Here is a 69,616-nt window from a genome sequence, read left to right as displayed (position 1 = left end):
ACATGATGGACACACATGCAGTGCATGGGTCTGCAAAGGTAGCCTAGTAATGTACTGGAATTTACTGTGAGCCCCGAAAAAAAATTCAATTCAAAATCTAACGGTCGATAAAAATGTACTAAATGTTACCTTCCACTTTCAATACTTTATGAGAGTTTCTAAAATGATACTCTCTTCAACATACCACTGTATCTATACAACTCTTCATAAGGCATGCAAATGGGATTCCCTACCTTTAAATCGGATGTAAAAAATAAGGAAGTTATGACATGTATGACATTTTGAAGTTTTGCGATTTTATTTTTCTAAACAGTTCTAGTACAGTGGATATGAATATGCAAATGAGTGAGCTGACCTTGCCATTACCTCACAATTTTCCATTGATCGTGTGCTAAAAATGACGAAAATTCAATGTTTCTGTCATTGCAGTCTGAAACATGATGTTATTCCTGGTTAAATAACTTCAGAATAGTGATCAGTTACATATATCAGGATTTGAGCCTCGCGGCATAATTGCGTTTGAATGAAAAAACACTGGAAATTTCAAAATTTGAAGTAACAACTATATGGCAAGGTGTGACGGGATGACATGCTCACTTTTCCATTTGCATATTCATATTGACCTTTCAAAACTGTTTCCTCAAAAGTTAGCGAAACTTCAAATTGCCGTAACTTCGTTTCGATCAAAATTTTAACCCTTGAACTCATAAATTTTTTATTCTTTCTTAATAGCAGACTAGCTTATTTTTGGAGTGGATTTCCCCTTTAATAATTTATACAAATACGTAAGTGTTATCTATGTTTGTGTTTTAATAAATCTTTTTCTGTGATTTATCGTCAACTGCGTTGTGTTTGCGGTCATTCCTGCCTTCTTCCAGACCGAATGTAAGTCCTGTAGGATATCTCCTTTTTTTCTCACAATATGTATGAGGTGAGTTGTGATGCGTGAGCATGTGTGTGCGTATTAAAGAGGAAAGCTGTGTTCATCAATGATGGTAATATCCACCATAGATATCAAAGGAAATTTGGATGAGATTTCAGACTTTTTTGTTTACTTATTATCTTTCATACATGATACAGGACATGTGTGTGTGTTCTTTTTTTAACATTCTCACTTTCACATTCAATCAATTCCAAAGGGCGATATCAAAACCTAAAAAAGTAATCGTAACGAATCAAAGTAATGCATATGAGTATGTACACATATATTCATATATAACTATGATCTGTATGATACATATCTTATGCAAATTCACCCCAAATTTATGCAAAAGTAAATTAATGACACAAACTGACATTAAAGAAATCTTTATTTCATACATCATATGATCATCATACACATCAGTGAAATTATGTATCTTAACTCCTATCTGCCTATATCAGAATATTCTATGCATTTTAGATTCATTTTGAGAAAAAAAAAGGCTACAATATAATACCGTGTGCTGTGCTTTGAATGAAAGTCAAATATTCAAAATGTGTTTATGAGGGACAATCAAGCAATCACCAAAACAAAAAAGTGACTGTTTTGTTGGGATGTTTTATGTATTTTTTCTTTTTTTTCTCTCTCAATTCTAGTATCCATTGCATCTGTTGAAAGGCTTGCCTTCAGTTGGTTGTAAATTCAATGTGCAGACAGGAAACTTATCTTTTTATGCAATATGTTGAACTTTTCGCAGATCTTAGAAATTATCAAACTTATTTGAACATACATGTAATGCATGCGCCATGTTAGACTTCAAATTAATGCCTTTAAACGAGTCAGGAATATAGAAATGTTTGAAAACATGTTTGACATAATAAGAGTTCTTCGAACGCGTTACCAGCTGCTTCATGTGCATTTTCGTCGCATATTTTAAAATATTTGCCTGGTTTGCCACGGGGAAACAAACGAATTAGAGAGATTGATAAGACTCAAATAACGGTATTTTTTCTCCTTTTTTTTCTACGTGATCAGCACAAGAATCAAGTCCGTACTTTATACCTGAAAAAAATATATATGATTATATCCACAGATACATGCACTCACATTCATGAACGCATTTAATATGAGTGCATGCATTTTAAGGGTCTGCATGTTAAAGTTGATCCCTGTATCCGCGTACACATTTATTGCGCATAATGGCTATCATATCTGGTATCGTGTACATTAATGGAGGAAGTACAGTGAGATTATTCACGTCAAGGAATCTGAGAATGACAAAAGTCAACAAAAACCGGTAATATGACGAGCAGTGAAAACAAGAGCAGTGATACATGGTATGATACAACGATAAAGCATCATGTCAATGGAGAGGATTTAAGATGCTACATGATCTATGACAGGCAATGTTTTCTTTCCCATCATGACATCACTCGTCCATTTTTACAATAAAGGCATTAACGTCCCTTTGACATTACCCTACTAATCAAATTTAAATCGTATTCGTTTATGTCATTTTCTTTATTTCTTTTTTCTTTCATCTACCATATACCATCAGAAAAAAAAAATCGTGGCTGTTTGGGAAGCAGGAAACAGAATGACACATCACAATACGCGGACTGATCTTGTGCATTTTATCAGGTGAGATGCCTCTTTCATATTTCAGGTATCTTACCGGTGACTCAATAAAAGCCAGGCATTTTAAATGCACGCATGGTATCGAACATGATTTGATACTAGCTTCGTGGTAAACGAGGCATAGAGGTTTATTTCTGGAGATTGGCATATTTCAAAACTTCTTTTTCAATTTCTCCTCATATTTTTAAGAGATACTCGAAAGTAGGTGTAAGGAAATCAATCAATTAAGCAGATTTTGTTTCTCTTCGAGATATCAATTTTCGTTTTATCATATTTAAGCGTATTATTCAATTTCTCGTAAAACCATATAAATCGAAAATAACTATTTTTGATTTTATAGGTCTTTTATCGTTTCTCTCATGTCAATTCGTGATACCATTGATTGATCGATCGATCGATTGAATAAATGATTGATTGATTGATTGATTGATTTATCGATTGATTGATTGATTGATTGATTGATTGATTGATTGATTGATTGATTGATTGACTGATTGATTGATTGATTGATTTTTCCTCCATTTTATCCACCATGGTTTTCATATACAGGAATCTGCTCACAATGATTGACAACCGAGTATTGGTGCAGGTCGGGCTTCTCTTCATAAACATTCACCTCGTTGGTAAGCGAAAAATCATTTAAGACTTGGATAATCTCTTCACCTTCATCATTGTGCACTTTTCGTCGTTTTGATACGTGTTTCTGTGGATAATTACAAAGTCTGAATTAACAGGGTGGGAAGAGCTGCAACTTGATTATCATAACGCTTTAATAATAAAACAAAAAATCAAGAGTTGGCATGCAAGTCCTCAAACTCATTAACATAATTATTCCACTGTTTCATTTAGCTGGAACATTTTGATGTATATCACATTATTACGTCAATTGCATTGTTGATTCCATCAATCTACTCCATGTATCCATATATCCATACATGATACAAGGGAAAGCTTAATACTAATCATGTTAGCAATATTTGAGACTGTGAATAACATTATTGGGGCGTAGAAGACATTTCTCTCGATTTTGTCAAGTTTGATTCTGTTGGGATCTATCAGTCAATCTTCGTACATTTCCTTTGCAGCTGGAATGACGTTGAACCTCGAGGTACCCTTGCATCTCCGGGATAGCCGTGAAGTCACGGCAGCTTGCACAGGAAATAATGCCTCAGACTCGGCTGTACTAACATGGTTTTTGAATGGCGTCCAAATCACAGACGGCTTCATCGCAGTCGGCTTCACCACTACCAACGAAATCTTTGTGGAAAATGAAGTACAACCTGAATGCGTTAGATAAAATTGTGACTTTGGAGGCGAGGGTCTTTGAAATTTGTCATTTTAAGAAAAATAAGATGCCCTCTAGACAAATTTGATGGCGCAATTCCTGAAAGCAGACTTTTCGAACGAGCTTGACAGTCAAGACTTTTAGGCCTCAGTTTTCATGAAAATTTCTGCTCCTTGCCTCTGTGTAATCACATCCGGGTGCAATGTCACATCAGAATTAAATAGACGTGAATGTAAGAGTTGGATTGCTGTGTTCCTTGTTATAGCATGATAAAGTTACAGACACACACATACACTCACACACACGTATATATATATATATATATATATATATATATATATATATATATTATATGTTTATATATCTCAACTGCTGAATAATGCTGAAGTCCATCATTCAATGCCAAAGGATAACGGAGGCACGTGATGTATTATAAATTTAGAGAAACAAAAATGTCAAATAATCTTTTTTCCAACGGTATTATATTGACATTTAGACAGATACAGAACAGACTTTTTTTTTATTTAATGTAACTTATGATATGAAAATTCAAAGCGCATATAGGGAACGCCTCAGAACTGAATCTGCTAACCCAGACGGAAGTCACCTTTCACCTAGTGCGATACCCTCGATTGATATCCGCATATTTATTCCACAAATATTACGTATATTTCACTCAGCATGATTTCTAGGAAAGGATAGATACTTCTCCTACCCATACACATGTGATGGAGGCGAAGAATTGACAGATTTTAGCGCAAAATGAGTGTAAGATTCGGCTTCCATGTATCACAGCCGAGAAGATTGAAAGGGAAGAAACTTTACAGACTCTCAGCGGACACTCTATCCTTTATTCATAGGGAAGACACGAACATTAGAAAAACGAAACCTAATAACCCCTTCCACAAGAAAATGTATGAGGATAACTTTTGAAACCTTACCGTGTCCTCATGATAATATAATACCCTATAGATCTGAAATCATTACTATAATACATCAGAAAAATCACATCTCCGTTGACGCCAAAAATGATAATGAGGATATCCATACTCTTTGACGAATTCATTGCGCAGGATGCGCGGATATGAACTTTCACCGACATCAGGAGATGGAAACAAAACGGACCAATTTCTAATCTTCAGAAACGCTGTCCACGGCGGGTTTATTAGGCAACCTAGCCTTAAAGAATCACTATCCATATCCTTGCAGCCTATTTCACCATTCTCATTTTAAAATCATAATAATTCTGCTTCTTTTAAGGCATAGTGGAAATACTTTCAATGGAGACATTAGGCAGGTATGAGGCTTCGATAACGGACCCCTTACCATGTTAAGTTATAGGCTGGCCGGAAAAATATTCAAAGAAACAGATAAATGTATACAAACTTAAGATGAGACTGCCTTGAAGGTAAAAAAAGTTTAGTAGGTGGTACTATAACTTGTAAGACCAAACAAATGTTGAATTTGATAGCTGTCATTGGTATTGGGTGACACTCAGTTTCTGCCCAGCGCTTATGCAGGTTACAATTAACATTTTTGTACCAGCCAAGACTCGTATTTTTGAGGTTACAAAAAGTGATTATTCCATAATTCGAATTACTACAAAAAGATAATGTCAAATCTTACAAATGCTATGCATGGTGTATACCATGTATGTTATCTATTGTAAGTGTGAATAATGTTTTCATTGTCGAAATGAGCAAAGAAAAAAGATTTAGTCACACTTGCGGCAAAAGGGAAAAGCATTTGAGGTTGAAAGCGGAAGTAAACTTTCACCTACAATCATGAGTATTCACATAAATATGTATTTTAATACCCTTTAAGGTTAAAATTTTCTTCTTAAAAAGAAGCTGTCTAGAGTTTGAATACTTGTTCATCTTACTTGCCTTGATATATGTCCAGCACATGGGTAGCTGGATGTTCAAGAGTAACATTGTTATACTCCACGTACTCAAAGATAGAACCTGCTGAGAGAGCGATGTGTTGCATGATATAACGTCCTCTCTACCACGGGTAGTAGAAGGACCGCATTATAACTGCTTTTGCTCAGATAAACACCATGATGCCGTCCCTGTGCAAAACTAACACTGAATATGAACTGACATATATTGATTGCGTCATTTATAAAAGTTCGTAAGAGAACTGTCCAAAGTAAATCGTATTTTCTGATTTAAATTTATGCCTTTTCCATCCACAATAATTGGTTTCTTTTTTAATTTTGTATCACATTAGCAAGGCAGGCTTGACAAAAGAAAATGAGCATCTTTTGTATTGATGATCATTACATAGTACGAAGAGTATTGAAACAGGTTTCCTGAAGAGTACCTCTTTTTCACAGACAGGTTTGAATTCCTGACCGACGGAAATGACTTTTGGCTTTTCTACCGAGTCCATGTTAATAACATGACCCCATCTAGCCATTGCTGCTTCTTTCTCAGTAAATTAATGTCGAAGATAAATCTCAACTTTTCCCTTTATCAACTCTCTTTAGGAAATCTTCATTGTAAAATCTATGAGAAGATGATGTCTCCTAGAATGGATGACCACCAGCACTGACTGACAAAAGCAGACCAAGTTCGAGAGTACAGCGACCACTCTACATTATTGCGACTGTAACACTTACTCAAGAACGTGTCCCGGCTATGCGGGTGAGTACACGCGGATTTATATTCAGGCAACGTTCCAAAACACACACTTTACATAGAGGGCAAAATGAAACAGAAATATTTGATCTCGCATCGGTTCGGTGTAATAATGTCAGAGGTAAAAATGTCAGAGGTAAATAATTATGTTATAGTGGTAAAAATGTCAGAGTTGTCAAAGTTGTCAAAGTTGTCCGTGGTCAAAATGTCAGTGGTCAAAATGCCTGAGATAAAAATGTCATTGATAAAAATTTAGTCGTAGAAATGCAAGAGGACGAGGTTAAAGTGACAGAGATTTTTTTTTTTCTTCATGTTTCTAATATCTTTCTCGCAATACGCGATTTTCGTGTCTTCTCTCAAAATAAAGCACGGGGGAGACCGGGGAGAAATGGGACACGGGGAGAAATATGGGACACACATGTAACTTGAAAAAATGCTTAGCCAGTCACCAATCGAAGTATATCAGTCAAAAGATAAGCCTCGGTACACCTTAAGATGGACATATTAACTGCTATACAGCTCTACAGGTGTCTTGTCAGTGAAATATAAAACTTACTATAGATCTGGCAGGTTCTATACTATGTTAATAGGTATTTTAATAAGTGTGCAAACTTCTGAAAATAAAATTACTTGATAACAGACATGCAAGTATGAAAAATTGGCAGGGATCTTTCACTGTTTCTGTTACCACTGGGAGAAATTTGATAGGGCAGTGTTACATTTCTCCCCGCGGCACATGTAAATCCTACTTTGGTCATGATGGTTATCCAATTTATTTCTCTCCAGGTTGTCTCATTTCTCCCCGCTTGATTTCCCATTTTTCCCAAAATTAGGGGTTAAACAAATCATTAATTACACAAAAATGTATCATGCATATATATATATATATATATATATATATATATATATATATTATATACGGGGGTATCACTAAATACTCTACTGTTAACTTCAGCATGCACAAAAATTGTCCAGAATGAAAACTGTACTCCTTCACGACCAGTAGGGCCTACGTACATGTTCAAAATATTTCCCTCGTTTTCCTCACTTACAGGTAGAATACATTTCGCCTCACCTGGCCTCTTTCTGGTTTATCCGAAACATTTTCATTGGGTTATGATATAAGAGTGAATAAACCTTGACGTAAATGGTGTACGTTATCATAAATATTAAAACGAAATAAAAAAGCATACATGCGCGAGAAAACACGTGTCATATAAAGGGTGGCAAAATTGCAGAAGTCACCCTTGTTCTCAAAAAGGTGACCCTCATGAAATCGACATATTTCTATCTTGCCTAGCATTTCAAAATACTGTACAAAATAATTTCTAACAGACCCTATCACTTTTTGCAAACCCCTAAAATACTTTTTATTAAAGCGGTTCCAGAAAAAAAAAAAAATATGGCAGCACTCTGAGAGCGCAGACCTCCGTCAAGCATCCAGCTCATTTCCACCACTGATCTTGTTCTTCCATAATAGAGATATCAGTGATTTACACCCAGATACGTACTTACAGCATTGTGTGCTGAAAGTCGCTCGATTTCCCAATATAGAAACCTTTGTTATGTCATAAACACTCAGCTGCACTGCACGCCTCGCCCTAGCAATAACTAGAGTACGCACTTTTGTGCGCGCATGCAAACCTCAAATACAGCCTGAACTTCCAAGTTCATTGACCCTACATGCCAAAATATCAAAAATCCTTCATAAATTCCCCCGAAATTTTCAGATCACTACCAAAATTTAATGGTTTGTAACTTGTGTCATTCTCAACCTTTCCTGCAAGTTTCATCTCAAACCGTTAACTACTTTTTGACTTATTTTGCACACGGACAAACTAACTAACGAACGAACAAGTCAACGATAACCAATACATAACCCCCTCCCTTGGCGGAGGTAACTAACAAACTAGAAAAAGCACTCTTAGAGCGCAGACCTCCGTCAAAAATGCAGCTCATTTCCACCACTGATCTTGTTCTTCCATAGAGATATCAGTGATTTCCACCCACCATATATACCAAATAAAGAATACAACATATACCAATTAAAAATACAATATTCATCTAACATTAAGACGTACAGCAAACCATTGGTTTGTTCGTTTGTTCGTCCGTGTGCAAAATAACTTTGCAAATAAAAAAGAAATAACATTTTTACCTCTGACATTATAACCTCTACCATTTTTACCTCTGACATTTCTACCTCTGCCATTTTTACCTCTGGCATTATTACCTCTGCCATTTTTTCCTCTGCCATTTTTTCCTCTGCCATTTTTACCTCTGCCATTTTTACCTCGGCCAATTTTATCTCTGCCATTCTTACCTGGCACCCGCGTCAGCATCCACATTAGACTTTTTCGTCCTCTGTTCTTGTTAAGAAGAAAAAAAAATTAAGAATAAATAATGGTACTAATAATAATGATAATAAGGAACAAAATTTTAGCCCGGTAATTCTTCCGAAATTTTCACCAGCAATCATTCATGAAAAAAAAAATTAAAATAACATTACCATAAAATCACTGTAATACACATACCTGATCACTTATTTAACTTATTGATATGTACAATGTATTGACTGTTTTCCAATTTCAGACTAAATGTAGGCCTAATTAAATTTCAAACTAGGGTATATTTTAGTAGAATAACACATGGCATTAAATTGGGTATGTGTGGATTTTTGTTGTGGTTGTGCTCAGTCGATCCTATGATATAATACTTTTCTTATAAATTACAGTGAGACTGGTTGGTGGATCAAGGGAAAATGAGGGACGAGTTGAGATAAGGTGTAATGGACAGTGGGGCACGGTGTGTGACGATTATTTTGATATCAACGAAGCGCACGTCGTCTGCAGAGAGCTCGGCTACTCATCGGCCTCAGATTATTATACTGACGCCCACTTCGGAGAGGGAATGGGACCAATCTGGCTTGACCCGATCAACTGTGCTGGAACCGAACAATCTCTGCTGCAATGTTGGAGGGCGTACTGGGGATGCCATAACTGTGGTCATTATGAAGACGCTGGAGTGAGGTGTGAGGGAACCAGTAAGTTTATTCGAAAAGTCCACGGAAGTCAGATTCGTAGGGAGACAGAATAATAATAATTATATATATATATATATATATATATATATATATATATGAAGTGTTTGTTTGCAAAACAAAAAAGTCCATTTTTGAAGATTTTGTACGGTCTCTGTCATAAAGTACAAAATTATACCTTTTAAATTATATATTGGTCACCACATATAAAGGTACATTTTTGTAGTTATGGTCAAAAGAAGTAAAACAATTTCTTATTATTCTCTTTATTTTCGCGAATATCTCCATTTGGCAAATATGGACTTATCGGCTTTTGCGAACAAACCCTTCATGTACATTGTATATATATATATATATATATATATATATATATACACTCATAAAAAAAGAAAAAAAAAACTTTTTTTTTCAAGTTCATCTTTTGTATGGACTATCTGGCTAAAAATGGTGTTTTATATACCACGTTAAAGGTAATTTAATCAGCTATCAACCCAGTAGGTCAATGAAAATTGTAACTTTACGCATGAACACATGAACACATTCGTTTTTCTCTTCCAAGGCACAAAATTAAAAATTGCAAAATGGAAAAGTCGTTATTCAATCGAATTTGCTCTATATATACCATATAATAATGAGAACAGAGACATATTCAACACAATATAAATGCAAATTAGTTTGCAAAAATCAACCTATCTGATCTCAATAATGTCTCTGTAACCCTCCAAAGAAACAGATAGGCAAAAATAATGATGGAAATGAAGAATCTTATGTCAAATGCGCAGTCAAAAGACATAAGAGTAAATTAGGGTAATAAAAGAGTTAAATTTGAAACATTATTCCAAATTAAGAAAATTTGAACATGGTTATTGAATTTGTCTCGTGCATCCTAAAATGCTTTAATTAATAGGTAAATTAAGAAAATTCTGTTGATTTATATCATCATTACTCCTTATTTAAATTTAAAAAACTGAAGTGATTCTGATAGACGATAATTCTTAAAGATATTCTTTTTTTTTCAGTGAACATCTTGGCCAATGAGATTGCAATCTGTGTCTACAGGATGCGGTGGTTTACTGTGGTCATCAAGGTACAACTTTGAAGTATCAAAATAATGACTGGTTTATCATCATTCTGTATCCTTTCTACTGTTTTTAAGGAACCGCCAATCTAGCTACGTACAGCGTTAGAAGCGAGTTGACTTTGAAACCAACCGTAGCTGACAATGGGGGCGTCCTTCAGTGCAGCTGTCTTAGCAGCGAACAGTCAACGTTACAGGTCCAATGTAAGTTTGCTTCTCTTCAAACTATAAAGTAATGGAAAATATTGAGCCAGAAAGTTTTGACGATAAGTTCCCCAGGTAGGATCCACTCTTTTGAATATGCATTCCTGTTCCAAAGTCCAAAAACTCAACTGAGATGTCGAATTTCAGACCTATATCATTTCTGCCGATCGTTCCAAAAATTCTTGAAAAAGGTGTTCATAAGCAATTATATGATTATTTACACAGGCAACACCTGTTATCTGAGAGACAATCTGTATTTCGTCCAGGACATTCTACAACTACCTGTCTGACAGAAATTTGCGACTCTATTTTGGACTGTTTAGACAAAGGTTTAATCACCGGCGCTGTATTTCTAGATCTTAAAAAAGCATTCGATATAATACCGCATGAAGGTCTGCTTGAAAGATTACCGTATTATGGTGTTCAGGGCAACGAACTTACGTGGTTTGCCTCATACATATAAAAAAAGACAACAATGTGTGTCATTCAGAGGTGTAATGAGTGGGCTCCTTCCAATGTTATCCGGTGTACCTCAAGGCTCTACCTATGGGCCGCTTCTTTTTTTGTGTATATATCAACGACATATGTAGATTGCAATTTCATGATAAGACAAGAATTTCTCTGTATGCCGATGACACAGCCATTTTCAACTCTTCTAAGGATGTTCGCACAATTCAGGCCTCGCTGCAAAAAGATCTAAACACTCTTTCTTCCTGGTTTGAGGCAAACGGAATGAGGGTTAACAGTGAAAAAAAAAAAACAACCCAAAGTTATGATATTAATTTGCTTCGAAAAGGAAAAGAAATGGTTTAGATATGAGTTTAAAATTTGATGGTCAGTATCTGGATATTGTCAATGATATCAAATATCTTGGAGTAGTTATCTCAGACAGTCTAGATTGGTCACTACACATTGAACTTATCATAAAAAGACGGTCTGCACATTAGCTTGTATTCGGCGCATTCGGTCTTGTATTACCAAGAAAATGGCTGCGCAACTATACTTTTCACTGGTGTATTGCCAAACATCGACTACTGTTGTACTGTTTGGGGCACATGCACCGAGACTAACTTGGTCAAATTACAAAGGGTCCAAAACAAAGCTGCCCGACTCGTAATGCAGGCAGACTATCATTCTCCCGTTCACAACTTGTTGAACAGATTGAGGTGGCAAAGTGTACAAGAACGCATTGAGTATCAGTACTGCGTAGCTGTATATAAAGTCTTGAACGGATTAGCCCCATCATACCTATATCCTATGGCTACAAGGCGTCACGTCACGTGCGAACTCGATATGCCTTATCTTGCCCATTGTTCATCCCCATGCCTAAAACAGAATACAAAAAAACGTTCATTTTCCTTCTTCGCTTGCTCTCTTTTCAACAATCTTCCCCTTTTTATTCAATCGTCAAACTGCCTCGAAAGGTTTAAAAGACAAATTTAATCAGCAAATATAAACCCAGCTTTTTGATATGTTAGAATGATGAGCAAGTAAGAGCTTATACACATTAGTATGCATTTGTTTCTTTATCATTATGTTTCTCAATGCTCATTGTTTTTTGAATAGTACATTGTGATAAATTATTATGATTTTTGACCTTGCCTTTGGTACTTTTTTAATATGCGCTACAATTTTTTCATCCTTGCATCTTTATCTGTGTATGATACCGCATCTCTATTCACATTTTTCTTGTACCTTTCATATGTTTATTTCGACTTTTTTTTTTTGGGGGGGGGGGGGGTTGCACTGTGTAAACCAACATGCAATATTTCAATATTTTGAAAAAATGTGAAAGTTGCCATATCACGTTTTGGTCATTATTTTTGTACATTCTGGTAACATAATCAATTTTGTTTTTTTTTTCATATGGTTATCTCCTGCTGTTTTTACTTTTAGTTTGTTAATTTTCTATCTCTTTTTACTTGTGTATCTTATATCACATCTTACTTGTTTCTATGTGTTCATTTACTTTTTTTTTTTTTGCTATTGTATTATGTGATTTTTACTCGCAATATGTACTATTTGTAACAGGGCTCACTTGAAAAGCAGGCCCTAGGGCCCTGAACGTGACTACCCTGTTCTTTTTAAACTGAATAAATAAACAAATAAATAAATAAATAAACAAATAAATACTTCTTTAAATGTCATGCTTTTTCATATTTCATAAGAGGTTTCTCATTATCTCCCTTAGGAATGTTATGGACCTGAATCCTTACCTCAAACAGTACTATACAGTCCCTTAATAGTTCAGAGCAAACAACCTCGCTATTTCGTATTGCTCAGTAAACAGTAAAGCACTCACGTACGAAAATATCAAACACGAAAATAAAACAAATGTGGGAGAGGAGGGGGAGGGGTGCAGGAATCTGTTGTGATGTCTAGCTGTGACAAGTTAAAGTAAAGACAACTTGTTTTTTTTTTCTTTTTACTCACGTTCGTCGGCTTGTCTTTACCTGACATGAAAAGAATTCTTTGTAATCACCTTGCTAGATGTGTTAATAAATTCAATTTCGCAGTAACAGCTATTTACGCATTGCCTGGCTGTACACTTTTGTGTGTGTGTGTTTGTTTGTCTGTTTGTTTTGAGAGCAAAGATTCAGCAAACAAGGGTTTTTTGAAGTTCATTACAATATTATCCACAAAATCTTTGTGTCTCATTCAAGGAATATTGCCTAAAGTTTGATGTTTTTACAGCTTGCAATCTGCACCATTTCCAGATATTTTGAAAAGTAATGCATAATTAACCATAGCGGTGGAATTTTTTTCCTAACATAATTGTTTTTCATTATTTTGCCTGTTAGCACATTTAAACAGGGGTTTTTATCAATAATTAATGAGCACTAATCGGTTAGTGTGTTGATTTTAAAAAGACAAAGACAACAATAAACATACAGGATCAACTTACCGTCGTAACACATTTCATTTTTAATCTGTCTCCATTTTTCAGATATTATTTATTTAGTTGATTTCAGCGACCATCAAAGTAGAATCGTTCTTGATATTTGAGCACTCATAATGGAGAATATCCAGGTCCCTCTACAAATAAAATTTGTTAAAGTCGCAACTGCTGATCTGTAAATTAACAAACATGTCGGATAAAGGAACCAGTTGGACTCGAACCTGTCATCTACTGCTTTCCGGGCGGCGACACAAAGGAAAATATAATCTCAACCCCTGGCAATTACGTGGGAAAGCCGACTTCGTAGCATCCCATTCTTCCATCTAAAGAAAAATAACATTGAAACAAACAAGCAATGTCGGCCATTTCCTGCAATTTAAAGGAATAGCATCTCTGTTGTTGATGGTTCGGCCTATAGCTTCCCATGAAAGTTTTGTAAGGTTCATATCTGGCGAGGAAGATTTACATAATAATTTAATTCATCAATTGTTTTGCCAATCAGTTCGATACTCGCCCTAGAATGCCTGTCGCAGTGTGGACACCAATCATAAAAGTAAAAACAATCAGACTGTTCTTATATTTAAGAGGAGCATAATTTCATGGTTAACCTGCCTTAGGTTAGGATTCTGTTTTCAAATTTTAACTTCTAGCAATTAAACTATAATTTATCAAATTGAAGAGTGCTCGCACTTTTAAAGACGATTAAACCTCTTGTTTTCCCCTACATAACAAGCAGATTGAATGTCGATAATAGCGAAAAATGTTTAACGACATTTCATCGAATTATTTCCTGAAGACGATACTACCCCTGGTATATTAGTGGACAAGAATTCTTTGGTGTTAAAGTCTGGACTCAGGGTGAAATTTCACCGTAACATCTTTGTATTTTTTGTTCTATTTTGCTGAAATACTTTTGCACTCCCTTAATATCTGTTCCTGCCCCACAGATCCGATTCCTGGTCTTTATCGAGGAGTTCTTCAGCGGTCGTCGACCATGTACGTCCTGCTCGTCATCGTGTTCTTCCTGTCGTTGTTGACCTGTGCGATAGTGATAATCAAGAGGAAAGAGCGACCACTGTCTTCTGAAAATTAAACGCCTTGTAAATCACTTTTAACTCTTCTTCTGTTTTTTACTCTGCTGCGTCCACTGAGAAAAGCTGAGTTTTGGTCTTTAATTTATGCTTCTTAAATCGACACAGGAATTTTAACAGTTCTTAATCATATTTGCTTTTTTTTTTATAATGAGATACTTTTTAAGGTTTGCTTCATGTTCTTTTATTGAACGCTACATTATTTTTTCTGTCTTTCTAATCCTACTTATTTCAACATCACAGATTTACATATTATGTTAAACAGGAAGTTTCGATTGCTTTATTGCAAATGAAGATTTCATACGATTAGCCTGTTTTCGTAAATATGTAACATTACCACTTACTTTGAAAGTTTCATGATGAAATCGATAATGTTTTTATCATAACTAGCATGTATCCTTGTGTATGTTGCTTCATTAACATATCAGCACCATGAGTATGTTTTAGGTAGAATGATCGTTCTATAAGAGTCTTTCTATTACTATTATTGTTATCTATTATCAATTTGACACTTGCTTCAAATAGGAAACAGTAGGATTACTCACGTTTTCCAACTCGCTTTACATATTTTGCCAATGCTTCTGAACGAAAGCAAAGGGATATTAAATGAACAAAAAGCAGAAATGTACCAAACTATCCTTTTTTTTTCACATTGCTTGTATCAGTGTTATTTTCTGGACCTCTTAAGGTAATATTTGTTAGTGACACTGATATTTTAGGCCCATGTCGAATGTGCTTACAGGGGCGGCGATACTTTTTTATTTTGTTTTTTGTTTCTGATTTTGTTTGTTTTTATTGTTTTTATTGTTCCATATTCCACATTCAACAAATACCTAAACAATAAACATAACAATACAAAACCATGGATGAATTGTCAAGTACATTTTTTTGATTTAACGTGTGAAATATGAAGAATATACATAGAAGCATTGCTTGTAGGGTGTTCATTTTAAGGTGAGGGAACCGACTTCATGGGAAAAGAGCGTCGAGCTGACTTCAGAAGGTGTGTGAAATTTTGCTCACAATTCCCTCAAAAAAAAAGTGTACCAACATCGACTGAGAAACAGCGAAAACCAAATGAAAACAGTCAGACGTTACATTTAAGAAAAAAAAGTGACGGGGGGGAGAGGAGGGGTCACACCAACATCTTCTGAAACAAAGTGTGCGTGTGGTGGGGGCGATAGTACCGACCTATTGGTATACCTGTTGGTATAGTTGTAATTTCAATGCTTTTTTTTTGTGTGAACAAATTAGAGTCAGGTTAGTACATAGTAAGACTTTATTTTGGTTAATCACTGCATGTCTCCAGTCTTGTTTCGTATTAAACTCATGAAACGAATTGTTTTACACGGATTTAAAGTATGCATTTACAAAGTATGTCACTCAGTTAAGGAGTTACTAAAAGATTGAGGATGATACCTTTTGTCTTTCGTCTGGTTTCATTAATGTGTTTTTATATATTCAGGAATAGCTTGTATTCGTTCGTTTGTGTGTATATTTGTATGTGTGTGTGCTGTACGCGTGTGTGCGTGTGTGTGTGTGTGTGTGTGTGCAGGTATGTTTGTGTGTGTTTACAGTATCATGAAATACTTCTTGCACATTATTAATGATAAGCAAATCTGTATTTTTTGTATCTTTTTTGTACACTTACATTTCTGTCTACTCGCAAGTTGCAGTTATGTGGTGTGGCTGTGTTGGAAATCGTGTAGCAAAAAAAAAAAAAAAAAAAAAAAAAAATGCCGAAAATTACAATTTGGGAAAGTTCCTAAGAGATGTACCTTTAATATATATCTCCAGGCTCAGATTATAACACTCTTTCCTCAATATGCAGCTATCGTTATTTATGCAAATAATTAAGTGTTAGCTGTGTTTATGTTAAATCTTTTCCCGTGATTTCTCGTCCACTGCGTTGTGTTTGAGGTCATTCTTGCCTTGTTCTAAACCGAATGTCATAGTCCTGTATGATATCTCCTTTCTCTCTCTCTCTCTCTCTCTCTCTCTCTTTTATTATAATTGTATGTGTAATGTGATGTGTGTGCATGTGTGTGAGGAAAGGGGAAAGCTGTGTTTAGCGATTATGGTTAAATCCAACCTGCATACAAAAAAAAAAAAAATGATGGATAATATTTCAAACTTCACTTGTTGTTCACTTGTTATCTTTCACACATGATGATGATAATGATGATGATGATGATGATGATGATGATGATAATGTGTGTGTGTGTATGTGTTTGTGTTTGGCCTTTTTATTAACGTTCTTACTTTTGCATTCAATCGATTTCAAAGCGCAATATCAAAACATAGAAAATTAATAGAAACTTATCAAAGTCTGCATGTGATAAATATGAGTGTGTATATAATAAAAACAAACACCCCAAAAGTTATACATAAGAAAATCAATGACACAAACTGACATAAAACTCATCTTTATTTCATATTCATATAATAATCATACACATCAGTGAAATAATGTATCACACATGCTATATCACAATACATCGATGTATTCAAAGCATTTTAGATTCACTCTGAAAAAAAGAAAAGAAAAAAAAAGGCTACGCATTCACCAATCAATTTGAATCTGGCCAGGTGACCCTTTTTGGCGTATTTACCGTCTGTCTTTTTTCTCCACTACTCACAGCGCTCTGTGATAAAGAGATAAAAACCATGAGGAATATTTCAATAAAGCAAAACTTCTTGATAAAGTGGCAGACAACTCAAATATGTATTATATATATACATATATATATATATATATATATATATTACATATATATATAATCAGATGAAGAATGCCAAAGTTATACCTATACATAAGAAAGGGGAGAAGAATGATGTCAATAATTACAGACCGATATCGTTATTAACTTCAATTTCCAAAATTGGAATAGTATACATCCGAACTGTCATTTGTATTAATATGAGTAATATATTTACGAATTTTCATTTTGGATTCAGAGAAAATCACAACACCACCCACGCTTTTGTGGAAAAGATTACACATGCAATTGGTACATTTTCACATACAATAGGCATCTTCCTGGACTTTTCCATGGCTTTTGATACGATTAATCACGATACTAAGTTATGTATCTTATTGTTGTATTCGTGGAAAAGATTTGCAATGGTTCACGAGTTATTTATCTGAAAGATTTCAATATGTACATATTTACGGTTTTGATTCTTCTATGAAGAAAATCGAATGTGGCGTTCCATAAGGGAGTTTGTAAGGGCCACTGTTATTCATAGTTTACATTAATTATTTTTTAGATCTTAAGATAAACTGTCTTATATATTATTTGCGGATGATTCCAATCTTTTTTAGTCCCACCCTGACCCTAATATTTTAGTTAGTACAGTGAATTATGAATTAAAGAATGTCGCACAATGGATATATGCAAATAAATTGTCACTGAGTATTGAAAAGCAAAGTATATTTTTGTTCAGTAATTCCTTAGATAGACTACCAGGTAATGTTATATTTGACACTACTCCCCTAAAAGAAATTTCGTCTATTAAATTTTTAGGTGTTTGTGTTGATAATAAGTTATCATGGAAGTTTTATATAAATAATAATTGTAATGTCGTCGCACGTAACATAGGTATAATGAATAGATTGAATTATTACCTCACTTCTTCTGCTTTGATACCGCTTTATTCAAATTTGGTATTGCCGTGTTTGAATTACGGAATTCTTGCTTGGGGGAATACATATTCGACATTGTTAGACACAACTTTTTCTTTTGCAACAGATGGCGCTCAGAATTGTTTTTAACCTTCATATCCGAGCACATACTGTTTCACAAACATTGAATGTATCAATAGCAATAAAGGAGTTTGAAAGAAACAACTCCTTAGTTTGAAAAAAAAAAAAACTGCCTTCAGTAGCTTGTAAATCTAATGCGCAATGTGTTGAACTTTTCATAGATTTCATTTAAGAAATTTCCAAACTTATGTATTGTTGTATGTATTGCATGTGCCCAGTTAAATTTCAAATTACTGCTTTCAAACAAGACAGGAATATTGAAATTGTTTGAATACATGTTTAATACATAACAGTTGTTAGGTTGCTTTGCCAGCTGCTTGAAGTGCATTTTCGTCACATATTTTAAAACATTTTTCCTGGTTTGTCATGGGGAAACAAACTAATGAGAGAGATTGATACGACTATTAAAGATAAGTTTATTTTTCTCCTTTTATTTTCTACACGATAAGCATAAGAATCAAATCTGTAATTCATACAATCTGAAAAATATTAATATATACATATACATGCACTCACACTCGTGAACGTATTATGAGTGCATGCATTTCACAAAGGTCTGCATGTGAAAGTTGATCCCTCTATCCGTGCACATATCTATTGCGTATAATGGCTATCATATCTGGTATCGTGTACAATTAATGGAGGAAGTACAGTGAGATTATTCACGTCAAGGAATCTGAGGATGACAAAAGTCAACAAAAACCGGTAATATGACGAGCAGTGAAAACAAGATCAGTGCGATGGTAGAAGGATAAAGCATCATGTCAATAGACAGGGAGAGCTAGTGTAGGACTTAAGATACTACGTGATCGACATAGGACTGGCATGCAATGTTACATTTCCCGTCTTGACATAACTCGTCCATTTTCAAAATCGGGGCATTATTGTTCCTTTGATATTACTCAGCAAATTTTAACGATTTTCATTCATCATTGTTCATGACTCTTTCTCCATTATTTTTCTTCCATCTGCCATACTGAAGTGAATAATGCGGCTCATGATAATAAATATTTCTTTTAATATCAAGAGCAAACCTAATGCAATACAAAGTTGGACTCCCTTTCTGAGTACGAATAATAATTTTTCCCATTAATCAATTACATTGCGTTGGATTCCATCCAATTCATATTTACAAACCTATGATATGTTTTTTTTTTATATATTCTCTTTCAGACCAACACATTTTCTAGTAACTCTCAATTGTGCTTGAGAACCGTAACTTTCTTACGGTTTTGAACATGCTGTTTTAAAATAATCCTTGAAAGTGAAATCGAAAGAACAGTATTTGTAAGAAAAAGAGGGGAGTTTGCCTCATTTTCTTTCTTTTTTTTATTCTTACATATTATGTAAAACACTGATCGGTGTTAATGGTTTTAAAGATATGGTATAGTATTGGAGGTGATGAGGATTGGACTTTCAATTTTTATTTTTTGCGAGATACAAAGAAACAACTTATGAAATAATACAGAGCACACCATTCTCAGAGGAAGTCAATGTTAACAAGTGTTCTATTTAATGCCTGAAAGTACATTGTCGACATATAATCTGAGTGTGATACGGACACAGATTTGAAATCTAAATCTTAAAGATGTCACTAAAGTGTAAAATGAAGAGATAATAAAATGAAAATTCATCTAAACTAAAATATAAGAACCAGGCGCCATCAAAAAAAAAAAACCCACACAAACAAAGACAAAACAACAACAACACCAATGTAATTGCGGCAGTTTGGGAAGCAGGAAAGTAAATGACACATCACAATACGCGGACTAATCTTGTGGATTTTATCATGTGAGATGCCTCTTTCATATGCACGTATCGTACTAGTGACTCAATAAAAGCCAGACATTTTAAATGCACGCATGGTACCGAACCTGATTTGATACTAGCTTCGTGGTAAACGAGGTAGAGAAGTTTATGTTTGGAGATTGGCGAGAGTAGGTGTGAGGAAATCAATCAATCAATGCAGATTTTGTTTCTCTTCGAAATATTGATATTCATGTTATCATATTCACGCGTATTAATCAACTACACGTAAAACCATGTAAATAAAAAAAAATAATGACTTTGAGTTTGATAGGTCTCGCCTCACTTTTGTTCATTCATGATATAATTGCTTAATAAATCGATTGATTGATTGATTGATTGATTGATTGATTGATTGATTGATTTTTATATTTTGAAATCATACAGGAATCTTCTCACAATGATTGGCAGCCGAGTATTGGTGCTGTTCGGGCTTCTTTTCATATACCTTCACCTCGGTGGTAAGCAATCCTTTAAGACTTCGTTTATTTATTTTCCATCAACACTGTACATTTTTGTTCATTTTGATACCTATTTCTGTGTACATCCTGAAAGTCTGAATCAACAGGATGAAAAGACCTGAAGAAAAGACCTGCTGAAACTTTTAGTGGAAATTCAAGATTGGGCACGAAAGTCCTCAAACTCATGAAAATAATTATCTTACTGTTTCATTTAATTTGATCATTTTGATGTATATCATACCATCGCATCAATTGCATTATTCATCTAAAATATCAATTTCATTTATCCATTATATCATATCAGGAAAAACTTAATGATAATGACGTTATATCATCTTTTCCCTGTGCAATGTATGTGATTGTGAATAATGGATATATTATTCAGCAGGCACAGAAAACATTTCTCTCATAAAAGACATTTCTTCCCATTTTGTTATGTTCGACTTTATTGAGATCTAACAGTCGATCTTCCTACATTTCCTTTTCAGCTGGAATGACGTTGAACCTCGAGGTACCCTCGCCTCTCCGGGCTGGCCGTGAAGTTACCGCGGTTTGCACAGGAAATGATGTCTCAGGCTCGGCTGTACCGACATGGTTTTTGAATGGACTGAATATCACAGACGGCTTCACCACCACTAGCGAAGTCTTTGTGGAAAATAAAGTAGAGCCTACATGCGGCACTAGATAGAATGGCGACCTTTTTAGGCAAGGGTCTTTAAAATCTGTCATTTTCAGGACTGTTAGATGCAGTATCGACCAACCTGATCTAATAGTTTATTAGAACAGAATTTTCGAACGAGCGTAAAAATCAAGACTTGTAAGCTCAGTTTTTGATGCAAATTTATGCTCATTGCTTTCGTGTAATCACATCTCAGTTGGCATAGGGTCATATCAGAATTAAGTGGACTTGATGCGACAACTTGTTTGGTTGTGTCCTGTGTTATAGCAAGAAAACATCACACACACACACACACACACACACACACGTATATATATATATATATATATATATATATATATATCCACTGATGAATAATGTATGACGTTACAGACAGTGCACTTAGATGAAGGAGACATGTTGTGATGCATTCTACGATATACAGAGGCAAATGGCAATTAAAACGGTCTTTTTTCTGCCTTTTATTTACTATCGTATCCTAGAGATGTAGTCTCACTCTAATTTCAACAGAAAATGATTTTTTTTTATTAAATTTCAATATCTACATCGAGGGCAAAGAGAGAGGACGCCTAAAAGAAAAAGAGGTGAATCTGCTAACTCCGACGGAAGTCACCTTTCGCCTAGTGCGATACCCTCGATGGGTACGCTCACATCTATTCCGAAGGCAATGCATTCATTACACGCAACATGATTCTAAAAGAAGAAGAAATACATCTTCTACCCACACACAGCTGTAGAAGGCAAAGATTTGACAAATTTTAGGAGAGAATGAGTGTAATTTTCGTCTTCCATACAATAGAGCCGAGAAGAGAGAAAGGGAAGAAAGTTTACAGACTCTCAACGGACACTCTAATTTGTGTGTAGATGTAGGGAGAACATGAAAATAAAAGAAAAACTACTTATAAACACAATTTCGGAAGAAAACATACAGGAACATGAATGAAACCCTACTGTACCCTCATAATAATGATATTACTTACAGATTAGAAATGATTAGTGAAATATGTTAGAAAACTCATCTTCCAGTTCACGCCTACAGTGATGACGAAGTTACCCATATTCTGAGATGAACTCAATGCGCAGGTTGATCGGATATGAACTTTGACCGATATCAAGAGAGCGAAACAAAACGATCTGATTCTTAATCTTAAGAAATATTTTCTTCAGTGGGCTCATACGGCAACCTGTCCCTAAAGAATCACTGTACTTAACTTTACAGCCTATTTTCCCATTGTCATAATCAAAAACATGATAAATCTGCTGCTTTTAAGGCATGGTGTTAAATATTTTCAAGAGCGACATAGGCAGGTTATGAGGTTTTTATAACGGACCCTCTACGGATATAGACTGACCGGAAAAATATTCAAAGAGATCAAGAAATGCACAGAAACCTATGCCGGAACTTTCTGGAGTGTAGACTATTCTCGGAAGTCGTAACTTTACTTGTAAAACTAACAAAAAGCTAAATCAAAAGGTTGTCGTTGATGTTGGGAGACATACATTTTCTGCCTATTGGTTGTAAAGATTACAATTAACATTCTTGTACTAGTCCAGACTCGTATTTTTGAGGTCGCAAAAAATCCCTGCTGAATCCGCGTCACTTGAAAGACTCAAGTCAGCAATGGCATCGATGCCATACCAAGTGTGTAGAATATAGGTAACCGATTTCAAGCGTAATTGATGTTTCCATTGTCGAAATAAATATAGCGATAAAGATATTTGTCACAGGGACGGCAAAATGGAAAAGCATTGGAGTTTGAAAACGGAAGTGAACTTTCACCTACAATCACGACTAATCACAGAAACAGGCGTTTTAACACCCTGCAGGGTTAGAATTGTATCCATTTACAATAGGCGTCTAGTGTTTGAATACTTGTTCATCTTACCTGAGGTGAAATAAGTCCATCAGGTGTGTAGTTTGGGGTTCATGAGTACCTTTGTCATCCTCCTCCATAGAACGTGCTGGTAGAGTGATGTGTGTCATGGTATAACGTCCCCACTACTCCAGAGGTAAAAAGACCGCATTATAATTGTTTTTGCTCAATTATACAATTTGATGTCTTCCTTGTATGTTAATCACAGTGAATATGAAACTTACAGACGTTGACTGTCTTAGCGATGTAAGTTTATAAAACAACTGACATTAATGAATTGTGTTTTTATGTTTATTTTCTGCCACTTCGATGTAGGAGATGTTTCATGTTTGATCCTTTGTCTCACTCCGTTCTAAATAAGCGTTTCAAAATAATAAGAGTATCAGTATTGGTGATAATAACTGGCTCTAGGAAAAGTATTATGACAGGTTTGCTGACAAGCAGCTGATATTTCCAGACAGGTTTGAATTCCTGATGGACGGAAATGGCAATCCTTTTTTCCACCGATTTCATGTTAATTATATGTCTGGTATTAATCATTGGTGCTTCTGTCTTAGTGAATGAGTGATAAGGATAAGTCCCAACTTGTTCCTTTTATCCACATTCTTCAGGAAATCATCATTAAAAACTCGATAAGAAGATGGTGCTTTGCGACATGGATGCGAAGCTATACTGACTGACAAAGACAGACCAAGTCCAAGAGTACAGCGGCCACACTATATAATTGCGACTGTAACACTGGCTCAAGTACGTGTCCCGGCTTTGCGGGTGAGTACATGCAACTTGATAATTATGTTGACAACGTTCCAAAACACACACTTAACATCCGGGTAAAAGGAAAAAAAATGATTTGTTTGAAAGAATGAAAGTTTTGATGTCACATCTGCGTCCACATTAGATTTCTTAGATCTTTTTTTGTTGTCTTCCTTTCTTGTGAAAAAAAAAAATGACTAAATGAATTAAACTGAGCAATTTTTCGGAAGACTTCACCAGCAAGCATCCACCTAGTTTGTTTCCATTTTTTTTTACTGCTCCATATTCCACATTTCAACAAATAAACCATAAACATAACATAAGAAAATGCATGGATGAATTGACAAATACAGCATTTAAGACAATTAAACATGAAATATGAGGAATCTACACAGAAGCGTTACTTGTAGGTTTATAGTGGTTAATGATTCGATCATACAAGCACAAGAATACACATATCAGATCACACATGCGTTATTCTTTTGTATGTATTGACTGCATAACTAATTTTTCAATACCGACATTGTGTAATAGAATTTCAACCCTGCCGATAAGTAGTAGAATAATTTATCATATTGACTTCCGAATGCGTGTTTTTTTTTTATGTTTTTTTTTTTTGCTTATTTGTTTGTTTGTTTGTTTGCTTGTTTGATTGTGTTTCACTTTTTTGGTCGTGGTAAGACGAATCGATACATTCTTTTCTCATAAATTGCAGTGAGGCTGGTAGGTGAATCAAGCGAAAGGGAGGGCCGAGTTGAGATATCGTGTAACGGGCAGTGGGGCACGGTGTGTGACGATTGTTGGAGTATCAACGAAGCGCACGTGGTGTGCAGAGAGCTCGGCTACCCATCAGCCTCTGCTCATTATACTGAAGCCCATTTTGGGGAGGGATCTGGACCTATCTGGCTTGACCCAATCAGATGTGATGGAACGGAACAATCTCTGCTGCAATGTCGGCGTGCGTACTGGGGGTGTGAAAATTGTGAACATAATGAAGACGCTGGAGTGAGGTGTGAGGGAGACAGTAAGTTTATTTCACTAATCTACAGAACTTATCGATTCGTAGGCAGACAGAAAAACACCCCATGCTATACTGTCAGTTGACAAGGTACATAGGATAAAAAGGTGTCGTTTCTCAACTATGTTTAGTAGGACTGATCGTGTTTATGCCTATTTAAAGTGCCTTTATTTTTCTTTTTAGGGGATTTAAATATCTAGTATTACATGTCACTCTTCATAGTAAATGACTTTCCTGACGGTGTTTGCATGTTGTAACGTTTTCTTTTTCTATAAAGCACAATATTATCAATGCCATATTCAATCAAAATCCATCCTCAGGTTTAATTCTAGTACATTTCTTATGCATACACTTTACAAATGAAGAGTTTGTTTACAAAAACCGATAAGTCCATATTTGCCAAATGGAGATATTTGCGATTAAAGGCCAAGAAAAATAAAGAGAATAATAAGAAATGTTTTGCTTCGTTAGACCATAACTTCAAAAATGTACCTTTATATGTAGTGACCAATTACTAATTATATCATTTAAAAGGTATTTTTTGTACTCTATGACAGAGATCTTACTTCAAAATTGGACTTATCGGTTTTTGCAAACAAACTCTTCAAATTATATCTTATTAAAATTTTGCAAAGAATGCACATAGAACAGCTTGAATCACAAATTATATTACAAAGTTCATGTAGGGCCTATAAATGAATTGAATGAAAAAAAAATATATACTCTGCAAGGATAACAAAAAAAGGTGATATGATGACCTTCAATGCGTGTTAAAAACTATAACGACAGCCAGAATCAATAGCAAATAATAACTTTTGACTCGATTGTTCACTTTTCCTCAAACCTTCATGAATATGTTCTACTAATATTGCTACTCTCTCTCTCAATTCGCGTTCGTATTTGGGTTTTGGATTCCTTTGAAATAACGGGAAATGTGTGTCATAGGACAGACGAAGATGACGAGATAAATCCGTCCTTTTATTTGTAGGAATTTGGGGGAAAAATCCTTAAGAGATATTTCAGGTAGCCAAATAGCTGTTGTAGCCGAATAAACGGTGGGTTTAAAGCTTGGGAAATTTCATCATTATTATTATTATAATTATATTTTTAGATTTCATATTATTTGAACCACACGTGGACTCAAAGTATTTTGACTCAGGCACGGACTTGGACAAGACTAGAATGTTTGACCTACTAAGACACAATTCGACTGATGACATGCATTATATCACCGAAGATGATTAAATCTCAATAACGACATACTGGGTGGGGCGGGAGAGGAGACCTATCCTTCAAAATATTCAAATATAAGCGAAACAGAAACGTATAAAAAGCAATATGTTTTATACATATATATATATATATATATATATATATATATATATATTTATATATATGTACATATATATCCATGTACTTTTTTTATACGTTTCTGTTTCGCTTGACATGCAATGAGAAAAGTTGTAGAGAAAAACCAAAGTGTTGCTCTATTATTGAGTTATGAAAATTCTCCATTACTTTTTAACTACTACGATTATGTTTGACGATAATTCTTAAAGCGGGGTTCCCACTATCGTACGATCTATTACGAACGCCACGATTGGACATTCGTAAGTAATTGTGGAAGTTTCGTTGAACTCGTCTGAGATTTCACATTTGGATACGAGGTTATGCGAGTCAATGCGTGTTGCTTCGCTTGGATGCGATATGTCACGATTGGTCTATTTCAAGCAATACGATCTGTCACAATCTGGTCTCCCGTTCAAATACGATAAATCCGATAAAATTGTCCCGATTGAGTACATGATTGGTTCCGATCTACCATTATCATAACGATCATGATCCCCGATTTGGTGCGTTCAGCTACGTTCTGATACGTTCCAATACGATTACCGCGAACCAATGCGGGCTGTTGAGATAAGATACGATATCTTTCACGATCGGGATCAAAAGCGACCTCATTTCAAGGTGCGATTGGACCCGAATGGGAATATTATAGTTCGGCTTACGATGGATTTCATTGTTCCCTTAACTTCTGCAGAGTGATTAGGCCTACTATCCACAACCAATGATGATGGCAAAGGTTGACAGGTTGAGGATGATGAGAACGTGACCTTTGCAGTAATGCGAATGACCATTACGTTATCATCAGATAGAGAGCATCACCTATAACTCTATTATAGGCCAACCACAACCTCAACCACGGCAATAGTCACTTTTCAAAAGTCACAAAAGTTACTTTGTGGGGTATGTGAAACATTCTGCTTCTGGCGGATGTTTCAATGGTATTGTTATTTTATATTTCATTGTGCCACCCCTCCCTCATTCAACCTCGCCGAATACAAAATATATATATACGATTTGCGAGTAAACTGAGGGCAAGTGTGCAAAATAAGCAGAAGGAAAGTGAAAATGTTGAACCCGATCAGCACGATTAAGAAGCACGATAAGATAAGATTTGATGCGTTCTGATACGATCCAAGACAATCTGATGCGATGATTACGATCAAAAATTAATCGTGTTCATCGTAGAAAAATTTTGAACCGTCCCAAAATTTTCTACGATTAACGCGATTGCCACGATTGACCTCAAGATCTGATACAATCTAATACGATCTGATAAGATCACCACGATTGCTTCACGATTAAGACCACGATTGCTTCACGATTAAGACCACGATTTCATTTTCAAGTAGGCTATATCTTGTCGAATCAGACTGCGATCTATAACTAGAGGATGTTAATGTTTCAAGGGTCTTCCTTTGCGGTAATCAAGTAACAATATTTTTGAAATTTCAAAATAATTACTCGTTAAATAATTATTCTGGTTCCTCTCTCTCTATCTCTCTCTCTCTTTCTCTCTCTCTCTCTCTCTCTCTCTCTCTCTCTCTTAGAAACCGCCAAGGTAGATACGTACACCGTTCGTAGCGAGCTGACATTGATCCCTACCGTAGCTGACCATGGGGGCGTCCTACAGTGCAGCCTTCTCAGCAGTGAACAATCAAGAACGCTACAAGTTCAACGTAAGTTCTCTTAAGGCTATAAATTTTAGTATTGGAAAATATTGGATCATAAATCAAATTTTTTGGAATAATGTCATTCGTGGGATATTCAGGGTTGTAATTTAGATTACTTTATGATACTAATTTAATAATGGTTGTAGAAAGACAAGCTATCAAGTTTAAGAATTTAGATCAAGAGAAAACCTTGAGAATTCTGTAGATCACAGTAAGGAGTACGGAGTAAAACACACGCGCACAAAAATGCCAAAATTGAAACCTGGACGGAAACCTGGTATGCCCCTTTCCCAAGATGAGGATAAGAATGCCTGCCTTAGCGGCCTAAATTCAAGTTTCTCTTTTGTGCTATAATGCCCCCCACCCCATGGGTTTCATAAAAAGATCAGAGTTTATTATATCAGCAATTGTTCTCTGTCTGTTTGAAAAATGCATGTATCACAGTATTATACTTTTTTCTGATTTAGTTTACGCTTGCTCTGCTATAAAACTGGTATGAACATGCAGGGCCGGCGCAGTGTTTTCAAAAGTGTGAGGCCCACTTCCGGGTTTGATGAGCTAACAAGCAAAAAAAAAAAAAGGCTCATCTCTTCTTCCCGTCCACTTCCGGGTTTCTTCAGCTGACAAGCAAAAAAAAAAAGTCTTCAGAGAGAAAACATAACCTTACCGCCGCCATACTTCAAGATCCTTATCTATTTCAATTTTAGTGCCACTTACGTACTTCAGGGTTAAAAAAAAAAAAGTGCGGGGGCCCATAGTGATGACACCTTAAGTATTCCTTTGTATGGTGCACAAAAAGTGTAGGGGCCCGAGCCCCCATGGCCCCCACGGCTGCGCCGGCCATGACATGTAGGTGTTAGCGATCAAGGCTGAGGTAAGTAGATTTCTGTGTTTGCGGACCCCAATCATTAATATTCAGGTGCCTGATTTTGTGTAGAACTAGAAAGTCTGAAAGCCCATCAGCGTACGCTCTATTCATACCTCGCACCCAATCGATATTTCCATTATTCAAAAGCACATGCAGTTGACCTTTGTGAGGGATAGTGCTTGACTGCTTTCGCACAGGTGGATTACCAACCTGTCCGTTCTCTTTCGACTGGCAAAAAGAATCTCGTTTCCTGGCATTAAAGGCACTCAGAGAATTACAGAAGGAAAGGGTTAACGTCATGGCACATTTCCTTTTAATCGTTATCAATTTTTATGATAACTTTTTTGTTATTTTAGCAAGTTTAGCAGTTTACATCAAAGTGGAGTCATTCTTGTTACCCGATCACTAATACCGGGTATGTCCGCCCCTGACATGTGTCAGGGGCTGCCGACTTCGTGGCATGTTGTCAACTAGCGTGTCGACGCACAATATTCCATTCTTCCTTCCGTATAGCGTCGACCATTTCTTGCAAATTTTCAGGAATAACATTTTTTTTTTTTTGATGGCTTGGCCTATGGCTTCCATGCAAGCTCGATAGGGTTCATATTCGGCAATACTGACATAACTACTGCCCACGTCGTATTCCTCAAAAAGTACCCTTCTCTACCCTTATGCTGTCTTAGTTTGCAGGCACAAACTTTTTTCGGTTGTAAAGGAGTCTGTGAAAAAAAAAAAAAAAAAAAAAAAACGCTACATGCACCACTGGCACTGTCCGCTAGGGCGTGCACTGTAGCTGCTGTACAGTGGAGGAATTATACATGAAAACACCCTGGAAAAATGTTTTGGCACAGACTCTTTAACGACCAACAAGGGTTTGTGTTTGCAATCTATTGCTGTCTGGCATTGTGGTTAAGCAGTGATGAATTGTGTCTATTCCCTTGCATGTGGAAGGCAGTCATTTTGGGACTCCCAGATATCCCGGTGCGCGACGGTGTTGACTTTTCCTTCCATAACCACCAGTACCGTTTTTGATGGTTTGTTTAATTATTTTTGTTTGTTTGGGGGATTTTTGTCACAGTGATGAATGGTGGCCCATATCGTCACTGAGCCGCCATCACCTTCATTCGTCTCGTTGATGCAGTCATGACGAAGTTTCTCCGCAGGTAATTCTTACAAACCCTTCGTAGACAGAAACCGATGAACTTGGTAACCATGTTGGAGCAGTCTCCGACTAACGGTTGCCATGATGTCTCTTTCATAAGCAACGAAGATGATTTGTGGGCATATTACAGTTTCTTCTTCTGAGATTTAATACAGTTGTAGTTTGCGGTCATCCCATCGCGTGGCTTAGATTGGATGTCCTGATGGTTTTCTTAGCCACACTATCCGAACCATACATTGGCGTTTCAGGATCTTACAGATTGTACTCTGTGATGTCCTGAGGATAATTCATTCTCGATATAATTTTGTTTGAAGCCTTCCTGCCGCAGTGCTGCCGCTCTCTCGCGTACTTTACATAACGTAGACAGGAATAGCCAAGGGATCACATCTACCGATTTTCATTGCAAAAGATTCAAAGAGCTCAAAACACCTGCCTCAACGAGACGGAATTCTCCATGTAAAGGATTTCATAGTCTCGAACAAACGAAATTAATACGTAAGACACATTTCCACAATGTTAGGACATTCCCTGTATAATTGGGACAGGATACATAATTACTCATCTACTTTTCTGTTTGTGTAGACTATAGCAAATACTAACAGAAACGTTTGAATTAAGTCTAAAATATTTAATTCAATGTTTATGACCAACAGTGTATAAAATTAGATAGTATAACCTTAGGTAGACTTTAATCAGCAGTGACCAGACTAGCTGTCTGCCTTTGTTATCATGACAGATGCCCCCGGGGATAATATCATCCTCATCCAGATCCGCCATCTCCAGGATGAACACGAAACCAATGATCTTAACATCACGTGTCACGTCAACCCATGTGACCAACCATTTCCACCAATCGGGACATACGAGATCTCAATCGATGACGTCATTCAGTCATCTTCAAGCTCCCCCACCGTGACCCTTGACCCTCTTCCCAGTGGATGCGTAGAAATCTCCTGCACCGGTGATAATGAGATCGGTAGGACGACCACCACACAGACGTACTGTACGAAAAGCTGCGGTAAGCGAACATTTGCAATTTTTAATCCTTCTATGATATTAAGCATCAAGTACCTATCAGACTCCAAAGCCATCCGAGATTTTGTAATACCTGATAGGGTCACTACATGAAGTAAGCTTTGGCTTAGGAACACTTGTAATTTGATGACGTTCATAACCACTATTGGGAGATTTGGAACTATTATCAATGTTACTGTTCTAACTGCCATTACAAGGACTTCCAATAAAACCAGCATAGACTAGTTGGATAATTTTGTTTTTATTGCTAGTGTCACTCTTCTGACTACCTATGGAGCGTATTTAGTTATAACATTGTAACTGCACGTTTTCACTTTCATTTTCACTAGAAACCAGTGGCGATCCTCCAGCAGCTGATATATTGTCGATCAAGACTTCGGAGTTTCTGGACAAAGACCGTCAGATGAATCTGCTAATCCTGTGCAGAGCGAACCTAAGCGACCAGTCGTACCCGTACCTCCATTCGTATTCTATTGGAGTTGATGGGACCATGCTGTCCAACGCGAGCTGGACTTCTGCCGTCTTGAGACCACGCCCAAACAGGTGTATTAATGTCACGTGTTCCGCATCTAATGGCGTCGGAATTACTTCCACATTGGCAAAGCACTGTCCGAGGGGTGAGCAATAGGAAATCAAAAAGTACCTCTCTCCCATCGTCTCCACGGCATTGATTAATAGAATTTTATTATTTCCTCTGTAGAAATCCTTTGCGGGACACGTTATTGTAAATTTTGGAAATCATTTGCAATGGTCTGGAGTAATTCGGGACTTTAGGGATTGGTGGGAAAAGCTGAAAATGTCTAATATTTGCCATTCATGAAGTTTAATTTCTGTCCAGTAATATGGACTTTCCCCCTTTCATTAATGTTAATGTATTACAAACAACCAAACAATGTTTGTAATTGGAGAAGTCTTCCTTTCACAACAAAATAGGTAACAGTATTTCATTATTCTGCTTTAATGCTTTACCAGAAGTAAGAATCGTTTGACGTATACATAGCTATGGATCCAGCCCTAGAGAAACTTTACATGGTCATTAATACTTACTTAAGGAGACGGTACATGTCTCCTTGATTAAGTAATTATGTCTTTTGTAACTTTATTAAGTCCTTTCCAATTGCCTGCTTTGTCGCTGGCATTGTTTAGTGCACATTTCCAACACATTGTGTCCGTAAAGCCGGATTTATGTACATGTATATGTTTAAGACAATACATTATGTTATAAGGCCTCCGCAACTTTTGTGAACTTTTTTTTTTGTACTACATCCCATGTACATCTCTTTCCATTCCTCAGACCCACCTGCGCCTAACATCATTTCTATCAAGGTAGAAGAAGACAAGGATGAGTGGGGAACGAATCTCAGTATCTCATGTCACGTAGATCCGATCGACCAACCGTTTCCACCGATCGGTGTCTTCGAAATCACCGCTGATGGAGACATTTTGTCAAGAACAAACGCATCTGCAACGAACATGGAAGGTCAACCCAACCGGTGTATCGATATATCGTGTACCGGTATCAATCAATTCGGGGAGACGGTTTCTACGCGGAACTACTGCCCACTGAGAACAGGTAGATTTCTTATAGCTTCTGATAATAATAATGATAATAGAAAGGATGATATATGATATTTCTTATTTGACTGAGAGTTCATGATGAAATGCTTTTATATATTTCGACTTTTTGGTTTCTTTGTTATGTTTTGCTTAGGCAAGTTTTATAGGCTTGTTATGGGTGGAGATAAGACAACTAATGGGAAAACAAATGGCTTGTTTAATATCATATATTCTTTTAAGTGAGATTATTTTATGGATATAATATCATGTCCTTTTTTTGTTTTGACTGAACTTGTCGAGAATAGGTTTGTTCTGCTTTTGGATGAAGACAAATACATTGTATTTGCTCTCATAGGTCAAGCGCCCCCAGTGAGGAACATCCTCTCCATCGAGACCCAGGAGATCAAGGCGGAAGGAAGCCAGGTCATTCTCATTATCACGTGTCACATCAGTCTTCAAGACCAGCCGTTCCCACACCTTCACACTTACACCATCGGAGTCGACAACACCACGATCTCCTCGTCCAGCTGCGCCTCGGCTGTCATCAGACCACGTCCAGGCAACAGGTGCATCAATGTCACGTGCACTGGGACTAACGGGATTGGTTGGACCTACACAAGTGCTGAACACTGTCCAACTTTGGGCTCGGATAAAGGTATTAAAGTCAGCGCGAGATACTCCGATGATGATTCAAAGTTCTAGTTCCAAGTTTGAAATTATTTTCATTAACATCAAATAAACAGAGAAAATTATATGCAATGCTTAAAGGTAGGGGATACCTTTTACAGACCTCCCAAAATGCAGCAAAACATTAAATATGAACCTCAGGGGACTTGTTTAGGCCACTGCTGAGAAATTTTGAAGTTAGCAGTTATCTACAATTTGAATAATGCACAAAACTCAACTACTCAATAGTTCTGTGTGTCAGCCACACTTAAGCCTTTTTGTTGCAGTCTTCTGTATTTTTTATCTATAAACACAAATCTAAAAGTATAAGAGCTGATGTAATAACATATAGAGTGTGTGGCAAGAATGTATATAGAAATGTTTGTAAGTTTTGATGAACTTTCTTAACAAAATATACATGATGGACACACATGCAGTGCATGGGTCTGCAAAGGTAGCCTAGTAATGTACTGGAATTTACGGTGAGCCCCGAAAAAAATTCAATTCAAAATCTAACGGTCAATAAAAATGTACTAAATGTTACCTTCCACTTTCAATACTTTATGGGAGTTTCTGAAATGATACTCTCTTCAACATACCACTGTATTTATACAACTCTTCATTTGAGGCATGCAAATGGGATTCCCTACCTTTAAAGCAGAACACATTTGTAATGATATTGCAAAATACGTAAAGAAGTCATGGAGTGTTTTCATAAACTCTAAATCTATCAAATCAATTTGACTCGATTTTGTAAGACATGTTCTAAGAGTTAAATTCACTTGAAAGCAGGAATCAGTGTGTGTGTGTGTTTGTTTGTCAGTTGTAGTTAACTCCAAAGAAACACTCAAAGACGGTGTTAAACCTATACATTATTGCATCCTGTAGGTGATACGACCAGTTGTTTGTAAGTGGACAAGAAATCTGGGGTCTTACAGTCTGGACGCAGAGTGAATTTTCCCCTATAACGTCTTTGTAGTTCTTTTTCCGTTCTGTCGAAGTAATTTTCATTCACTTAATATCTGGTCCTGCCTTACTACAGGCCCAATTGCTGGTCTTCGTCGAGGATTTCTTCAGCAGCCGTCGACCACGTACGCCCTGCTCGTCGCCGTGTTCTTCCTGTCGTCATTGACCTGTGCGACAGTAATAGTCAAGAGGAGAGAGACCACTGTATTTTGAAAATTAAACGCCTTGTTATGTACATTCCAAACTTTTTTTTTATTGCTTCCGCTGAATGAAGCTGAACTTTTGTCTTCAACATGGCTTTCTTAATCATTACAGGGATAACCATGTTTTGTTTTTTTTTTGTCTTTGATAGGATACTTTTTAGTTTTGCTTCATGTTCTTTCTTAAACAGTACATCTGCGTCTTGTTTTAATCCTTCTTATTATCAAACCACAGATATTCATTTCATTTAAACAGGACGTATCAATTGCTATATTGCAAATGTATAGATTTCATGTGATTTTCTTGTTTTCATAAATATGTAACATTGTGACTTGCTTTAACAGTTTTAGGTTGAACGCTTTAAATTTTATAAAATGATGATAATAAACTCTCATAAAGCGCTTATTCTACTTAAAAAGATAATCATGACGTTGTGAAAAAAAAAACTATGTTATCTTCTTTCTTTACGTAATTAGGCCTACCTTTTCATCACTCATGCCAAGTGCTGGTTTAAAACTATCATGATATTCATCTTTTCGTATCATTTTTGATATATGAATTTGGCACTTGTTTAGAATAAGAAAAAGTAGGATTTCTCAATTTTTCGTATTGCTACTTGTTTTTCCAATGCTTCTGAATAAAAAAAGAACAAAAAAAAAAACAACAACAACAACCCTATTACCAAAAGTATTTATTCATAATGCTTAAACCGCTTTTTATTTTTTATTATTTTTTTTCGGACCTCTCTCATATTACATTTCATAACATTGATATTTGAAAGTCATGTCATACACACCTAATACCTATTGGTAATAGCAATTTTCACTGCATTGTTGATGAGTGAACGAGCTACAGTTAAGTTAATACTAAGATGTTATTTTGCTTAATTACTGCATGACCTCAGCTTCGTTTACTAGCTGATAAACTGAATCATTTAACGTGGATCTATTTCATTTGACTGTGCGAAGCATGTTACCCAGTAAAGTTTGAGAATGATTCATTTTAACTCTCATCTGATTGCATTAATGTGTTTTTATATTGCCAGGAATTTCTCACATTGGTTCGTTTGTGTGTGTGTTTGTGGGTGTGTGTGTGTGGGTGTGTTTACAATATCATAACAAACTGATGACATACATGTATTACCTATTATACTCATGTGGAAGAGAGAGAGAGAGAGAGAGGTTATAATGATAAGTGCAATTCTATATTGTTTAAAACCTTTGTCACAATTTTCGTATTTACTATTCGCAATCAAATGGCATATTTGTGTCCGAAATTTTTTTCGACAATTACAGTTTTGGAGGTTTCAACATTTTATATATATTTTATATACCTTTTCGTCACCTCTTATAGAATAGTTCGCCCTGTTGGTCATGGGGAAACAAACGAATTATTGATTTTGAAAAGACTAAAATGTGTTTATTCATCTCCTTTATCTACACTGCCTTAAGAATCTAGTCAGTATTTCATACTTGAAAATATGTTAATGTGCAAAGATACATCGACGCACACTCACGAATGCAGATTACAGTGGTTGCATATTCAAGTGGCTGCATGTGAAAGTTGATTCATGTAGCTCTGTAAACCTCTATCGTGTCTCGCTGTGTATCTGGTATCGTGTGCATTTAATGGAAAAGTACAATGAGTTTATTCACGTCAAGGAATCTTAGGATGACAAAAGTCAACAAAAACCGGTAATATGACAAGCAGTGGAAACAAGAGCAGTGATACATGAGATGGTACAGCGACAAAGCATTATGTCAATAGAAAGTGAGAAATAGTGTGGGATTTTAGATACTACATGACCAAGGACTAATAGGCAGTGACTTGTTCACGATCATGACTTTACTCGTCCATTTTCACAATCGAGGCATTAATTGTCCTTTGATATCATCGCCAAATTTTAACTGTATCCGTTTATGACTCTTTCTCCTTAATTTTTTTTTCTCATCTTCCTTCAGGAATTGAATAAAATGACTCTTGTTATTTTTTTTTTTAGATAAACCTAGTACAATAGAGAGTTGGGCGCCTCATTCTGAGTTCGAATAAAAATTTGCCCCATGAATCAATCTATATTGAACAGCCTATAATGTTTTGTCCTTTTATTCTTCTTCAGATCAGCACATTTTGTAGTAACTCTCATTTGTGCTTGCTAACTGTAACGTTCTAATGCTTTTCAAAAGTTGGTTTGTAAATTCCTTAAAACTTGCAGATGCCAAAGAACTGTATTTCTATTTGAAAATATATATATATATATATATATATATATATATAACTGATTCATTTTCATGTTTCTGTTTTCATATCAGTAGAAACACTGATCGGTGTTACATGGTTTTCAATCCTGATACCTTTCAATAGCTTATTAAGAAACGTCTTGCAGTTGAAACAAGCAAAACACTGGAAACGCCGATTACTCCAAAAAAGAATATCAATTAAAAATGGCTTGAATTTTTTTCCTGAACTTCGAAGACAAACTATATTCATTTCACTCAATGCAAGAAATTTTTTTTCTCGAATTTGCAGTAAAGCAGGAATTTATTGATATATTTATGGTGTTCTTATAATGCTTGAAAGTATATTTTAGACATGTGATCTGAGTGTGATACAGAGAAGGATTTGAAATCTAAATCAGAAAGTCTCCACTAAAGTGTGAGATGAAGCAATCGTGAAATGAAAATTCATGAATGAAGGAAAGGAATCAAGAGCCAATTAAAAAATGCTGTCAGTTTGGGAAGCAGGAAACTGAATGGCCCATCACGCTACGCGGATGAATCTTGTGGATCTCTTCTTGTGAAATGTCTCTGCATATACACGTACCTTCCAGTGACTCGATAAAAACCAGACATTTCAATTCATCATTCATAGTGACGAACTGGATTTGATACAAACTTCGGGGTAAAGCACACGTAAAGAGGTTTATTTCAGGAAATTGGCGAATCTTACGACTTGTCACCATTATTTTCAACTTCTCCCAATTTTTCAGAGAGATGAGTAAGAGTAGGTGTGAGAAAAGAAATGAACCAATGCAGAGTTTTTTTCCCTTAAAAATATTCAAATTAAGCGTTTTATCCACTTGTCGTAAAAGGATTTAAATCGAATAAAGCGATTTTGAATTTAAAGGCTTTTTTTATTGCCCCACTTATGCAGATTCCTGATGTTATTAAATCAATATTATTGTTTGAATGATTGATTGATTTTGTCCATTTTATCTTCCAGGTTTTTGACAACATACAGGAATTTTCTCACAATGATTGACAGCCGAGTGTTGGTGCAGGTCGGGCTTCTTCTCATATACATTCATCTCGTTGGTAAGCAGAGCAATCGTTTAAGACTTGGCTTATTTCCCTTTCATCATCATTACACACTTTTGGTCGTTTTGATACGTGTTCCTGTGGACAACTACAAAGTCTGAATAAGCAGGATGGAAAGATCTGCTGCAACTTGATGATCTTAACATTTAGCAGATAGTTGAGATCGGGCATGTAGGTAGTCAAATTCACGAACATATGGATTATCTTTTATTTATTATGAACATTTTGATGTATATCATACTTATCATTGTGTCGATTGCATTATTGATTTCATCTTTAAATTTCATTTATCAATATACCCATATGAAATCGAAGGAGAAACGTAATGCTAATGACGTTATATACTGTTTACCTCGTGCAATATTTTGATCGTGAGTAATGGATCCATTTAGGCAGACATACCAGACATTATTTTGTCCTCCTTTTGTCAAGTTTGATTTTATCAAGATCTGTCAGTCGATCTTCTTACATTCCCTTCGCAGTGGGAATGACGTTGAACCTCGAGGTACCCTCGCCTCTACGGGCAGGCCGTGAAGTCACCGCGGTTTGCACAGGATATGATGTCTCAGGCTCGGCTGTACCAACATGGTATTTGAATGGCGTCCAAATTACAGATGGCTTCAGCACCACAAGCGAAGTCTTTGTGGAAAATAAAGTACAACCTACATGCGGCATTAGATAGAATGGTAAATTTGAGGCAATGGTCTTTGAAATCTGTAATTTTTAAGACTCTAAAATGGACTCTGGAACAATTTGATGGCGTAGTTTATTCGAACAGCATTTTCGAAGGAGCATGAAAATTATGACTTATAGGCTCAGATTTTGATGCAAATTTCTGCTTCTTGCTTCCGTGTAATCACATCGTGGCATAATGTCATGACAGAAAGTAGACGTCATGTAAGAGCTGGCCTGATATGATCCGTTTTATAGCACGAAAAATATTACACACACACACACACACATATATATATATATATATATATATATATATATATATATATACAATATATATATATATATATATACAATATATATATATATATATATATATATATATATATATTTATATGCAACATATTCTCTCCATTGATGAATAATGAAAGCATCAAACAGTCAATACACTAACATGAAGGAGACAAGTGACGCATTCTTCGATATACAGAGACAAAATGCATTTAAACTGCAATTTTTCCTGCTTTTTACTCAATATTGTATTCTAGGGATATAATCTCCCTCTAATTTCAAGAGAAACACATATTTTTGAAAGATAAATTACAATATCTCCATCTAAGGCAAAGACACAGAACGCCTCACAAATTGAATCTGCTACCCCGGACGGAAGTCACCTTTCACCTAGTACGATACCCTCAATGGGAACGCTCACATTTATTCCGCAGATAGTACATTCATTCCATGAAGTATGATTCTACAAGACGAAGAAATACATCGTCTACCCACACACAGCTGTAGGCAGCGAAGATTTGACAGATTGTAGGAGAAAATGAGTGTACTTTTCGTCTTCCATACATCAGAGCCGAGAAGAGTGAAAGGGAAGAAAGTTTACAGACTCTCAGTGGACACTCTAATTTGTGTGTAGATGTAGGGAGGACATGAAAATAAAAGAAAAACTACTTATAAACACAATCTAGGAAGAAAATATACTAGAAACATGTAAGAAACCCTACCATACTCTCATGATTATGTTACTGCTTACAAATTGGAAATTATTGTCGAAATATATTAGAAAAATTACCTCTTAGATCACGCCTCAATGATGACAAGGCTACCCATATTCTGAGATGAATTCAATACGCAGGTTCATCGGATGTGAACTTTGACCGATATCAAGAGAGCGAAAGAAAACGATCTGATTCTTAATCTTCAGAAATAATTTCTTCAGTGGGCTCATACGGCAACCTGTCCCTAAAGAATCAGTCTTCAGAACCTTGCAGCCTATTTTGCCATTCTCATATTCATAAACATGCTAAATCTGCTTCTTTTGAGCATGGTAGTAAATACTTCCAAGAACGACATTAGGCAGGTTATGAAGCTTCCATACCGGACCCTTTATGCTTTTAGACTGACCGGAAAAAATATTCAAAGAAATAGGAAAACACAAACAAGTCTATACCGGAATTGTCTTGACTGTAGACTAGTATGAGACGTGGAAACTTAACTTGTAAGACTAACAAAAAGCTGAATCAAATGGTAGTCCTTAGTGTCAGTAAACGTGCATTTTCTGCCCATCGCTCATAAAGGTTACAATTAACATTCTTGTACCAGGACATTCGCGTAATTTTGAGGTCACAAATGAGTACTGCTGAATCCGCATCATTTGAAATACGCGAGCCAGCAACGGCATCGATGTAATACCAATCGTGTATAATATAGGTAACCAATTGCAAGAGTAATAAATGTTTCCATTTTCGAAATAAACATAGCCATAAATATTTTTGTCTCATGGACGGCAAAAGGGAAAAGCATTGGAGTTTGAAAGCGGAAATGAACTTTCACCAACAAGCCTGACTAGTCAGAGAAACAGGCTTTTAAACACCCTTCTAGATTAAAATTGCATTCATTTACAATAGGCGTCTAGTGTCTGAATACTTGTTCATCTTACCTGCCTTGATATAAGTCCAACAGGTGTGTAGTTCGGGCTTGATAAGTGACTTTGTTATCCCCTGCGATGTAATGTGCTTTGAGAGTGATGTGTTGCATGATATAACGTCCCCACTACCCCAGAGGTAGAAGGACCGCATTATTATTAATTTTGCTTAATTGTACAGTCTGATGTCTTCTTTGTATAAAAATTACACTGAACATGAAACTGACATATACACTCTAAAAACACAAATGTTAAATTAGCATTTAAAAGGGCCGAGGAGTGACAACATTTCGAAAGTGTTGGTTTTCCTGCTAGATTCAACATTTAAAATGTTATTTTAAAAGTTGGATGCAACACTTCAAAAAATGCTGTCACTCCTCGGCCCTTTTAAATGTTGATTCAACATTTGCGTTTTTAGAGTGTATTGACTGTGTTAGCAATGGAAGTTCATAAAACAACTGCCATGAATGAATCGTCTTTTGAGGTTTATTTTCCGCAACTTCAATCGTTAGGTGTTTCATGTTTGATCATTCATCTCACGCCGTTCTAAAAAAAAAGCTTTCCAAAACGAAGCGATTATAAGCATTGATGATGATATTTGGCTCTAGGAAAAGCACTATGAAAGATTTGCTGATCACTAGCTGACTTTCCCCGAACAGGTTTGAAATCCTGACCGACGGAAGTGACAGTCCATCTTCATAACGAGTTCATGTTAATGATATGACGTTATTGTTCAGCATTGCTTCTGTTTCAGTGAATTAGTAATGAGGATAAATCCCGAATTTTTTACTTTATCTTTACTCTTTAACAAATCTCCATTCAATTTCAATCTGAAACTGATGCCTGAAGGAATAGATCACCAGCAAAACCTACTGACAAAGGCAGACCAAGTCCAAGAATACATCGGCCACACTACTTTGCAGATGTGGCACTGGAATTAGTACATGTCCCGGCTATGAGGGTGAGTACATGCAGCTTGATATCTTGACAACGTTCCAAAACACACACACCAAACAGTTAGGGCGAAATGAAGCAGTGTGTTCAGCAATATCGTTGGGGAGAATTTACCGACAATTTTTATCCTTTAAATGACATTTCTGCACTAATATATTTATTTGGTGTTGTTCTTAACATACACATACAGCTGTATGTCTAATGACCATTTAGTTTTCCAATGCAGACTCTGTGTCAATGAATTTGAAGCTGAGAAATCTGTACGAACATTATGTTACATTAAATTATGCGTGCCATGAATATGTCGTTGTTATCATATATATGTATTGTTTACTCTGTGTACTTATCTTATATCTTATATCTCATATCGTTATCGGTTATAGTGAGGCTGGTTGATGGATCAAGCGAAAACAAAGGCCGAGTTGAGATATCGTGTGTTAACGGGCAGTGGGGTACGATATGTGAGGATTGTTGGGATATCAACGACGCTCATGTTGTGTGCAGAGAGCTTGGCTACCCATAGGCCTCAGCTCATCATACTAGAGCCCGCTTCGGAGAGGGATCTGGACCAATCTTACTTTCCGGGGTTGATTGTGCTTGAACTGAAAACTCCCTGCTTCAATGCACACGACCATACTGGGAATGTGATGGATTTAATTGTGGTCACCACGAAGACGTCGGAGTGACGTGTGAGGGAGACAGTAAGTTTAAATCTTTAATTTATGAAAGATTAACCTGTAGCCAGCCATGAAGACGCCCAGCACTAAACGTTTATGCAAGGCAATACGGACTTCACGACAGAGTTGGTGATTACTACTTCGTAATTTAAATCTTGAGATCCCTGGGTCCAGTCCCTAGATAACCATGGTTATGCACTCAGGCAAGGCCCCTGTCCTCATTGCCTATTAGTCCCTGTAGAGAGGATTTAAAGCTGTGGGTTCAATAGTTGCTTACCTCCAAGCATCCATTGTTTCATCAGCGGCCACAAAAAAAAATCTAAATAGGCCCTATATTTAGAATATCTGATATATTTTCTCTGATAGTCATCATTGCAGATTTCTTCCAAAACGATGTCCGTGAAAAGGCCTTATAGTTCGGTTTATTCTTGCTAATTATACGTTATATTTTGCTCAAGACTTGGCTGTTATAGCTTTGACTTTCAGTGTAATGAAATAGAATTAGTCTATAACAAGGCTAGGAATAACATTGACCAAAACACGAAAACGTTTTCAGAAACTCTTTTTTTTTGTGGAAGGTTTCGATGTTTTTAATGCTTAGAATGAACGTTAAAAATCAAAACGTAACAACAAAAATAAAAAAGTGAAAAGTTGCTGAAAGCATTCTGTGGACGTTCTGCGGACGTCCAGAAAATCTTTTTTTTTAATTCTAGAACGTTCGAAAAACATTTTACGGATGTCTAAAATGTCTTAACCCTTTTCCGGAACGTTTACAGAACCTTTCATGTTCGGTAGAACGCCCAGAAAAGCTTTTAAGAACGTCTAATGTGTATAACAAACGTTTTAAGAACTTTTTAAAAACCTTCAAAAACAAGAATCTTAGACTTTTCAGGAATGACTATAGTTTCCTATAATCGTTTAAAAGCCTTTAAAAACGTAAATGGTAAAAACAAAGATGTATGAGGCATACTATCTAGTTTCAAATATTACAGGCACAATATGGAATTAATATACCCTAATCCTAATACTGTATAATCCTATCCTAATCTGTTCCTAATGTCCTACCACCTATCCTACTGCATCTTTTTCCTAGCTGATGTATCTGTATCATTTTTTTTTAGAAACGGCAATAATGCGTGAAGCCATGGTTACTAACAATTAATCGCACATATCTTACTTAGGCCTATCAAAATGTGAAAACCCCTCTATATAACACTGAAATTAGGCATACCTGAACAATTACGTAAATCGTATTTTAACGCGGTTAAAAAGTTTAAACCAAGCATGAATACTTGACATTTCAATGTCTTTTATCTATTTCAACTAGTTTTCACATTTCAGATTTCTTACTTGAATAGCCATAAATATGTATGAATAATATATCTTAGGTACCAAACGTTTAATTTTGTAACGTTCAATAACATTGATAAGTATTTTGTAAAGGACGTTTCATTTTATAACGTCCATCAGCGTTTTAAAAACCTTAAAAAAACACACAAAAACCGTGCTTTGCGGTAAATGGTCCAAACTTTGTCTTTATCAAAAGCATGCACGTTTTAAAAACGTCCGTTTTAGACGAAGACCTACGGAACACACATATATATATATATATATATATATATATATATAAAGAAACGTCTCGTATGCTATGCGTTTGCAGGGAAAATGTTTTTGAATATACAAGTTCTTGTATGTACATTGGTAAGCTATAATATCCCTACTGGGTTTCACAGTGTAAAACAGAATATTACTATGTGAACTCGATCTCCATGAAAACCTGCACCACAGTGTAAAATCATCTGCGCACTGTTAAATTTTCACATTGTCGATTAGTTGAACATGTTGTGAACATACTGTGGGACACTGCGTTTGTTTGTTTCTTTCTTTCTTTGTTTTTTTTTCAGCAAGGATGAATTTCAAATAATAATCGTTAGCAATAGGAGAGTGAAAATGTTACCTTAAAGCCTCGTGTCTTTGATCACTCCAAATTTTATTGATGATACAGCTCTTACTATACATTTTGATACGTGGCATTGTTGTTAATATCATATAATTTGCACTGCTGCATAACGCATGTAATATATCATGACTGGTGAAAGCCTTTAAAGTTTCGAATTTCAATAAAACATCCTGGCGATCGTGATCTAAGTGTCTGCAATGAAGACTACTTATATGACAACCGAGCTTTAGTGGTGAAATTTATTCATTAAGTTATTAAGTTATTAATTTATTTATTAAGTGCCAACTTCTTAGCAGTGAACAGTCCAGAACATTACAAGTCCAATGTAAGTTTTTTTCTTCTTTCCTCAACGAAAATGTACTGTCAAAGAGATTATACGTGAAATAGTGAAATTTTGCAAGGATAAGTTCAATCAAATTTTCCACGATAATGTCTGACTACTTTGCATGATAGTAGAGCCAAGAATAATTTGGAAACAGAATGTAATCAGTTACAACATACTAAAATTTGGGAACTAATTGCTGAATGATAAGAGACATAGGCTCGAACCCATTCAAAATCTGCAGAAGTCATGACATTTCATATACTATTTCTCATTTTATTGAATGACACTAAATAATTTCATAAGACGTTTACACCCATTAGACGGCATCTTCGTAATCAGCGTTCACGCACGTTGATTTAAAAATATTCTAAAGAACTGCTATGAACTGATAATGTGTCATTGTAAAATTTTGCTTGCTCATTATGTTCATGGACCCATATGCAACTTGCTTTCCCTCTGTGAAGTACGCTCACATAAATGTTAATACCTTTATATAAATGAGCATTTTTTAGCATTGAAATTATACTGCTTGTACTTCTGTACATTTTGCATGTATACTTTGCAGTATGCATCGCCTTTTTTTCGATGGAAGTAAACAATTGAATTGAATCAAAATAAATTTAATCTAATCTAATTAAACTGAATTAAATTGACGTGATTGATTTTGCATACGTGATAAAAGATGATAATTTACTCTGCGATAGAATTTAATCAGCGATGGCTTAATTACCTGTCTGGTCCTAATATTTGTCACGTGACAGACGCCCCCGCGGAAAATATCACTGTGATCCAGATCAGCCAAGTCGAGGACGAACAGGGAACTAATAGCCTTCAGATCACGTGTCACGTCAACTCATGTGACCAACCATTTCCACCAATCAGGACATACGAGATTGCAATCGATGGCGTCATTCAGTCATCTTCAAGCTCCCCATCAGTGACCCTTGACCCTCCCTCTAGTGGATGCGTAGAAATCTCCTGCACCGGTGATAACGACATCGGTAGGACGACCACCACACAGACTTACTGTACGAAAAGCTGCGGTAAGAGAGCATTATCAATTTATCAATGTTCTTATGATATACACCAAGTTTCTGTCAGACTCAAATTACATTCGGGATTTTGTAATTAATAGTGTCACCACATGCACATGCTTTGGATTCGAAACAATTCTAATTTGATGACGGTTATTCCGATTATAACACGGAGTTTTGGAACTTTACTCAGTGTCGCTGTTTTACTGTTGTTACGAATGTTAACACCATTACAATTATGCCCTACACACACAAAAAAAAAACAGCATCATATGACAATTTCATTTCTAACACGAGTGCCATTCCTCCAACGATCAATGAAACATCATGCCTTCTATCATTGCCACTCCTTGACTTTGACCTCCACTAGAAACCAGTGGCGATCCACCAGCAGCTGATATCTTGTCGATCAAGACTTCGGAGTTCCTAGACAAAGACAGTCAAATGAATCTGCTAATCCTGTGCAGAGCGAACCTGAGCGACCAGCCGTACCCGTACCTCCATTCGTATTCAATTGGAGTTGATGGGACCATCCTGTCCAACGCGAGCTGGACCTCAGCCGTCTTGAGACCACGCCCCAACAGGTGTATTAATGTCACGTGTTCCGCAACTAATGGCGTCGGAATGACCTCTACGTCGGGGAGGCACTGTCCGACGGGTGAGCAATTAGGAAATACCGGCAAAAATGTGTTTCTTTTTTTCCCGTCATCTCCATATTCATATCACTCTGAAAAAACAACAACAACAAAATAATCATTGTGATTAAAGCGAATGCCCTTTGCAATGAAATCTATTCAAGTTCTTCGTTGTGCTGATTTGAGCAGTTTACCCGAAGTAAGAAACACCTGACGTATACATTAAAATGCAATAAGTTTTATATCATATGATACGGAAACGTTTATTCTGAACTCTTATTCTTTTCATTACAAACTCACATGTATCTTCAACAACATATCTTTTTCCATTCCTCAGACCCACCAAAATTTTATTTTGCCCTCATAGATCATGCGCGCCCAGTGAGTAACATCCTCTCCATCGAGACCCAGGAGATCAATGGGGAAGGAAGCCAGGTCATTCTCGTCATCACATGTCACGTCAGTCTTCAAGACCAGCCGTTCCCACATCTCCATACGTACAACATCGGAGTCGACAACGCCACGATCTCGTCGTCCAGTAGCGCCTCGGCTATCTTCAGACCACGCCAACACACCAGGTGCATCAATATTACGTGCTCGGGGACGAACGGGATTGGTTGGACCTATACCAGTCTCGAGTACTGTTTGACGTTCGACTCGGGGAAAGGTATAAAGTCAGAGCGGGGTCATCCCACTAGACCGACACCCACGAGTAATACAGCATATCCTAGTTCGATATGAAAACAGGTCCACGAGTCATGCAGCCAATGCATGATTATACACTAGGCGATAATAAAGCCCGTGAGATAGACACTATAGGTGAAAAAAATACAGCCCACAAGTTCGACAGATACGGGGCTCAATGTGTCGGTCTCGTGGGCCTTGTTAGCTTAGTGTCGAACTAATGGGCTATATAAATCGTGAGCTGTATAACTCATATGACCTATAAGATTTGTGAGCTGTATGACTCGTGGGCTGTTTATATGACTCGTGGGTGTCGGTCTCGTGATGTGCACCCATCAGAGCGAGGTGCTCTGAGGATAGGCGAAACGATTTATGATTTGCATTATTCTGAGTAAATCATGGAGTGCATTGGTCACTCTACGTGTATTATAATGAAGTGACTTAACAATTTGCAAGACAAGTTGATGAGCTCTAATTGCAGCGGCCAGTCAAATCAAGGCTGGTTTTTCTTTATGCTAATCACGCCTTTGGATGTTTAGTTCATTTCCAATTCTCTATAGAACTGTAAGAATTTATGCTGTATTACTAACCTAAATGTATCATTATCAATTTCAGTCCATCTATGCTAGGAATCAATAACATATCTACGAATCCATCTTACGATGTAAGTATGACATAATGAAAAGTAAATGGTTTGGAATTATTCTTATAAAAGTAATTGATAAACAAAGGGGGAATCGATGTTGATTGCGTGCTTGTCAAAGCAATTAAGTTAACTTTTATATAATATCCTCTGGTCTTCTTCAGTCTGTCAAAACTATTTATGTCAAACAAATAAGTATTGATAGGAGAGTAATGATTATTATGTATATGTATGTAGGCCTATATGCCTTGTCTCGCAGTTTAGCTGCTTTTATTCATTTTCTTGATTAAAATCTTAACTCATTAAGATAGGAGAAGATTCATCTACTACCCGTCTATTTGCAGTTTTATATGTGATTTTATCCCTACACACCAAGCACGTTGAATGCTCAATTTGCTTTCACAAAATATATATGTATATATATGTATAAATATATTTTAAGAGGGTGTGTATTTCTTGAATGTAAAACGACATGTTTTATATAACTGGACCAAAAAAAAAAAGATAAAATATAAAGTCTGGACTAAATATTTTACCTCACACATGTTTCTGAATTTCCCTTCTCTTTTTGTTCTGTCTAACTAATTGCTTTTTCCCTTCATGTCTTGCCCTGCCTTACTAATAGTAAAAGTCACTCGACACCATGAATCTTTGTGTGTGTCTGTTTGTAAGTTGAAATGTTACACCTAAGAAATGCTCAAAGACAGTGTCAAACATATACATTATTACATCCTTTTTAATAGGTGATACGACCAGTTGAATGTAAGTGGACTAGAAATCTGGGGTCTTACAGTCTGGACGCTGAGTGAAATTTCCCCATAACGTCTTTGTAGTTCTTTTTTCTGTTTTGTCAAATTAATTTTCACTCCCTAAATATCTGTTCCTGCCTTACAGGTCCAATTGCTGGTCTTCGTCCAGGAGTTCTTCAGCAGCCGTCGACCACGTACGCCCTGCTCCTCGCCGTTTTCTTCCTGTCGTCGTTGACATGTGCGACAGTAATAATCAAGAGGAGAGAGAGACCACGGTCCTTTGAAAATTAAACGCCTTTTAAAACATCGTACTATTCTTTTCCTGACTTTACTGCGTCTACGGAGAAAAGCTGATCTTTGGACTTCAATCTACGCTTCTTAAATTGAAACAGGGATAACCGTTCTTGTTAATGTTTTTCTGTTAAAAGGAACACTTTTTAGTTTTGCCTCATGTTCTTAATTAAACACTACATTGGCCTTTTATTCTAATCCTAATTATTACAAAAACACAGATTTACATATCATTTAAGACAGGAAATTTCGATTACTGTATTGCAAATGTAGATTTCATGCGATTAGTGTGTTTTCATAGATATACAAAATTGTGACTTACTTGGAGAGTTTCAGGTTGAAATCGATAAATATTCATCTTAACTTATCAGTTTGGCACTTGCTTGAAATACGAAATAGTAGGATTTCTCAATTTTTGCAACTCGTTTTCCATTTTTTTCCTAATGCTTCTGAACGAAATAAAGGAACGATAAATGAATAAAATCAAGAAAAGTAACAAAACGTCTGTATTCATATCGCTTCAACCAATTTTGATTATTGTTTTCGTCCTCTCAGAGTAATATCCTTGAATAGCACTGACACATGTATTTGAGAGCCCTGTCGAATATGCTTACAGGGGCGGCGCTACGTTTTCAAGGTGATGTGGAAGATTTTATTGGAAATGGATGTCGAATCGTTTTCAGAATGGGCTGCGACATTTTGCTGTCCACTTCGACTCACGTTCCAACATTTTGTTGCTTCCCTCTGAAAATTTTCTACATCGACTGAGAAGCTGCAAAAACAAAAAAGTAGAAAAATCAGACCCTTATCTATTTTATGGAAGGGTGGGGGGCAAAAAGTCACACCCTTTGTGACCCTGCACCACAAAGCCAACAAAAAGTAGCCAGACATTAATTTTTTAGCTAAGGGCAGATTCTGAAAGAGCAGACTCTAAGCTTTAAAATAATGTATAACTCAATTTAAATGGACTTTCCTAACCTATCTAGCTATTGGAAAGAAGGCACACACTTAGGAAAAGTGTGAACCAAGAAAAGGGGCTCTGAATTACAAGGTCTACTCAAGCACTTAATCTTAAATAAGCGGTGTTACCTGTGCAATAAATGGGACCAAAAAAACACTAAATGTAAACCACCGTAGCAAATTAAGCTGATTGAGCATGCTCTGTTATTGCATTCTGTCCATGATTAATGCCAAATTTCAAAGCAGTAGCATTGTGCTTTCAAAAGTTATCAGAGTTGAAAGTGGAGAATGTGCAAAAGATTTTTTCAAGAAATAAAAAGGGGCCTCTAAGACATACCTAATCAAAAAAGGGGTCGTAGAAAAACTGCTGAAAACCCACTTTCCCATTTATTTTATGATCCCAAACTTGAGAATAAGGTAGAAGAAGAAACGTTCTTTCAGAAAATATGGCAAACTACAAAATGACTTGGTCGACCTGTTTCACCTTTTTTGAGTCCTCACGTAAAATCAAGGGGTGCGACTTTATGTTGGTGATGCACGGTCACAATTATGTCCTGCAAATGGAGCCAAGGAGAAAAAAAAAAGAAACCTCGTATTTCATGAAAATGATGGGGGGGGGGGGGGGCAAAAAGTCACACCGTTTACGTTCTGAAACACACACACACAAAAGTGTGGAGGGTGCTTCCCTCCCCCCCCCCCCATTTCACCAGCCCTTTTAAATACCTATAGGTATAAGTTGTAATTCCACAGCAATGTCGATTAGAGAAGAAGATATAGTTAGTTTAGTAGTAAGATTTTATTTTGGTTAATCACTGCATGACCCCAGTCTTATTTCGTAACCGATGAACCAAATCCTGTAACATTGATGTAGCCTATACATATTGGAGAAAGTATGTTACCCAGTAAAGAGTAGTTGCGATAAAAATTGAGACTGATGCCTTTTATCTATCGTCTGGTTTAATGAATTTTTTTTTTTTTTATGTAGTCCAGAATATCTCGTACTTATTCGTTTTTGTGTGTGTGTAAGTGTGTGTGCGCGCGCGTGTGTGTGTGTGTGTTTTTTTTTTTCTTTTTTTTTTTACAGTATCATGACATAGACCTAGACCTAGACATAGACCCGACGCAGGAAAAAAAAAAAACAAACATTGTAATTATGATAAGGCAAATCTATATTTTCAATACTTTTTTGTACACTTAAATTTCTGTCTATTTACATGTTGCAGTCACATGGTGTGGCTGCGTTGGAAACCGTGTAGAAAAATGACGAAAATGACAATTTGGGAAGTTTCCAAAGAGATGTACTCTATGTATATCCAGTCTCAGATTAGGACACTCCTTCCTCAACTTAACTGTGTTTATGTTAAATCTCTTTCCGTGATTTCTCGTCAACTGCGTTGTGTTTGAGGTCATTCTTGCCTTGTTCCAAACCGAATGTTAGTCCTGTATCATATCTCCTTTTTTTCCTCTTTTATAATGTGTAATGTGATGCGTGTGCGTGACGTGTGTGAGTAAAGGAGAAAGTTGTGTTTAGCGATTAGGGTAAAAACCACTCTGCATATCAAGGAACAGTTGGATGAGATTTCAGACCTTTCGTTCACTTGTTATCTTTCATGATGATGATGATGATGATGTGTGTTGTGTGTGTTTAGCCTGTTAACATTTTCACTTTTGCATTCAATCAATTCCAAAGCGCAATAATTATCAAAACCAAGAAAAGTAATAGAAACTGATATCAAAGTATGCATATGATAAATATGAGTGTATATAATAAACTAATTTACCATCAAAGTTATGCCTGAGAAAATCAATGACAAAAATTGACATAGATTTCATCTTTATTTCATATTCATATAATACACATCAGTGAAATATTATGTATCATCAATGCTATATCAGAATACATTGATGTATTCTAAGCATTTTAGATGCACTGTGAAAAAAAAAAAAAAAACGGCTACGATCTAATGCCGGGTCTCGTATTTCTTACATTCATTGTGATGGACTAAGATTAATTAAAAACATCTGGCCCTAAATTTATGAATTTTAATATGACCATCGCATAACACCTGTATACTAGGAGCAAAACATAGATATTGGGAATTTGAAAGTCATTGCCCAAATGCCGTGGGCTGTGCTTTGAATAAATGTCCAAAATTCACAGTGTGTCAATGACGGGCAATCAAGCAATTACCAAAACAAAGAAGACTGTTTCATTGGGATGTTTTCTGTATTTTCGTTCTTTCTTTCTTTTTCTCAATTCTAGTATCCATTCCATCTGCAACACGATGAGCCCTGCCAGCCAACAAAAATGGTTGTCGTTATATTGAACAATCTTCTTTCTTATTCTGTCTATTTAAGTGAAATCGCATAAGGACATGTTTATGACATGCTGTCGTAAAAAATAGTTACAAGTGGATTTTCGGGGTACATTCACCGAGTAATTTGTATTTGGCCAGGTGGCCCTTATTGGCGTATTTACCGTCTTTCTGTTTTTCTCCACTACTCACAGCGCTCTGTAATATGTCTCACTTTTTTTTTAAATGTTTTTCACAAGTCGAAATCTCATTCAATATTAAAGACCAATTTGAACGTTAGCTTTCATTACTTCGCATAATTTGCAAAATCTTTGCCTGTGTTTTAATATCGATTACACATCGCACGAAAATGGCGTCAACATTGAAACTAAGAAAGATGAATTTGAATTGATGAACAAACGTGTTCCCAATTGAATAGGTTGCCCAAAATGAGAAATGAAAGGGGGTTATAGCATATAGAGGAAGAAATAAAGATATGAAGAACCATAAGAAATATTCCAATAAAGTAAAACTTCTTGAAAAAGTGGCAGACAACTCAAATATATTACATATATGTATATATCTATACAGCAGTCTCCGCGTAATCGGGTATCGCTTAAACGGGTACTCCGTTTAATTGGGTAGTAACGTCAAAATCAGTTCCAATGCACGTTAAAATTACCTGATAATCGGGTTACCTCTCCGCATAAATGGGTAATAATTTTCTTCTAATGTAATTTTATCACAGATATAACGCTTTTAGAAATCATGCATGTCAAATTTACGGCTAATTGCATTATCTGTGCAAAGAAGACCGATCATTTTGGGAGTGATTAAACATGAAAATAACAGAATGTTTTAGATTGAAAGCAGCTTCTCAGTATGAAAGAAATTCTGTAATACTGATGCACAGAAGTATTGGATCACAGGAGGTGGCATGCAAAAGATCCGCCAGACTTGGGGCAAGAAAAGGACACCAACCATCAGCACTATCCTGTAAGAATCATTTCAGTTTCTATTTCACAAACATTGAATGTATCAATAGCAATGAAGGAGTTTGAAAGAAACAACTCCTTAGTTTAAAAAAAAAAAAAGCCTGCCTTCAGTAGCTTGTAAATCCAATGTGCAATGTGTTGAACTTTTCACACATTTGATCTGAGAAATTGCCAAACTTATTTATTCTTGTGTGTATTACATGTGCCCTGTTTAATTTCAAATAACTGCCTTTAAACAAGCCAGGAATATTGAAAATGTTTGAATACATTTAAAATATATAAGAGTTCTTAGGGTGCTTTACCAGCTGCTTGCAGTGCTTTTTCGTCACATATTTTAGAATAATTTTCCTGGTTAGCCATGGGGATATAAACGAATGAGAGAGATTGATACGACTAAGATGTTTATTTTCTCCTTTTATTTTCTACACGATCAGCATAAGAATCAAGTCTGTAATTCATATCAGAAAAATACGAATATGCACGGATGCATGCACTCACACTCGTGAACGCATTTAATATGAGTGCATGCATTTCACAAATGTCGCATGTGAAAGTTGATCCCTTTATCCGTGGACACATCTATAGCGCCTGATGGCTATCATATCTGGTATCGTGTACATTTAATGGAGGAAGTACAGTGAGATTATTCACGTCAAGGAATCTGAGGATGACAAAAGTCAACAAAAACCGGTAATATGACGAGCAGTGAAAACAAGATCAGTGCGATGGTACAACGATAAAGCATCATATCAATAGACAGGGAGAGCTAGTGTAGTGTAGGACTGACGGGCAATGTTTTGCTTATCATCATGACATAGATTTAGTCCATCAATTCACAATTGAGGCATTAATGTCCCTTTGATATTAGTTTACTAACCAAATTTTAACCGCACTCGTTTATGACTCTTTCCCCATTATTTTTCTTTCACCTTCCATACTGAAGTGAATTAAAATCCTAGTATTAATAGGGGTTTTGATAGAAAGACCAAGTACAATAAAAGGTTGGACATCCTTTGTGGGTACGAATAATAATTTGCCCCGAAAATGAATTACATTCCATTGAATTACATCCAATTCATATTGAACAGACTATCTATGATATGTTCTTTTTTGTATTCTTCCTTTTTTTTTAAATCAACACATTTCATAGTAACTCTCTACTGTGCTTGATAATCGTAACTTTCTTATAGGTTTGAACATGTTGTTTTCAAAACTTGATTCTTAAACTTGAGTTAAATGCAAAGGAATGGTATTTGTATGAAAAAAAAAATTGCTTTACTTTCATTTTTTCTATTTTTAACATATGTTATCACTGGAACATTGGTCGATGTTACATTTTTCGAATTAAGTTTTCCCTAATGCAATTTATTCATCGATAAATCAAAACTATATAATGAAATGAAGTATGTTGTCGATATGCAATTCTGAAAGCCTTCACTAAAGTGTAAGATAAGGAGATCAGGAAATGAGGATCCATCGGAAGTAAAACGTAAGGACAAGATCCCTTTGAAAAGAAAATCGTGTCAGCTTGTGAAGCAGGAAATCGAGTGACTCATCACGTTACGCGGATGAATCTTGTGAATTTTATCACCTAAGATGCCTCTTTCATATATGCACAAACCTGACTAAACGGAAGGCAGATATTTTGAATGTAAGGACTACCGAATTTGATTTGATATGAGTTTCGTGGTAAACGATCGAAGGAGAAGTTTATGTCTGGAGATTGGGAAACCTTATAAATTTTCAACTTCTTCCCATTCATCAGACAGACACTTGAGAGTAGGCGTGAGAGAATATATAAATGGACCAATTTATACTTTCGTTTCAGTTCGAAATATGGATATTAATATTTAGCATATTATGAACTCCTCGTAAAGCCTTGTAAACCGAACATAACGATTTGGTATTTGGTAGGTCTTTTATTGTCTCTCTCTCTCCTGTTAATTCGTGATGTCATTGATTAACTGATTTATTGATTAATTGATTCATTTCCCGGTTGTTGTTTTTTCCACCAAGACTTTCATACCATACAGGAATTTATTCACAATGATTGGCAGACGAGTATTGGTGCAGATTGGGCTTCTTTTCATAAACATTCACCTCGTTGGTAAGAGAAAAATTATTTAAGACTTGGAAAATCTCTTCACCTTCATCATTGTGCACTTTTCGTTTTGATACGTTTTTCTGTGGACAATTACAAAGTCTGAATTAACAGGGTGGGAAGATCTGCTGCAACTTGATAATCATAACGCTTAGCGAAAATTCAAGAGTTTGCATTAAAGTCCTCAAACTTATTAAAGGAGACCTCCGAATGATTTTCAGATTTTTACATTTGAACAAGTATAAATTAGCTATACTGAGGACAGAGTTTCAGAATTTGTGATGATTGGGATGAAGAATAAGAATATTTTCAAAATTTAGAACAAATTGCAATGAACAAGGATGATGACATGGCAGAGTCACCAAAAGAATGTATGAGTTGGGGCTGAAGGAAGCAGAACAAAAGAAGAAGGCATGCATAGATTATACACAGGTGAACTCGCAAGCAAGCGGTATTGTAATGGAATTACACTGCTACATTTCTGAAATATGTGAACCTCCTATGTCATCATCCTTGTTCAGTGTAATTTGTTTGAGGTTTTTCAAAGTATTGTTTCTCTGCTCAAGAACCAAAATAAATTCCAGAGATTTATGCATGGAGTTGTCGATTTTTGTACTACATGATGTGAAATTATGAAAATCGTCTGGAATGTCCCTTTAACATAATTATCTTACTGTTTCATTTAGTTTGAACATTTTGATGTATATCACATTGTTACGTCAATTGCATTGTTGATTCCATCAATCTATTCCATGTATCCATATATCTACACATGATACACAGGAAATCTTAATATTAATCATGTTGTTACCTTGTGCAATATTTGAAACTGTGAATAACGGATGCAATATACATGAGTAGAAGACATTTCTCTCGATTTTGTCAAGTTCGATTCTATTGGGATCTATCAGTCAATCTTCCTACATTTCCTTTGCAGCTGGAATGACGTTGAAACTCGAGGTACCCTCGCCTCTCCGGGCTGGCCGTGAAGTCACCGCGGTTTGCACAGGAAATGATGTCGCAGACTCGGCTGTACCGACATGGCTTTTGAATGGCGTCCAAATCACAGACGGCTTCACCACAAACAGCTCCATTACAACCAGCGAAATCTTTGTGGAAAATGAAGTACAACCCGAATGCGCTAGATAGAATGGTGACTTTTGAGGCAAGGGTCTTTAAAATTTATCATTTTTAGAACTGTAAGATGCCCATTGGACAAACTTGATGGCGCAATTCCTGAAAGCAGACTTTTCGAACGAGCTTGACAATCAAGACTTTTAGGTCTCAGTTTTGATGAAAATTTCTGCTCCTTGCTTCCGTGTAATCACATTTTAGCGTAATGTCACATCAGAATTAAGTGGACGTGAGGTAAGAGGTGGATTGATGTGTTCCTTGCTATAGCGTGACAAAGTTACACAGACACACACACACACACACGCACGCACACGCATATATATATATATATATATATATATATAGTAGGCCCTATTTATTTATATATTTTTATCTCAACTGCTGAATAATGATGAAGTCCATCATTCAATGCGCAAGGATGACGGCATTCTGCAAAATAGAGAAACAAATGTCAAATAATCTGGGTTTTTTCTGCCTTTTTTTTTTATTCAACTGTATCATAGAGACATTTCGACAGATGCAGAAAAAAACTTTTTTTTTAATTTTAATGTAAGTTACAATATGAAAATTCAAAGCGGATATAGGGAACACCCCTCAGAAATTGAATCTGCTAACCCAGACGGAAGTAACCTTTCACCTAGTGCGACACCCTTGATTGATATCCGCACATATACTCCACAAATAGTGCGTGTATTTCACTTACCAATAATTTATAGAAAAGGACAGATACTTCTCCTACCCATACACAGGTGCTGGAGGCGAAGATTTGACACATTTTAGCTCAAATTGAGTGTAAGATTCAGCTTCCATATATGACAGCCGAGAAGAGAGAAATGGAAGAATATTACAAACTCTCAGCGGACACTCTAATTAGACTGACGGCAAATATATTCAAAGAAACAGATAAATACAAACAAGCCTATGATGAGATGCCTTGAATGTAAAGAAGTTTAGGATGCGGTACCTTAACTTGTAAGACTAAACAAATGTTGAATCAAATAGCCGTCATTGGTGTTGTGAGGCATTCAGTTTCTGCCCATTTCTTATAAAGATTAGATATAACATTCTTGTACCAGCCGAGACTCGTAATCTTGAGGTTGCAAAAAGTGACCGTTGAAGAATTTGAAACACTACAAAATAATATAGCCAAATCTTACAAATTATATGTTTTTTGTATAACATATAGGTGTAGGGAATGTTTACATTGTCGAAATGAGCATAGAGAAAAAGATTCAAGTCGCACTATGTAAACGGCAAAGTGAAAAGCATTGGAGTTTGAAAGCGGAAGTGAACTTTCACCTACAATGACGAGTAATCACAGAAATATGTGTTTTAGTACTCCTAAGGTTAGAATTTTCTTCTTCTTCAGAGTTCTAGAGTTGGAATACTTGTTGATCTTACCGGCGTTGCAGCAGACGTGTAGTTGAGGGGTTTAAGAGTAACTTTTTTTTACACTCCATAAACTCCGAGATAGAACCTGCTAAAAGAGCGAAGTGCCTCATGATATAACGTCCTCTCTACGACTGGGTTTAGGAGGACCGCATTATAATTGTCTTTGCTCAATTATACACTCTGATGCCGTCCATGTGCAAATATGACACTGAATATAAAACTGACAAATATTGATTGTTTTAGCGATGAAAGTTTATAAAAGGACTGTCCAATTGATCGTCTTTTCCGGTTTATTATTCTGCCAATTCCATCCATAGATAGTGTTTGATGTTTTAATTTTTGTATCACATAACTACGGCAGGCTGGGCAAAAGAAAGAGTGCTTCATTTGTAATGATGAGAATTATTTCGGAGAAGAGTATTGGAACAGGTTTCCTGAAGAGAGCTTCTTTTTCACGGACAGGTTTGAATTCCTGACCGACGGAAATAACAGTTGACTTTTCTACATGAGTTTATGTAAATAACATGTCGCTACCAGCCATTGTTGCTTCTTTCTTGGTAAATTATTGTTGGGGATAAATCTCAACTATTCCCCTTTATTAACATTCCTTAGGAAATCGTCATTCAAAAATCTATGAAAAGATGATGTCTTCTGGAACTGATGACCAGCAGCACTAACTGACAAAAGCAGACCAAGTTCGAGAGTACAGCGGCCACACTAAAATTATTGCAACTGTGACACTAACTCAAGAACGTGTCCCGGCTATGCGGGTGAGTACACGCGGATTTATATCCTGACAACGTTCCAAAACACACACTTAACATGCAGGGCAAAATGAAACAGAAATGTTTGATCTTGCATCAGCGTCAACATTAAAGATTTTCGTCCTATTTTCTTGTTATTCAAAATAAGAAAAAATTTGAAAATTACTATTATTATTATTATTATTATTATTATTATTATCATCATCATCATTATTATTATTATTATCATAATTATTATCATTTTTATTATCATTATTATCATTATTATTACTATCATTATTATTATTATTATCATTATTAAAAATTATAATAGCAACGATGAACGGAAACTTAGCCCAGCAACTCTTCCAAAGATTTCAACAACAATCAATCATTAAATTAAAATGATATTACCATAAAATCACTGTAATACATGTACCTGATAACACACTTGCCTTTGATTTGAATCAACTGTTTTCAAATGCAGACATTTGTAATTGATTTTTCAAACTAGGGGATATTACATTACAATAATATATCACATTGAATTGCGTATGTGTCGATTTTCGTTTTGGCTGTACTAAGTCGATCCTATATAATGTAACATTTTTTCTTATAAAACACAGTAAGACTGGTAGGTGGGTCAAACGAAAGGGAGGGCCGCGTTGAGATATCATGTAACGGGCAGTGGGGCACAGTTTGTGACGATGGCTGGGATATCAACGAAGCACACGTGGTGTGCAGAGATCTCGGCTACTCATCGGCCTCAGCTCATTATAGGTCAGCCCACTTTGGAGAAGGAACGGGACCAATCTGGCTTGACCCGGTCAACTGTGCTGGAACCGAACAATCTCTGCTGCAATGTCGGCGTGCGTACTGGGGATGTGAAGATTGTGGTCATCATGAAGACGCTGGAGTGAGGTGTGAGGGAGACAGTAAGTTTACTCCATTAGTCCACATAAAGGTAGACTCGTAGGCAGATAGAATAATACTCCATTTTACTCTTGTCCGTATGCAGGGACGACACTGGGGGGGGGGGGGGGGAAAGGGGTGGGTGCGTCTTTCAGATCTTTATATATATATATATATATATATATATATATATATATATATATATACATACATACTTATTACCACTTCTGTCTGCGAGCAACCTCAACGCCGGACTCTAAATAATTATTCAGTTGTTTTTTTTTCCTTGATATTTTGCAAAAGTGGCAAAAAATTTCGTGGAGGAAAACCAATTCGCATCCCGCAGCAGCACTGATTTATTCGCCAGTGTTTACTATTTAATACCGACCGTATAATTGTTCACCCGTATGGTACGGAACGCGTAGAAATTTGCATTTGCGTGTACGTGTTCATGTACTGCAAGGATACAGGGTCTATCATGTAAAAAACTATACTTCTTGACCTATCCAAATTTAGAATGAGAGCCCAAGTGCGAGCCTCAACCTTTGCTCACCGGCGGCGGCGCCGACTGCGACCGCGGCGACCAGACCCCAGTGCCGTATACTGCCAGACTTTCGAAATGAGGAAAAGTTTTATTTTATTTTATATGTATATAAAACTGTCCAAATATTTTACTCATTGCAAGCTGAATTTCAATTCTGAAAATGCAAAATCCCCGTCGTGTGGGAGGGGGATACCTCCTCCCACGTCCTCCTGATACACTTAGCAAACTTGACTTCGGAATCCTGAAAAAGGATCGACGACTCTAGAATAGATTATGCAGAGAAAGTCATGTGCTAAAGATATGTTCAAGTTAATGAGAGGTCCGTCATTGATGACAATTACTTTTATTAGAAAGAACTTTTAAAGAGCCATCCCTATTCACCAAAAATCACGATACCAATTAGAAGCCACTTATACTCTGTGTATGGAACTAACCAAAGTTCTTTGAGACTTGCTTGAAATGTCTCATTTCTAAACGTCTTCTTGTGCTTCCGATCGATCGCAATACATTACATAATCTTTCTAATGAAAATGTGAAGTCCTAATTAATTATGTCAATATCATATGTGTTATTATTATATATAAATGGCAATTACAATCTACATGTATTGATAATCAAAACGAATGAATATGAATCAATAAAGTATTTCTGAGGAAACAGAACACTGAATTTGATAGTTTTGTCCACTGAATTTGGTTGAGAAGAATAAGAGAGGCAGTGATTACGGTACTTTGGGATGATCAGTTTATACTATATTAAATAATGTGCATGTGGACGTATGTATGGGGGATTTTAGGGGCACGCTGATATCAGCAATAGCCTTTATGGTATCAATGTATATAGGGCCTTTGTATGATATGATATATAATCAATACTTGCTTGTTAGTCAATCTATAAGGGCAGTATATAAGGTGCCCTGCACATTCATTAGAGTATTTGAAGAGTTTGTTCGCAAAAACCGATAAGTCCATATTTGCCAAATGGAGATATTTGCGATTAAAGGTCAAGAAAGATAAAGAGAATAATAAGAAAATTGTTGCTTCTTTTGACCATAACTTCAAAAATGTACCTTTACATGTAGTGACCAATATATCATTTAAAAGGTATTATTGTGTACTTTATGACAGAGACCTACTTCAAAATCTTAAAAAATGGACTTATCGATTTTATCTTTTCCCCAGAACCTGGTTAAACAAAAATCATATTGTTGTGTTTTGTTTTGTTTCTTCGTTGTATATGTTCGTTCAAAAATCAAATTCCCCTAAACCTCCCTCCAGTATGTGTGTGTGAGTATGTGTGTGTGTGTGTGTGTGTGTGTCGTTGTGTGTGTGTGGTTGTGGGAGTTTAATTAAACCATGGCTAATTGCCAGTTCCATACGTAAGTACGTGTAAACTTCCTGTGGCAATTCGTATCCAATACTAAATTAAATACAAAGGATAATGTCTCTTAGTATGATGTTTGAAATGATAATCTATCAAGTGTGCACCAGATCGCACAATTTCACAACTTACTGCAGAATATAAGTAATTTGTAAAGGTAATGTAGAAAAATACTTTGAAAACAACTCATGCTTCTATGTTGCCACCAACATTGTATGTATACATGTATAATATGTACAGTGTATGTGCCTTTACATGATGATACAGGAACCGATAAATCGAATAAATAAATATCGCAGGTTACATTTAGTTTCAAAACGCACCCCCTTGAAAAAAAGGCTTGTGACGCCCCTGGTAGGTCGGATAAAACGGTTTCGTTTCTCCAAGATATCTATTAGGACTACTTGAGCCCTTGCCTTTGAAAAGTGGGTTTCTTTCCTCCTTTTCTGTTATTCTTTGAGGGATGCATCTAATTTTCTAGTATTTATATGTCAGTTTTCATACATGATTTTGATTTTGCATGTTTTACATGCTTTAATAATACGTAATAATCCATCTCATTGTGCAATTAAAGTCCAACCTCCTATTCATTAATATTACATAGTATATTCCATCCCATGTGAAATTAACGTGTATTATGATTCATATTTTTTAAACAAATGATAACGTTTAAAAATTACAATAATTGCGTATAGAACAACTTGATTTGAGTGCCTTACAAAATATACAGGGCATTTAAACCAATTGAATGATAGGAGAAATAATGCATAGGAGGCAAGGATAACAGGAAAGGGATATGATGACCTTTCAATATTGTAACGCTTGCCATAATAAACAATCATTGTATTATAATTTTCCACCTAATTATCCGATATTCTTCAAACATTCACTGATGCGTTCTGCCAACATTGCTGTGGTTTTTTTTTTCTCAGTCCACATTTATAATTTATTTGGATTTCGGTTCTTTTAAAATATGTGTGTCAGCGGAAGAATCAAGATGTAAAGAGATAAGAATATCCCTCCTCGTATTTGTAGAAATTTGAAAGAGTAATTGCGAGGGGGTGGTGTAGGTGAATATTATGTGATGGGTTTAAGGCTTTGGATGTTTTTATTTGTTTGTTTGTTGTCTTCGTTTTTATGTTGTTGTTGTTTTACATGTCTGATATTGAACCAGACTTATCTGAAGCAAGTGCAAAATTGATAGTGAAATATAAAACTGCTATAACGCGATCATTCTACCTACATGTAAAAACATATTCATGGTGCTAATATGCTAATGAAGGTACAAGACGCAAGGATGTAGAAATAAAAGGAAAGTTAATGGGTGGGGATGTGGAGGAGAATGATCCTTCAGACTGTACCAAAAAGCACTATTTCATTAGGAAAGTAATGTCCATTTACTTTAGTATTATCTGTTCTTATTGTCACTTTGAATTTTCTTTAATGTCTATATTCTGTCCTTTTAAGTTGGATTATACAAGAAAACCTGCTTCGGAAATACGACAATATCAATATCCAGTATCAATAATTATATTCCTTTATAATTGAAAAACTTTTTTTTTCCCCAATGAATATCTTGGCCAATGAGATTGCGATCTGTGTCTACAGGATGCGGTGGTCTACGGTGGTCATTAAGTTACAGCAACTTTGAAGTATCAAGATAATGACCAGTTTATTATCATTCTGGATCATTTGTATTGTTTTTTTAAGGAACTGCCAATGTATCTACGTACAGCGTTAGAAGCGAGTTGACTTTGCATCCAACCGTGGCTGATCATGGAGGAGTCCTTCAGTGCAGCCTTCTTAGCAGCGAACAGTTAAGAACGTTACAGGTCCAATGTAAGTTTGTTTCTCTTAAAACAATAAAGTAATGGAAAATATTGAGCCAGAATTGTTGTGATGATAGGTTCCCCAGGAAGGAACTGCTCTTTTCAATATGCATTTCAGAGGATAAGGTCGGAGTTTACGCTACTTTATGATACTGTTTACTGTTGTAGTAGACAAGCTATCAAGTTTTAAAATTCAGAGCAAATTAAAACCTTGCTATTTCGTATTGCTCAGTAAACAGTCAAGCAATCACGTACGAAAATACCAAACACAACGGCCACACAACGGAGAATATATTATCTCCACCCTTGGCAATTACATGGGAAAGCCGACCTCGTAGCATCCCATTCTTCCATCTAAAAACAACAACAAACAAGCAAACAATGTCGGCCATTTCCTGCAATTTTCAGGAATAGCATCTCTGTTGTTGATGGCTCGGCCTAAGGCTATGGCCATGCAAGTTCGGTAGGGTTCATATCCATCCAAGATGGACATATCAACTGCCCACATCCTATTCATCAAGAAATTATTTTCGCTAATCAGTCCGATACTCGCTCTAGAATGCCTGATGCAGTGTGGACATCAATGATAAAAGGAAAAACAATCAGACTGTTCTTATAATTCACAGCAGCATAATTTCTTAATTAACATGCCTCTCGGTTTGGATTCTGTTTTCAAAATTAAACTCATAGAAATCAAAATATAATTTATCAAATTGAAGAGTGCTCGCGCTTTTAAAGACGATTAAACCTTTTTTCCCCTAAATAACAAGCAGATTGAATGTTAATCATCGTGGAAAATTAAATGTTTAACGAAACTTCCTCAATTTATTTCCTGAAGACGATATTACCCCTGGTGTGTTAGTGGACAAGAATTCTCGGGTGTTAAAGTCTGCACTCAGAGTGAAATTTCACCGTAACGTCTTTGTATTTTTTTTTCTGTTTTGTTGAAATACTTTGGCACTCCCTTAATATCTGTTCCTGCCCCACAGATCCGATTCCTGGTCTTTATCGAGGGGTTCTTCAGCGGTCGTCGACCATGTATGTCCTGCTCGTCATCGTGTTCTTCCTGTCGTTGTTGACCTGTGCGATAGTGATAATCAAGAGGAAAGAGCGACCACTGTCTTCTGAAAATTAAACGCCTTGTAAATCACATTCAACTCTTCTTCTGTTTTTTTACTCTGCTGCGTCCACTGAGAAAAGCTGAGCTTTGGTCTTCAATCTATGCTTCTTAAATCGACACAGGAATTGTAACAGTTCTTAATCATATTTGCTTTCTTTTATAATGAGATAATTTTTAAGGTTTGCTTCATGTTCTTTTATTGAACACTACATTATTTTTTTTTGTCTTTCTAATCCTACTTATTTCAACATCACAGATTTACATATTATGTAAAACAGGAAGTTTCGATTGCTTTATTGCAAATGAAGATTTCATACGATTAGCCTGTTTTCGTAAATATGTAACATTACCACTTACTTTGAAAGTTTCACGATGACATCGATAAAGTTTTTATCATAACTGGCATATATCCTTGTGTATGTTGCTTCATTAACATATCAGCACCATGAGTACCCAGGTCGAAAAACCAGTTGGCAACTGGTACTGGTACCAGTTGATTCCCAGTTAAGGCAACTGGTTTCAATATGGAAATTGGAATGAGTGACTAGAAATCAACTGGTATCAACTGGTATTCATTCAACTGGTATCAACTGGTATTCGTCCAACTGGAATCAACTGGTACCAGTTGTCAACTGGTACCAACTGGGATCCAGTTGACAAAATTAATTCAGTGTTGAATTATTTGGTGTATGGGTGTTTGGTGTATGTCGGGACATTGTTAATATCTAACCTAACATAATCCTACAGCTAGTCTTAAAGCCTATACCTACCACTACATTTAGGCTTAGCCTACATCCTAGACCTAGTTAGTACCAGGGACATTTCATTCATATATATAGGGCTATATTGCTGTAATGATTTAAGACATGGTTACCAAGTAGATTAAACTTTTATTATAAAAATATGAAAATACCTCATCAGAGATACAAGTTGAAATTGTGAATATCACGGCAATAACATTAGATAAATTTCTAATGCATTTCAGACATTTCTATGTTTATTCAAATCATAAAAAAGATAAATCTAACAATATTTTCTCATTTTCACGAAGATAATTTGAATAGCTTATGAATATTCACGAGCAACAGAACCAGTAAAAACCAATAGAAACCAACTGGTATCAACTGGTATTAGAATTTCAATGATTTAGTGGGTGTTAATATGGAATGAAGTTATAAGCAAGTCCAGTCTGTTACATGGGTATCAAATTGTGTAAACTAATTTGCACACACACCGAAACACACACACATGCGCACACACACACACACACACACACACACAATCACACACACAAACTGGTCAAAATACAGTCTGTCAGTTGAAGTGTCAACTGATCTTAATTAGTTCCAGTTTCATTTAGTTGAAGTCATTAAGAGTCCAAGTTCAATCACATCAAATGTTTTGTTTAATTGTGTTTTGTTTACTTTTTAATGTAATGTTTTAACTAAGTTTTGTTAACCTTTTAATTCAGTTTCAATTGGTGAACTAATTGAAAACTGGTATACAATGAGATATGAACTGGTATATAAACTGGTACCAGTAGACTTGTACTGGTTTCAACTGGTAAGCAGTGCAACTTCAACTGGTATAAAACTGGTACCATTAAGACTTCAACTGGTACCAGTAGACTTGTGCTGGTTTCAACTGGTAAGCAGTGCAACTTCAACTGGTATATAAACTGGTACCAGTAAGACTTCAGCTGGCACCAGTAGACTTGTACTGGTTTCAACTGGTAAGCAGTGCAACTTCAACTGGTATAAACTGGTACCAGTAAGATTTCAACTGGTACTGGTCAGTAGACTTGTACTGGTTTCAACTGGTAAGCAGTGCAACTTCAATTGGCATAAACTGGTACCAGTAAGATTTCAACTGGTACCAGTAGACTTGTACTGGTTTCAACTGGTAAGCAGTGCAACTTCAACTGGTATAAACTGGTACCAGTAAGACTTCAACTGGTACCAGTAGACTTGTACTGGTTTCAACTGGTAAGCAGTGCAACTTCAACTGGTATAAACTGGTACCAGTAAGACTTCAACTGGTACCAGTAGACTTGTACTGGTTTCAACTGGTAAGCAGTGCAACTTCAACTGGTATAAACTGGTACCAGTAAGACTACAACTGGTACTAGTAGACTTGTACTGGTTTCAACTGGTAAACAGTGCAACTTCAACTGGTATAAACTGGTACCAGTAAGACTACAACTGGTACCAGTAGACTTGTACTGGTTTCAACTTGTAAGCAGTGCAACTTCAACTGGTATAAACTGGGACCAGTATGATTAAACTGGTATCAACTGGTACCAGTACATCTTCAACTGGTATCAACTGGTTTCAGTTAGAATTGCTTATTTTGTTACTGGAATTTTGGAGTTACCTTCTGATTTCAACTGGTACCAGTTGAAACCAGTTAAGACCAGTTAAAACCAGTAAAGACCAGTTAAAAATGCTTACTGGTTTCTACTGGTTTCAACTGGTTTTTCGACCTGGGTATGTTTTAGGTAGAATGATCGCTCTATGAGAGTATTTCTATTACTATTATTGTTATTTATTATCAATTTGACACTTGCTTCAAATAGGAAACAGTAGGATGACTCACGTTTTCCAACCTGTTTTACACATTTTCCCAATGCTTCTGAACGTAAAACAAAGGGAAAATAAATGAACAAAAAGCAGAAATGTACCAAACTATCCTTTTTTTCATATTGCTTGTATCAGTGTTATTTTTTTCGACCTCTTAAGGTAATATTTGTTAGTAACACGGATATTTTAGGCCCGTGTCGAATGTGCTTACAGGGGCGGCGCTACTTTTTTGTTTTGTTTTTGTTTCTGATTTTGTTTGTTTGTTTTTTATTGTTTTTATTGTTTCATATTCCACATTTCAACAAATACATAAACCATAAACATAGCAATGCAAAAGCATGGATGGATTGTCAAGTACATCTTTTAATTTAACATGTGAAATATGAGGAATCTACATAGATGCATTGCTTGTAGGGTGTAGATTGTTTGTTTGTTTGTTTGTTTTTTTAAGGGGAGGAAACCGACTTCATGGGAACAAGAACGTCGATTCACCTTCAGAAGGTGTGAGAAATTTTGCACGCAATTCCCTCTCAACAAAAAAAAAAAGTGTACCAACATCGACTGAGAAACAGCGAAAACCAAATAAAAAAAGTCAGACGTTACATTAAAAAAAAAAAAAGTGATGGGGGGGGGGTCACACCAAATATCTTCTGAAACAAAGTGTGTGGGGAGGGGGGCGATAGTATCGGCCTATTGGTATACCTGTTGGTATAGTTGTAATTTCAATGCAATGTTCATTTGTGAACAAATTATAGTCAGGTTAGTACATAGTAAGAATTTATTGTGGTTAATCACTGCATGTCTCAAGTCTTGTTTCGTATTAAACCAATGAAACGAATTGTTTTACACGGATATAGAGTATGCATTTACAAAGTATGACACCCAGTTAAGAGGAGTTACTAAAAGATTGAGAATGATACCCTATATCTCTCCTCTGATTTAATCAATGTGTTTTTATATATTCAGGAATGCCAATTGTATTGGTTTGTTTGTGTGTATATTTGTGTGTATGTGCTGTACGTGTGTGCGTGTGTGTGTAGGTGTGTTTGTGTGTGTTTACAGTATCATGACATATTTCTTGCACATTACAATTGATAAGCAAATCCGAATATTTTTTTTTTTGTCTTTTTTGTACACTTACATTTCTGTCTACTCGCAAGTTGCAGTCATATGGTATGGTATCGTGTAGCAAAAAAAAAAAAAAAAAAAATGCCGAAAATTACAATTTGGGAAATTTCCAAAGAGATGTACCCTATGTATCTCCAGTCCCAAATTATAACACTATTTCCTCAATTTCCAGCTGTCATTTATGCAAATAATTAAGTGTTAGCTGTGTTTATGTTAAATCTTCTTCCGTGATTTCTCGTCAACTGCGTTGTGTTTGAGGTCATTCTTGCCTTGTTCAAAACCGAATATTAGTTCCGTATGATATCTCCTCTTTTTTTCTCTCTTTCTCTCTCGCTCTCTTATATTATGTGTAATGTAATGTGTGTGCATGTGTTTGCGTAAAGAGGAAAGCTGTGTTCAGCGATTATTGTAAAATCCGACCTGCATATCGAAGAAAAGTTAGATAAGATTTCAGACTTTTTGCTCATTTGTTATCTTTCAACCATGATGATGATGATGATGATGTATGTGTTTGGCCTTTTTATACATTTTCCATTTTGCATTCAATCAATTTCAAAGCGCAATATCAAAACCTTAAAATGAAATAAATAGAAACTTATCAAAGTATCCATGTGATAAATATGAGTGTATGTAATAAACCAATTTACCCCAAAAGTTATGCATAAGAAAATCAGTGACAACAACTGACATAAAAGTCATCTTCATTTCATATTCATATAATAATCATACACATCAGTAAAATTATTTATCATAGATGCATTATCAGAATACATTGATTTATTCTAAGTGAAGAGTTTGTTTGCAAAAAACCGATAAGTCCATATTTGCCAAATGGAGATATTTGCGATTAAAGGTCAAGAAAAATAAAGAGAATAGTAAGAAAATTTTTGCTTCTTTTGACCATATCTTAAAAAATATAGCTTTATATGTAGTAACTAATATATCATTTAAAAGGTATTATTTTGTACTTTATGACAGAGATCGTACTTCAAAATCTTCAAAAATGGACTTATCGGTTTTTGCAAACAAACCCTTCAAGTATTTTACATTCACTCTAAAACAAAAAGAACACAAAAAAGGCTACGCTCTGAAATACCCTGTTTCGTATTTCCTGTATTCATTGACTAAAATTCATTTAAAACATCTATAGCCCTCAAACAATGTATGAATTTCAATCCATCGCAAAACATTTGTATACTAGGAATAAACAGAGATGTTGGAAATTTCGATTTATGTCATCGCCCAAATGCCGCGGGCTGTGTTTTGAATAAAAGTCAAATATTCAAGGTGTGTTTATGAGGAACGATCAAGCAATCACCAATACAAAGAAGTGACTGCTTAATTGCCTGAGATTTTTTTTAATTATTTTCTTTCTTTATTTATTTTTCTCAATTCTAGTATCCATGGCATCTGTTAAAAAAAAAAAAACAGCCTTGCTTTCAGTGGATTGTAAATCTAATGTGCAGACAGGCAACATATCTTTTTATGCAATTGTCAAAATTATTTGAACATACATGTAATGCATGCGCCATGTTAAAATTTCAAATTACTGCCTTTAAACAAGTAAGAAACATCAAAAATGACTGAAAACATGTTAAACATTATAGAAGTTCTTCGAGTGCTTTACCAGCTGCTTCAAGTGCATTTTCGTCACATGTTTAAGAATATTTTTCCTGGTCAGCCATGGGAAAATAAACGAATGAGAGAGATAGATACAACTAAGATAATCTTATTTTTCTCCTTTTATTTTTCTACACAATCAGCATAATAATCAAGTCCGTACTTTATATCTGAAAAATATCATACTAATATACACAGATACATAAACTCACACTCAGGAATGCATTTAATATGATTAGTGGCATAAGGGTCTGCTTGTGAAAGTAATTTGATCCCTCTATCCGTACACACATCTTTTGCGCCTGATGGCTATCATCTGATATCGTGTACATTTAATGGAGGAAGTTCAGTGAGATTATTCACGTCAAGGAATCTGAGAATGACAA

At 35.9% G+C, this 69,616-nt stretch overlaps 4 protein-coding genes across 4 annotated transcripts; all 4 read left to right on the top strand.

Annotated features, from left to right (window-relative positions):
• Positions 1–9,253: 9,253 nt before the first annotated feature.
• LOC140246914 (galectin-3-binding protein A-like) lies at positions 9,254–15,907 on the top strand (the record flags this gene model as incomplete). The annotated part of the gene is made up of 3 exons (XM_072326236.1): positions 9,254–9,530; positions 10,684–10,809; positions 14,656–15,907. Coding segments are annotated over 3 exons (549 nt in total), but the record flags the coding sequence as incomplete, so codon positions are not given.
• A 15,025-nt stretch (positions 15,908–30,932) lies between these two features.
• LOC140226594 (uncharacterized) lies at positions 30,933–34,640 on the top strand. The gene is made up of 5 exons (XM_072307047.1): positions 30,933–31,221; positions 31,568–31,855; positions 32,533–32,811; positions 33,151–33,450; positions 34,504–34,640. Exons 1-5 carry the CDS (start codon positions 30,933–30,935, stop codon positions 34,638–34,640), a joined length of 1,293 nt encoding a protein of 430 aa, XP_072163148.1.
• Positions 34,641–45,145: 10,505 nt separating this feature from the next.
• LOC140246913 (uncharacterized) lies at positions 45,146–48,499 on the top strand. The gene is made up of 4 exons (XM_072326235.1): positions 45,146–45,506; positions 45,868–46,155; positions 46,500–46,799; positions 48,354–48,499. The coding sequence occupies exons 1-4, from the start codon at positions 45,146–45,148 to the stop codon at positions 48,497–48,499; spliced, it is 1,095 nt and encodes a 364-aa protein (XP_072182336.1).
• Positions 48,500–57,770: 9,271 nt separating this feature from the next.
• Positions 57,771–63,918, top strand: LOC140246912 (galectin-3-binding protein A-like). Its single transcript, XM_072326234.1, has 4 exons — positions 57,771–57,837; positions 58,745–59,053; positions 62,665–62,793; positions 63,773–63,918. The coding sequence occupies exons 1-4, from the start codon at positions 57,771–57,773 to the stop codon at positions 63,916–63,918; spliced, it is 651 nt and encodes a 216-aa protein (XP_072182335.1).
• The last annotated feature ends 5,698 nt before the right edge of the window (positions 63,919–69,616 follow it).

This window comes from Diadema setosum, chromosome 3, assembly GCF_964275005.1.
Source record: "Diadema setosum chromosome 3, eeDiaSeto1, whole genome shotgun sequence".
Taxonomy (NCBI): domain Eukaryota; kingdom Metazoa; phylum Echinodermata; class Echinoidea; order Diadematoida; family Diadematidae; genus Diadema; species Diadema setosum.
The sequence above is the reverse complement of the archived record's forward strand: the minus strand, read 5'-3'. Positions and strand labels throughout refer to the sequence as shown.

Coding starts and splice junctions, on each gene's coding strand:
- LOC140226594 (XM_072307047.1), top strand. CDS start 30,933: ATGACAGATGCCCCCGGGGATAATATCATCCTCATCCAGATCCGCCAT. Junction 31,222..31,567: donor GTACTGTACGAAAAGCTGCG/GTAAGCGAACAT, acceptor CATTTTCACTAG/AAACCAGTGGCGATCCTCCA. Junction 32,812..33,150: donor CTACTGCCCACTGAGAACAG/GTAGATTTCTTA, acceptor TTGCTCTCATAG/GTCAAGCGCCCCCAGTGAGG.
- LOC140246913 (XM_072326235.1), top strand. CDS start 45,146: ATGATAATTTACTCTGCGATAGAATTTAATCAGCGATGGCTTAATTAC. Junction 45,507..45,867: donor TTACTGTACGAAAAGCTGCG/GTAAGAGAGCAT, acceptor GACCTCCACTAG/AAACCAGTGGCGATCCACCA. Junction 46,800..48,353: donor GACGTTCGACTCGGGGAAAG/GTATAAAGTCAG, acceptor CCTGCCTTACAG/GTCCAATTGCTGGTCTTCGT.
- LOC140246912 (XM_072326234.1), top strand. CDS start 57,771: ATGAGAATTATTTCGGAGAAGAGTATTGGAACAGGTTTCCTGAAGAGA. Junction 57,838..58,744: donor AGCTTCTTTTTCACGGACAG/GTTTGAATTCCT, acceptor TATAAAACACAG/TAAGACTGGTAGGTGGGTCA. Junction 59,054..62,664: donor AGTGAGGTGTGAGGGAGACA/GTAAGTTTACTC, acceptor TGTTTTTTTAAG/GAACTGCCAATGTATCTACG.